This window comes from Triticum aestivum, chromosome 4B, assembly GCF_018294505.1.
Source record: "Triticum aestivum cultivar Chinese Spring chromosome 4B, IWGSC CS RefSeq v2.1, whole genome shotgun sequence".
NCBI classification, from domain to species: Eukaryota; Viridiplantae; Streptophyta; class Magnoliopsida; order Poales; family Poaceae; genus Triticum; species Triticum aestivum.
This window is the reverse complement of record NC_057804.1, coordinates 44,773,344-44,845,432: the sequence shown is the minus strand read 5'-3', so window position 1 is coordinate 44,845,432 and position 72,089 is coordinate 44,773,344. Positions and strand designations below refer to the sequence as shown.

The 72,089-nt window shown below is 44.7% G+C and overlaps 2 pseudogenes; both read left to right on the top strand.

Moving 5' to 3' along the window:
• Positions 1-20,668: 20,668 nt before the first annotated feature.
• On the top strand, positions 20,669-46,532 carry LOC123089937 (L-type lectin-domain containing receptor kinase IX.1-like; annotated as a pseudogene).
• A 5,537-nt stretch (positions 46,533-52,069) lies between these two features.
• On the top strand, positions 52,070-54,192 carry LOC123094380 (L-type lectin-domain containing receptor kinase IX.1-like; annotated as a pseudogene).
• Positions 54,193-72,089: the final 17,897 nt, after the last annotated feature.

The window sequence follows — 72,089 nt, the reverse complement described above, 5'->3', positions numbered from 1 at the left end:
CATGGCCGGGGGCCGGTCGTGAGTACCTTGGAAGTTGGCGATGAAGCGGGTGCGCATCTCGTCCCAGGAGGAGATGGTGCCTGGGGCCAGGTTCAGGAGCCAGGTGTAGGCACCGTCCTTGAGTGCCATGGGAAACCAATTCGCCATGACCTTCTCGTCCCTGTTGGCAGGCTCGATGCCCAGCTCGTAGAGCTGGAGGAACTCCGCGGGGTCCGCAGTGCCATCGTAGCGCGGAGGCAGGTCTGGCTTGAACTTGCCGGGCCACGCGACACTGCGCAGCTCAGAGGTGAAAGCACGACAGCCTGCAGTGGGGCTTGCTCCAGGGGATTCCCGCGCACCACTTCCTGGAGAAACACTGGGTCTTGATGTGGCGGTGCAGGGATGCGGTCATGGTGCACCGGTGCTGGGAGCACGCGAGCACCTTCTTGGGGGTGAGGGATCTCTTGGCAGCTCCTTTCTTGCCACATAGGCCCCGGACGTGGCGGGTCTGGACCTGGGGCCGCGCGCCTTGGAGCCAGGGCGCCATCTTGGGGAGGAGGTGGTGGAGGCACCTCCTGCTCCTCGCCTTCGGCGTAGGATGGAGGGCGAGGCAGTGAGAGGGACAACATGGGAGAGCCCCCTGCGGCGCTGACGAGCTCGGTGATGAGGGCGAGCCAGTCCTCATAGAGGTCGTGGACGGGCGGTAATGTAGGAGCTCACGCGCCAGGAGCAGCGCGGCATGCGCATCCATGGGGGCGCGACGGGCGTGGGACGACGAACCGGCCGGAGTCAGCGACGGGGTGGCGGTGCGGCCATTGTGCCGCACCGAAGGATGCAGGGACGAGGCCTGTTGCTCGTTCCCCGCCGGGCCGGTGGCGGCGTTGGCGGCAGGCGACGGAGAACGATGGGGGCGTCCGCCTACGGGCGCCATCTGGGCGACGCGGGTGGCAAGAGGAACCCGACGCTCGGTGCGGGCTCGGTGAGCGTCAGCCATGGTCACAGTAGAAGATCAGACTCGACCAGCGGAAGAAAGATTCCGGCACACCCCTACCTGGCGCACCAAATGTCGTATTTCGGGTTCCGGTAGACCCTTGAGGTTCGAACACTGGGGTGCGCACGGAAATCTCTCCCCTACCAGCTCACGTCTAGAAGTCTCGCAAAGATCTAAGCAAGAAAGATGAACACACAAGGGACACGAGATTTATACTGGTTCAGGCCACCATTGTAGTGTAATACCCTACTCCAGTGTGTGGTGTGGTGGATTGCCTCAGGGGCTGATGATGAACAGTACAAAGGGAGAACAGCCTCGTGAGGGGCTGTTCTTGAGCTGGGGCGATGAACTGCTAGGGTGAGTTCACTCGCTTCTCTCTCTCTCTCTCTCTCTCTCTCTCTCTCTCTCTAGATGCCCTCCAGATGCCTCTACCTTGTGGTGGCTAGTCCTATTTATAGAGCGAGGCCCTGGGCCTCTCCCCAAATAATGAGCGGGAAGGGCGCCAACAATTGGCCATTTTGAAGGGGAACATCTGGTACACTTATCCTGACTAAAGTTGGTGTTCGGCTGCCAAAGGCTCTGACGGTGACGCCGCCCTGGGCTCCATGATGACCTCCATCCTACCGTTCTACTGGTCTTGGTCTTGTTGCACCGAAACAGTAACCTTTGCCTGATGCCTTGGCCTGTGCTTGCCCCCTTTCCACCCAAAGGGAAACAAGGACATTGCGCAGGCCGACGCCCGCCTGGCCTCCGATCGTCATGGCTTGCGTCACGGGCCCCTCGGGAGGTGCCCTGCCTTGATCTCTCTGCCTCCTCGCGAGCCTGCCTGAGGAGGCTCATCCTGAGGAAGCTCCATGTCGTCTGCCCCACAAGGCTTGGCCCCTCGCGAGGGTCTTGAGCTTGAGCAGATGGAGCTGGGCTGCATTGGGCCCCCACCTAAGCCACGCCGCAGGCCGCAGGCAGGCAAGTCTGGGGACCCCCGTTCCCAGAACGCCGACAGGTATATCCTGCTCTCAAATCTTCAGCTGATGGTATCCTGACCGCAGATCGATCTTGGAAAACACTTTAGCTCCTTGCAACTGATCAAACAAATCATTGATCATCGGCAGTGGGTACTTGTTCTTGATTGTCACTTCATTCAATCCACGATAATCAACAACCATCCTCAACGATCCATACTTCTTCTCCACTAGAAGCACTGGTGATCCCCAAGGTGACGAACTTGGGCGAATATAGCCTTTATCCAGTAACTCCTTAATCTGCTTCTTAATTTCCTCCAAATCATTTGCTGGCATCCTGTACGGTCTCTTAGATATTGGCCCTGTGCTTGGCAAAAGCTCAATCAGAAACTCAATGTCTCTATCCGGTGGCATGCCTGGCAACTCCTCTGGCAATACATCAGGGAAATCCTTCAACACTGGTACTTCCTCCTGTACAATTCCTGATAAGGAATTCACTTGAGTCCTCTTCGGCACATGCCAGAATACATACTTGATCCCTCTACCTTCTGGGGTGGTGAGCAAAATCGACTTACTCGCACAGTCAATGTTCCCTCCATACTTCGATAACCAATCCATGCCGAATATCACATCCAGTCCTTGTGACTCCAATACTATTAGGTCTGAGGGGAACACGTAGTTACCAATACTTAATGGTAATCGATCACACCATAGGCTAGCCATATACTCTGCTCCTGGAGAGGTTACTAACATGGGTGACCTAAGGGCTTGGGTTGGCAGGTTAAACTTATCCACAAATCCCCTTGATATGTATGAATGCGATGCACCAGTATAAAAAAGAACGATTTCAGTAAATGACTTAACCAAAAACTTACCTATTACTGCATTGGGTCGCGCTTCAACCTCCTCCACGCTCACGTGGTTCACTTGTCCCCTGTTGAAAGGTTTGGGCTTCTTCCCAGAGCTTCCATTGGCATTTCCATTCTTTGCTTCAGAACACTCCGTGGCGTAATGTCCATTCTTCCCGCACTTGAAACAAGTGATGTGACTTAGATCCTTCTTGGCGGGTGTTGCTGGGTTGGAACGGTTCTGACCGTTGCTTCCTCCATTACCATTCCCATTCTTGGGGCTACTATGGTTATGTGAGCTCCCTCCATTGGAATTATGGCCTCCATGGTTATGGTGAAGGTGTCCTCCCGAGTTCGGGGTAAAACGGGGTCTCTGCTGAGCTCCTGAATTGTACTTCCCTTGTCCATACTTCCTCTTGCGGTTGTCAATCTGCTGCTGCTTCCTTTCAATCATAAGAGCTCTATCTACCAACTCCTGGTAGTTGTTGAAGGTTGCCACCATCAACTGCATGCTCAGCTCATCATTCAGTCCTTCCAGAAACTTCTCTTGCTTAGCTGCATCCGTAGCAACGTCATCCGGGGCATAACATGCTAACTTAATGAAATCATTCACATACTGGCCCACTATGGATCCTCCTTGGCGCAAGCTACGAAACTCGCGCTTCTTCATGGCCATAGCTCCTGCTGAAACATGGGAAGTGCAAAAAGCTTGCTGAAACTGGTCCCATGTGACAGTGTCGATGGGGTAAGTGGCTGTGAAGTTCTCCCACCATGATGTTGCGGGTCCATCAAGCTGATGTGTGATGTCTGCTACACAACCTTCTTCTTGTTGGGCCTCCAAGTGCAGAGGTTGTAGGACAGTACCAAATTTCCCTCAAGTGGATGACCTAAGGTTTATCAATCCGTGGGAGGTGTAGGATGAAGATGGTCTCTCTCAAACAACCCTGCAACCAAATAACAAAGAGTCTCTTGTGTCCCCAACACACCCAATACAATGGCAAATTGTATAGGTGCACTAGTTCTACGAAGAGATGGCGATACAAGTGCAATATGGATGGTAGATATAGGTTTTTGTAATATGAAAATATAAAAACAACAAGGTAACTAATGATAAAAGTGAGCACAAATGATATTGCAATGCTAGGAAACAAGGCCTAGGGTTCATACTTTCACTAGTGCAAGTTCTCTGAACAATAATAACATAACTGGATCATATAACTACCCCTCAACATATAACAAAGAGTCACTCCAAAGTCACTAATAGCGGAGAACAAACGAAGAGATTATGGTAGGGTACGAAACCACCTCAAAGTTATTCTTTCCGTTCAATCTATCATAAAGTTCGTACTAGAATAACACCTTAAGACACAAATCAACCAAAACCCTAATGTCACCTAGATACTCCAATGTCACCTCAAGTATCCGTGGGTATGATTATACGATATGCATCACACAATCTCAGATTCATCTATTCAACCAACACAAAGAACTTCAAAGAGTGCCCCAAAGTTTCTACCGGAGAGTCAAGAGGAAAACGTGTGCCAACCCCTATGCATAAGTTCATTTTACCCGCAAGTTGATCACAAAAACATACATCAAGTAGATCACGTGAATATCCCATTGTCACCACAGATAAGCACGGCAAGACATACATCAAGTGTTCTCAAATCCTTAAAGACTCAATCCGATAAGATATCTTCAAAGGGAAAACTCAATCCATTACAAGATAGTAGAGGGGGAGAAACATCATAAGATCCAACTATAATAGCAAAGCTCGCGATACATCAAGATCGTATCGCCTCAAGAACACGAGAGAGAGAGAGAGAGAGAGATCAAACACATAGTTACTGGTACATACCCTCAGCCCTGAGGGTGAACTACTCCCTCCTTGTCATGGAGAGCACCGGGAGGATGAATATGGCCACCGGTGAGGGATCCCCCTCCGGCAGGGTGCCGAACAGGCTCCGAGAGGTTTTTGGTGGCTACAGAGGCTTGCGGCGGCGGAACTCCCGATCTATTGTGTTCCCGATGTTTTAGGGTATATGGAGATATATAGGCGAAAGAAGTCGGTCAGGGGAGCCACGAGGGGCCCACGAGGGTGGGGCGCGCCCAGGGGAGGTGGGCGCGCCTCCCTGCCTCGTGGCCAACTCGAAGCTTCCCTTACGTGCACTCCAAGTCCCCTGGATTGCTTCCGTTCCAAAAATAACTCTACCAAAGGTTTCATTCCGTTTGGACTCCGTTTGATATTCCTTTTCTTCGAAACACCGAAATAGGCAAGAAAACAACAATATGGGTTGGGCCTCCGGTTAATAGGTTAGTCCCAAAAATAATATAAAAGTGCTTAGTAAAGCCCATAAACATCCAAAACAGATAATATAATAGCATGAATGCTTCATAAATTATAGATACGTTGGAGACGTATCAGCATCCCCAAGCTTAATCCCTACTCGTCCTCGAGTAGGTAAATGATAAAAGAAAGAATTTATGAAGTGTGAATGCTAGCAGGTGCACAAGTTTGATCAATGATAATTTCAATCACCTTTTCTAGCATGATTATATGTCATAACAGTAGTTCATCTCATAAAACTTCTCAAGATCAAATAACAAGCTATTCACATGTTAAAGCATAGACCATAAACTTTCTTGAAACTAGCAAACTTCATTCTCAGTCATCAAACAATTACAATTCATCTTATTTTCAGGAAGGGTCTATGTTAGAGCTTTGATTTAGCAAATCCCACATACTCAACTATCATATAGTCTTCCATGATTGCTACCACTCAAAGCATATTCTTAGAACAAGTAGCATCCATCGAACATAGAGAAAGATAGGGTCTTAGTGTTTCGCCTCCCAACTTACTTATCATATAGATAATTGTCAACAATAATAATTCATGATCAAATATATTTGCATGGCCATATATGCTTAGATCTTTCCCCAACACACGATGCTTGCCAACTAAAGAGTAGGTAGGAATGAGAAGGAATACTACTGACTCTTGCATAAAAGTAAAAGATAGGCCCTTCGTAGAGGGAAGCAGGGATTTGCAGAGGTGCTAGAGCTTGATTTTGAAATAGAGATGAAAATAATTTTGAGAGGTATGCTTTTATTGTCAACATAACAACCAAGAGTTTCCAATATCTTCCATATTACATACATTATAGCTGGTTCCCAAACAGAATGGTAAAGTTTTTACTCCCCCTGCACTAAGAATCATCAATTCATGGCTTGCCCGAAACAATGGGTGCCTCCAACTAACATCAATCCTGGGGGAGTTTTGTTTGCAATTATTTTTGATTGGATTTTAATCTTTTGATCATGGGACTGGGCATCCCAATTACCAGCCATTTTTCTCGTGATGATGAGCGGAGTCCACTCATCTTGAGAATAACCCACCTAGCATGGAAGATACTGACAGCCCCTAGTCGATACATGAGCAATTCGGGCATACAAAACAGATTATTATTTGAAGGTTTAGAGTTTGGCACATGCAAATTTACTTGGAACGGCAGGTAAATACCGCATATAGGTAGGTATGGTGGACACTCATGGAAGAAACTTGGTTCAAGGAATTTGGATGCACAAGCAGTATTCTCGCTTAGTACAGATATTTTGGCTAGCAAAGGATTCTAAAAAGCAAGCACCACATGTTGGAGGATCTATAACAATATAATTTCTATACAAATATACCCAAGCATAACTCATTACGTTGTCTTCCTTGTCCAATTTCAACTAATTTGCTCAGGTTTGAAAATAATTAATGGGGCTCACAATCATAGAAGATGTCTAAGATAGTATATTTATATGTGAAATCTCTCTTCCTTCAATATTCTTTCATGAATTGTTCAAATGACCAATACAATGTTCGCTAACCTTAAATAAATTTACCACCTCAACTTCTTAGATGTGAAGTCATTACTCCCAATGGGGTAAGCATATGGAACATATATAATTTCAGATTTATGATATTCAAATCATTCAACCATTTACTCATAGTATATAAATGAAGCACACGAGTAAATGACAAACTAGTCCAAAAAGATATAAGTGAAGATCAATGAGTAGTTAAATAATTATGTAACTATGTGAATACTCTCTAACATTTAAGAATTTCAGATCTTGGTATTTTATTCAAACAGCAAGCAAAACAAAATAAAATAACATGACGCTCCAAGCAAAACACATATCATGTGGTGAATAACAATATAGCTCCAAGTAAAGTTACCGATGAATGAAGACGAAAGAGGGGATGCCATCCGGGGCATCCCCAAGCTTAGGCTCTTGCCACTCCTTATTCCATAGTCCATCGAATCTTTACCCAAAACTTGAAAACTTCACAACACAAAACTCAACAGAAAACTCGTAAGCTCCGTTAGTATAAGAAAATAAAACAACCACTTAGTTACTGTAATGAACTCATTATAAATTCATATTGGTGTAATATCTACTGTATTCCAACTTCTCTATGGTTCATACCCTCCGATACTACTCATAGATTCATCAAAATAAGCAAACAACACATAGAAAACAGAATCTGTCAAAAACAGAACAGTCTGTAGTAATCTGTATCAAACGTATACTTCTGGAACTCCAAAAATCCTAAAAAATTAGGAAGTCCTAAGAAATTTGTGTACCAATCCAGATAAAAAAGATCATATCAAAATCATGTTTCTGTGAATTATCAAAACTAATTTACTGGGTGCAAAAGTTTCTGATATTCAGCAGGATCAACACAACTATCACCGTAAGCTATCATAAAGGTCTTACTTGGCACTTTATTGAAACAAAAGCTATAAAACATGATTAGTACAGTAGCATAATCATGTGAACTCACAAAAACAGTAAAGGTAAAAATTGGGTTGTCTCCCAACAAGCGCTTTTCTTTAATGCCTTTATAGCTAGGCATGATGCTGACAATGATGCTCACATAAAAGATAAGAATTGAAACATAATGAAAGCATCATGAAGCATATGAGTAGCACATTTAAGTCTAACCCACTTCCTATGCATAGGGATTTTGTGAGCAAACAACTTATGGGAACAATAATCAACTAGCATAGGAAGGCAAAACATGCATGGCTTCAAGATTTTCAACACATAGGGAGGTAACTTGATATTATTGCAATTCCCACAAGCATATGTTCCTCCCTCATAATAATTTTCAATAGCATCATGAATGAATTCAACAATATAACCAGCACCTAAATCATTCTTTTCATGATCTACTTGCATAGAAAATTTACTACTCTCCACATAAGAATTTTTTTTCTTATTCGGAATAGTGGGAGTATAATAAGAGACTCGAATACTATAAATTGTCTCCACATTAAAAGAGTAATGTTCAGAAAAAGGGTAATCATAATCATGACAAGTTTTATAAACTAGCAAATATGCCCGTGCGTTGCAACGGGAGAAAAACAGTATATATAAGCGAGTTAACGTGCCACCGTCTACTTTGGTGTCTGCCTACTCCAACACCATTGCGCGCCCATCCTCTCCGAGTCTAGTAATGTTTGGCCTATTTCCTATGATTTGTAGTCAAAATAGTTCTTTCAAAATTTTAGTTGAGCATCCATGCTAATGGTCATGAAGAAATCCCATGTAGTTGCAGAAATTGTCATGCAAAATTCAAGGGGCAGCTTCTCACCCAGACGTGTGCATGCAAAAGATAGATCAGAATATATGTGAGTTGTGGAATTTGTCTTTTTGGGTGACCAGCCTTTTTCCTCTCCTTCTCTTCTCCATCTCATGTCTCGGGCTGAACCAGGATTTGGGCATAAGGGAATGGTCATAGAAGAGAACTGATTTCAAACACTGATGACCATAATCTGTTAACCAATTTTACAGATACTTTCTTCCCAATATATGTAGGTCACTGAAATGCTGAAGAAATTTTGTATCAAAAATGTGTATTAACAATTTTCATAGTTAAAGAAAACCAAGTACCAAATTGGTAATTAAATTGACACTAATTTACATACCACTCTAACTTGCATAGTTTAACTGCATTTACAATATTTTTGTACGATATACAAATCTTGTAGACCTAAGAAGTTCATCCCCAATACATTATTTATCTTCACATGTACACATGTCACATCATCAGCAGCACTACTTTTATTTCTTTTAACATGCATGCATGAAAATACTACAGATACTAATTCCCTCAATACGCACACATCCCACTTTATAAACTACACCACTTTTATGTCTCTCAACATGCATGAGGAATATCACTACTTCATATTTATTTTATAACTATATTTAACTAATACAAAAAAACATATGTATTTTCTAAACTTTAGTCGCATATTCAAATTCAAGACAGTCAAATCTCATCAAAATAATATATTGCAACCAATTCCTGCGTGTTCCCACCGCAAAGGGCGGGGGATCATCTGGTACCCATAGTTTAAAAGACCGTACTGGACCGGCGGTTGGACCAGAAAAAACTGGAACCGGAGACTCGGCCGATTTTTAAGCACTCCAATGTATTTGCCCTACGTGAGCCTGAAAAATATAATGTGTTTGACGTGGCATAGTAAGCCTGTACAGGAAACGATCGAATTGAATCGTATTGTCGCTGTGCCCGTTTAGCACCTTTTGCATCAGAACTCCTCCAACCACCCCTGCGCGTCTCGCTCTCGAGATACAGAGAGCCGCCCGCCACCCCCGCGTTTTACAGGTCGTCGCCGCCCCCCTGCTTGCGGAATCGCCAGATCCGACCCCAGTCTCCGCTCCATTCCCGGCACAAGTAGTGGCGCCACCGGCCCTCACGCGGGCCTCCTCGTCCCTCTCCTGCATCGGACCCGGGCCGCCATGGTCTGCCGCATTTGTCATCGACGCGGGGCCAAACTTGCGCGACGCATCCGGCACCGATGACGACCGCCTCGTCCGCGCCTCTCCCTCCTACTGCTTCCGTCTCGTCCGGGCAGCGCATGCCCCACCGGTGCCCGCGCCTCCCTCCCCCTCCCTGCTTCTTCCTCTCGCCCGGACAGCTTGCCCCCCTGGCCACGTGAGCGTCCGTTACCCCGGCCTCCTCACACGCGAGCGCGCGCGCGTCCTCCGGCGAGCCTCCCGTCTCGCTCTCGCCCTCCCTGCTTCTTCCTCACAGGCGAGCGCGCGCGCGTCCCCCGGCGAGCCTCCCCGTCTCGCTCTCGCCCTCCCTGCTTCTTCCTCTCGCCCGGACAGGTTGCCCCCCCCCCACTGGCCACGTGAGCGTCCGTGCCCCGGCCGCCTCACACGCGAGCGCGCGCGCGTCCTCCGGCGAGCCTCCCGTCTCGCTCTCGCCTGCAGCCGCCTCGCCGGACGACCATGGCCTCGCGCCACTGCCCGAGCGCCGCCTGGAGAGCTGGCGCTACTCTTCCTCGGACAACTCACAGACATATAAAAACTGATAAAATTAACTAAGTATAAAAGAGCGAGGTGGGAATATCTCTGCCTTAGAACGCAAATGGTAAGATAGTTTTCATCGACACAAAAGGGGAGGCCTCGAGTTTTTTTTTTTGAGGGAAAGGGAGGCCTCGAGTTTGCTCGCTGTCGTTGAAAAAAAAATAGAGGATGTTCAGCCCATGTGTGGACCGTATGTGAGGCCCATGTATGAAATTCCGAGACTGGCTTTTTTTGATTGCGTGTGCACCACGCCTAAATATTAGTACCACCTCGTATATAGTAAACAAAAAGTAATATTGGTGAACGGATTAAAAAATCAGCGAAATGCACCTTGCTTTATTAGTAGGTATAGATATAATCATCACTACTTTTTATAGCATAAGTTTCATCACAATAATCATCATTAGTAGCAATTTTGTTCTCATCATAATTAATTGAAACCTCTTCCAAGATAGTGGAATCATCACTAAACAAAGTCATGACCTCTCCAAATTCACTTTCATCAATATAATCATCACAGGTAAGAGGCATGCTATCATCATAACAACTTTGCATATCAAAACTTTGGAGGCTAAAAATATCCTCTTCATTAAACGTAGCATCCCAAGCTTGGGACAAACATTAATTACAGCAAATATATTCTCAAATATGTCATCCTCATCCAACATAGCTTCCCCAAGCTTGGGCCTTTTCATATCATAAGCATAATCACTCTCATCATTAATAGTTTGGATATCACCAATAGTATAGCAATTATCATCATCACAATGAATAGTAGGAGCAACATCATTTGGGAGGGATACCTTTTTACCTTTGCTTCTCTGTTTTTTCTTTTTCTTCTACACATTATGTTGGGTTCAACCTTCTTCTCTGAGCTCCTTATTGATGAGATTGGTTGAATAGAAAGCTCCTCCTCATTACCTGATTCATCATAAGAAATAATAGGAGGATATTGGGAAGTCTCTTCCCTTTCATTAGTATTCTCTTCATCTTCTATTTGCTTTTTTTATATAATTGGCAATATAAGGATTTCAATGCAATTTACCGCACAATACATATAAATTTCCTCTAGATCAAAATCAAGAAGTTTATAACGGGCAAATTCTGGAAGATACTTAGTTATACGTTTTATTTCTCTGTAACCCATAAGCAAACTAAGTTCATTATGATGTGCAAGGGAAATCAAGTCATCACAACTTTTGGACACGATTAGATCATGAAACAATTTGCATTAGATAGTTAAATGACCACGTTCATTGCAAAGTTCACAAGTACGACAAAGGAAATTTAAATTTTCAGCACTCACATTTAGCCTTTCTTGCAACAATTTAGTTCTTAAATGCTTATGCCTCTTGCAATATCTATCTTCTCTATTTGGTGTGTACTTGCAAACCCAATGCACTCCACAATAATCGACATGCTTATAAGAGATATTTTCATCATGACTAGTGCAATTATCATTAGTACTATGGATATTCAAGGAGGTCATACTAACAACATTGCAATCACGCTCATCATTCAAAGATTTAGTACCAAACATTTTATAGACTTCTTCTTCTAGCACCTGAGCACAATTTTCCTTTTCATCATACTCACGAAAGATATTAAAAGGATGAAGTGTATGAGAAAAACTCAATTCCATTTTTTATAGTTTTCTTTTATATACTAAACTAGAGATAAAACAAGAAACAAAAAGATTCGATTGCAAGATCTAAAGATATACCTTCAAGCACTCACCTCCCCGGAAACGGCGCCAGAAAAGAGCTTGATGTCTACTGCACAACCTTCTTCTTGTAGACGTTGTTGGGCCTCCAAGTGCAGAGGTTTGTAGGACAGTAGCAAATTTCCCTCAAGTGGATGACCTAAGGTTTATCAATCCGTGGGAGGCATAGGATGAAGATGGTCTCTCTCTCAAACAACCTTGCAACCAAATAACAAATTAAAGAGTCTCTTGTGTCCCCAACAAACCCAATACAATGGAAATTGTATAGGTGCACTAGTTCGACGAAGAGATAGTGATACAAGTGCAATATGGATGGTAGATATAGGTTTTTTTAATCTGAAAATATAAAAACAGCAAGGTAACTAATGATAAAAGTGAGCACAAACGGTATTGCAATGCTAGGAAACAAGGCCTAGGGTTCATACTTTCACTAGCGCAAGTTCTCTCAAAAATAATAACATAACTCGATCATATAACTATGCCTCAACATGCAACAAAGAGTCACTCCAAAGTCACTAATAGCGGAGAACAAACAAAGAGATTATGGTAGGGTATGAAACCACCTCAAAGTTATTCTTTCCCTTCAATCTATCATAGAGTTCGTACTAGAATGACACCTTAAGACACAAATCAACCAAAACCCTAATGTCACCTAGATACTCCAATGTCACCTCAAGTATCTGTGGGTATGATTATACGATATGCATCACACAATCTCAGATTCATCTATTCAACCAACACAAAGAATTTCAAAGAGTGCCCCAAAGTTTCTATCGGAGAGTCAAGACGAAAACGTGTGCCAACCCCTATGCATAAGTTCATTGGACCCGCAAGTTGATCACCGAAACATACATCAAGTAGATCACATGAATATCCCATTGTCACCACAGATAAGCATGGCAAGACATACATCAAGTGTTCTCAAATCTTTAAAGACTCAATCCGATAAGATATCTTCAAAGGGAAAAATCAATCCATTACAAGAGAGTAGAGGGGGAGAAACATCATAAGATCCAACTATAATAGAAAAGCTCGCGATACATCAAGATCGTATCACCTCAAGAACACAAGAGAGAGAGATCAAACACATAGCTACTGGTACATACCTTTGCCACAAGGGTGAACTACTCCCTCCTCGTCATGGAGAGCGCCGGGATGATGAAGATGGCCACCGGTGAGGGATCCCCCTCCGGCAGGGTGCCGGAACAGGCTCCTGAGAGGTTTTTGGCGGCTACAGAGGCTTGCGGCGGTGGAACTCCCAATCTATTGTGCTCCTCAATGTTTTTAGGGTATATGGAGATATATAGGCGAAAGAAGTCGGTCAGGGGAGCCATGAGGGGCCCATGAGGGTGGGAGGCGTGCCCAGGGGAGGTGGGCGCGCCTCCCTGCCTCGTGGCCACCTCGAAGCTTCCCTTACGTTCCAAAATAACTTTCCCGAAGGTTTCATTCCATTTGGACTCCGTTTGATACTCCTTTTCTTCGAAACACTAAAATAGGCAAGAAAACAGCAATATGGGCTGGGCCTCCGGTTAATAGGTTAGTCCCAAAATAATATAGAAGTGCTTAGTAAAGCCCATAAACAACCAAAACTGATAATATAATAGCATGAATGCTTCATAAATTATAGATACGTTGGAGACGTATCAATGTGGGGCAAATTGCACTCTCTCCGCATCTGTGCATCCTGCAGTGGTCAACTCCCTTCCAATCTTGTGGAGCCAATCATCTCCAACAATCGGCTCGGTGCTACTGGAGAACACCGGCGGATTCAGCCTTAGAAAACGGGCTAAGTGATCAACATGTGGTTGTGGTGGCGGGTTGTTTTTGTTGTTCCCCTGATTCTGGTTCTGGACTAGTATCTGCATCAATGCATTCTGCTGCTGGATCAACCGAGTGAGCTCCGACGGGAAAGCAAATCCATTGTCGCGTCTCGGAGGCATCTGATGGGTTTAGAAAAGATGAGAAAATAGAATAGAATAAGATCTAGGGGAAAACACTACCCATATGCACATGAGACAAACACAACATAACACTTCAATCAATTCAAACAAGGGCATACATCGATCTAACTATCGTTACAAAAGTGCTCGGACTATACTATATACATTGGGGAATACTACTACTGGTATGGTGGTCGACTAGAAAACTTGATCGGTGGAAGACTCCATGATATCTGCTCCAGCTTCATCAACATAGTCATCATCGCTATCATCGGGGTCTAAGTCGATGTCGTCGATGATGATGTAGTTCTCCGGGCAAGTGGAATCATCGTCTTCTCCTCCTGGCGCGGGGTCTCCCATGAATACTCCTAGCTTCCTTGTCAGATCATCATTCTTCTCCACGACTATCGTCATTTCCTCCTCATATCCATCGCGTGTAGACTTGAGTTCTTCCTCCAGCTTTGTGATCCTGGTCATTGCCTTCTTCCGATCTATCATGTCTGCGCACATCTGGTTCTCCTGGCGACGAATGTGCTGGTTTAACTCCTAGATGAAAGCTGCAATGGACCTATCCCTCCTGGTGCTGATCATCTCCCATTGCTCATCTCGGTGCCCACAAATCTAGTAGATAGTATCCTTCAGATCCTTGTGATAAACTTCTCCAATGTGTCCCATAGTGATGTGGGCTGCCATGCTCTTTCCTAGACTCCAGGTTGGTGCATCAAAGGAAAACTCTATGGGCTCAGTGACTGGCATGAACGTCCTTCCTGGAACTTGAACTCGAATCATCCAACGCTCCTCTTCTGGTAAAGTGGCGAGGTAGGTCCCGGTGAAGCTTGGTATTCCGATATTCAGGTATCTAGTAACTTCCTTCAAGTGTCGTTCAAAAGGAGTGTCTTCATCCGGTTGCGTGAACTTGTTCCTTGCATCTACCATCCTAAAGAGTAGAAAAGGGAGAGGAGTCGGAAATGAGAAGAGAGTAGTGATCTAGGGTTTTGGCTTAGTGGTTGTGTCCTACAGTCAGCGTGTGCTCTGATACCATCTTCTAGCGGCCAGACCTCAAACAGTCTGATCTCTGTGCATCAGTGTCATCTCTGGATCGGTAATGCTGACACACACAGTACTTGAGGATTTATAACAGAGTAGCAATCACACACTTATTACATTGAAAGTCTCAAAAGAGAACTTATTACAATAATATGGCTTAAGGCCATCTAAAATTGATAACAGCAGAAGGCTTGGAAGATAAAGTGAGTCCATCAACTCCAACGGCATCACTGAGTGAAAGAAAACGATCTATGGCACCTTACTCGTCGTCTGAAAAGTATGCAACATGAACGTTGCAGCCCGAAATGGGTCAGCACATGGAATATGCTGGCAATGTAACACATAGAGTAATGAACAAAATAAATGCTATCACTACGTGCATATATGGCTGGTCGAAAGCTCTATGGTTACAGTTTTGCATAAAGCAAATTTTTTCCTACAACAAAGGAATAAACTTTATTTAACTATCATGGTGGTTGTTAAACATTAAGAAGGTTCCTCCAACTCAATCCCATTTAAACATCATCAATTAAACCCAATCAAATTATATTAAGAGTGATGAGATCAACATGATAATCCAAGAACTAGATACTCAAGTTGTCCATAACCGGGGACACGGCTAACCATGATTAGTTTGTACACTCTGCAGAGTTTTGCGCACTTTTCCCCACAAGACTCGAATACATCCATGGTCGGAGATTCGAGACACAGTCTTTCTGAAGCATTAACTCTCTACTCTGGATAGACAGTACCACCTACAACCCACTACATCTGCTAGTCTACCTCTTCAAGAGCTTCACGCAACTTACTCAACTATGCCAGAGCCCATATTGGCTTGTGGCTGCACACGGAAGTTTCTAGCATGAATAATCTTATGATCACTTTGAGCCTGGGTGGCGGACCGTAGGATAATCACATGGGTACTCCGGGATATCCTAGGACAACACTGGATTCTCTAGGTGCCCTGACAACCACTGGGTACTCCAGGGTGCCTCAAGCAATCCACCCAAATGTGTATTTAAATAGCCACCTTAAGTAAACCATTAGTTAACAAATACTCATATCTGTCATGGATACACTCACCAAAACCACGTCTACGAGCATACCATAGCAATATAAGCATAACGTAGAAGTAACTCCCAAAGGTTTGATAATAAACAGGGCAATAGGTTCTACCTCATCATCTAGTTACCAGAACCCACATGTTATTCAGATCCTAACCATGCAATTGTTTGAGGATTGAACTAATGCAATAAAACTGGGTAGTAAAGAGGTATGATCAAAGTGTTACTTGCCTTGCTAATGATCCGTGTAACCTAGAGATTCGTAGTAGCACACTTCGCACTCCGGGTACTCTATCGCAAACAAACAAAGTATACAATAAGCACTCAACTAGAAGCACGGGTAAAACTCAAATAATATAATCTAACCAGAAAGTTCAACTTAAGAAATCCAGTTTGTAAAAAGAATCAAATCAAACGAAGCAACGAAGCTCAAACCGCGAAAGAAACAAGATCCGTTTACTAATCTGGACTTAAGTCAAATTTTACAGTACCAAAATCTTGTTCAAGTTGTTTAAACATAAAGAGGGTTTCGAGACGAAGATCTAGGTGCTTGAATCACCTGATTCTGATAAACGAGCAGAAAGATAAACTAAAACGAAAATCAGGGCAGAAATCGTGATCGAAAATAATCGCGGAAAAACCCTGTAAAAAGAAAAACTGACGAACAGGCTAACGAACGAACGTTCGCTGTCTGCGGCTAACGGGTGAAAACCGTTCGTTAAGACGAACATATGAACGGGCGTTCGCTAAATAACTAAACCGGAAAAAAATAAAAACCGATCTAAAATAAAATAACCTAGGGTTTTCTAAAAAAACGAACAGTTTTCCGGTGAAAACCGGCGGCGGCGTCGGCTACCTCGGCGGGCGGACGGCGACGGCGACGGCGATCGTCGGCGGCGGCGACAGGCGGCGCGGTTGGCGTGGTGGCGGTGGGGTCGGCTGGCGGCAGCGGCGTCGCGGCGGGAAGCGGCGGCTGGTGACGGCGCGGCAAGCGGCGGCGGCGGCAGCGGCTGGTGGCGTATTGGGCAGGGCAGAGATAGGGTTTGGGGGCAGCTCGGGCCTCCGCTTATAAGGCGGCCAGGCCTGGAGTCCTAGCCGGACACGGCCCGACAGGTCGGTGGGATTTTTTTTAAATAATTCCGCGCAAAAAAACGAAGAAAAGAAATACTAAACGGACTCCAAAAATACTGAAATAAATTTTCCCCATCCTCTAAAAATATAGCGGACAAAGTGAACATTTATTTGGGCCTCTAATGCAATTTTGAAAAACGCATTTTTCCTAATTCAAATAAAATAGCGATAAAACTACGAATAAAATTCTTATTTGATTTTAATATTTAACCTCCAATATTTCTTTATTTTGGGGAAGTCATTTTATTCCCTCTCTTTTATTTTTATATAAGAAATATTCAAAGAGAAAAAAATAATAAAATCAAACGATCCTCTTTTCAAAATTTGAGAAAACTCAAATATGAAAATAACGAAATCCCCAACTCTCTCCGTGGGTCCTTGAGTTGCGTAGAATTTTTAGGATCAAGCCAAAATGCAATAAAAATATGATATGAAATGATGATGTAATGTATAACATTCCAAATTGAAAACTTGGGATGTTACAATGTTACTTCTTAATATCCTCATCTTCCTGCCACACTAATCTAGCTCTATAAAAATCTATTTTTTAAATCACCCCTTTAGGGATAGGATAAAATGACATCATAAAGAGAGGGATATTATATTAGTCAGACATGCCTATACTAGAGTAATTCTCCCAGCTATAGACCCTAACAATTTCCCTTGCCAACATCCACATATTTTCTCTACCTTCCTGTGTGACCAGTCTAGACTACAAAGTGCACACGTTGAATCGTTCAGCCATATCTAAGGGTCTGATTGGATTTGTGGTGACTTGGTGTAAGCACCCCTCTCAATGTATGTAACTAGGCAATCATCCAAAAGACTATCACCCATCTTATTTCTCAACTTGCTCTTGACTATACTCATGGCAGAAAATGCTCTCTCAACATTTGCCGTTGCCACTGGTAGAATCAATACCAATTTTAAAAGCAAGTACATCAAATGATGAACTATGTGTCTCCCTATTTGAACAAGCTTAATCGAGAGATCAACAAGATCCAAGGCCTTGGAAGTTCTCATCATTTCTCATGTCATCAATGTAGTTATCAAGTTGTAGTTCAAGGTGTATCAAGTCGGCACTTGAAAATAAAGTGTGCATTGAAAATAAGGTCAAATGACTCAAACACTCCAACAATAGTATGAATTTTGGGCCAATCACTTCTTTGTGAAGCATCTTGTCCAAGAGTTATGAGCACATCACGGATAGTGGGATACATAGCAATAATGTGGAGAACAGTTTTGTAATGAGAGCCCCATCGAGTATGACTAGGCCTAGGTAACCCTATCTCTTGATTCAAACCACTCCCAGTTTGTAACTCACCACATTCAAGTAGTTTCATGATATTGTGAAGTCTAGCATCTCGAAGCATGTCATGACGCTTACAAGACACTCCAATAACATTCAGTAATAAAGACACTCGATCAAAAAACCACACACAATCATCATTTCCCTTGGCAACAGCAACAAGAACTAGCTGGAGTTGATGTGCAAAAGAATGAATAGAATAGGCAGAAGGTGACTCTTTCATGATCAATGTTTTCAGTCCTTTAATTTCCCCTCTCATATTACTAGCCTCATCATATCCTTGCCCACGAATTTGAGTTATAGTCAAACCATGATCAGTAAGTAAAGTTGCAATTGCTTCCTTAAGTGACAATGAAGTAGTGTCACTTACATGAACAACTCCAAGAAAGTGCTCACACGGCCTTCCTACTTTATCAACAAAACGCAAGCACAAAGCTAGTTGTTCTTTATGTGATACATCACTAGACTCATCAGCTAGAATGGCATAGTGCTCATCACCAAGTTGATCAATAATTTGCTTCCTAGTAAGTACTGCACAACCTTGAATAAGCTGATGTTGTATCTAATGAGAAGTCAATTTGCAGTTACCTGGTGCATTCTTCAAAACATACTTATTCGCCTCCTCACTTTTTGCTGCAAGCCACTTCAATAGCTCAAGGAAGTTTCCTCTATTGCTAGACTGTTCACTTTCATCATGCCCATGAAATGCCAATCCTTGATGAAGAAGAAACTGCAAGCATTTAAGTGAATACTTCAACCTCATCTTGTAAAGACGTAGATGCTCACTATTTACCTTCACATAAAGATCATCAATTGTTGCACGAGGATTCACAAATAAGTTATATCTCTCTTGAGCTGAATTGTGCACACTTTTTACGCAACCAACATGCTTAAGAAGAGCATCATGTCTATTCCAATTACTCCAACCACAATCAGTAAATGTATTAGTACCCTTACCACTAGTTTTTTCTCTTTGAACAAGTAACATAAAAGCAAAATGGAGATTCCTTGTTGATACTATATTCAAGCCAACTATGATTATGAAGCCACAAAGGATTGAATGAACGCTCTCTACTCCCAGTTATTTTTTTTAAAGTTATGTGCATAAGGTTTGAATGGCTTTTTAAGGATATATGCTCTTCAAACTGCATCTTGACCATCGACGGGATAACTTGCAATGGGTAGCTTTCCCCATGATCATGTTTAAGATGACTAAAATCATAAACCGGTGGCGATGACGGTGACACATCTTCAGTTTGCTCTATTGTCACATTCGACATTGACAATATTGGTTCTTCACTTTGCTCTTCATTCGCAATCGGCATACACACAACTTCGCTGGTTTGCTCTTCAGCCACATCCGACATATTCTCCGCCTTCTTCTTCTTCCCTATTTTCATAGCTTCTCTCTAGGAAAGAGAAATAATGTCTCCAACCCTCTTCATTTTTCAATAAATCAGCAAGAAAACTACTTTCTATCAATAAAGCTAATTGGGTATTTTGTTTGTGTTAAGGTAGTGGATAGCATTGGGCAAAAAAACAAACCCTAAATCATAAATTTGAGAATTTTGGTACCTTAAATCGGAGTATTCTAGTTTCTGCAGATTGGTTAATGAGCGAGCAAAGTAGCAAAATGCCCGGATTTGCAGCCGGAGTGACGCCACGAGGGCAGGGGCGCCGGACAGCCGGCCGGCGGCAGCAGCGCAGCCGTGCGCAGGCAGGGAAGGGGCGAGGGCCGAGGAGCGCAGCCGAGCGCTGGGGCAGGGGCGCGCAGCCGTGCAGGGCGAGGGTCGGGCGGGCGGGCAGGAGGACCGGTAGGGGTGCGAGCGCGACTGGCGGCAAGCAAGTGAGGAACGGCGAGGCGGCTGCGTGGGGGTCGCGGGGCGTGGGCGTGCGTTGGGGACTAGGGTGTCGGGACGAGGAACCGGGCGCGACTGGTGTTGGGCCGTCATTTTTTTCTGGCCCACTAGTATGTGTAGGTATATAGGATGTCTCAAAATCCCAGGGTGGGCCGTGGCCCACCCTGGCCACCCTGTACGTCCGCCACTGGTGTTATCTATATGTGGCAAGGAAATGCTCCTGCAGGCTCCACATGGAGCATCTTCATGTCCTCACACTTATGTAGGCTTCGTATCCCTGTCTCTGGTCGCATCGTTTGAATCGGTGTTCAACTGAAATTGTTTATCTTTGCCATTATTTGTTTTAGGATGACGATGTAGTTACATTACATACATATACCTACGTGTCGCGCCTTCATTGTACAGCTAGCGCTTAGTGTCGATCAATGGCAACAGCTCCGCGGCGCCTTCTCCTGCCTCTCCTCGCCGTTGTATTGTCCGCATCTTGCGTCGGCGTCGCTGTAGCAGAGGGACAGACATACTGGCCGCTTCATCCTTACTACCCGACCACGAGCAACTAGACAGGGGATAGCCGGTACCGGCTAAATCTTCTGACTCTCGTGGGCAACCTCCCGGTGTGTGCCCTCGGCAACCGTTTTTATTACAACAGCACGGCCGGCGAATCGCCGGACCAGGTGTTTGGCCTCATCTCGTGCTTTGCGGACCGCAACTGGACCCAGTGCCGCGTCTGCCTCTACGCCGCGGCCAACGGGATACATCACTCATGCCCCTTCAGCCGGTAGATGAGGGGCGCCTACGACTCGTGCCTTCTCCGCTACTCCAACAACTCCTTCGTCTCCGTCGCCGACCTCAGCGTCGCCTTCTACTCGTGGGACTACACCAAGGTGGACTATCCGGCCAGCATGAACAGCACGAGGTGGGATCTATTGACTCAGCTAACGGTGGAGGCCGCGCGTTCGCCGCTGCGGCTCGCCAACGGGAGCGTGTCGTACGCGGCCAGCTCGCCGTCGCCGACGACCATACATGGTCTGGTGCAGTGCACGAGGAACCTTAACGCGAGCGAGTGTAGCAGGTGCTGGAATTTTGTCTATTTTAGGGCCTAGCCCAATAGTAGTTTTTAGAATTTCCTAATAAATCCTAGAGGCCCATACAGCCCATTCGTGCAAGGCAAGAAGTGGAACTAAAGTTTAGTCCCACATTGCTAGTTTAGAGGGAGTTGGACCTCTTTATAAGGGAGGCTCTTTCTCCACATGTATAAGCATGAGAACAAGAGGGACATCCACGCGCGCTCCTCCTCTTGCGCGTCACGGCGACTACTTCCCAGACGTCGACAACCTGCTCGACGACATGGCTGGCGAGGACACCGACCCCAAAACAGGTGCATCTGCTCCCATTCCGCATACTCTTCCTATTCGAGGTTCTGTCACAACTTCTTGCTATAGTGTCTGTTCTAGATGTGTTCGGTTCTAGTTCATATATGCAGATGTTGTTTACCTTCTCTTTGTCAAATCGCATGATTTATTTTATCACTGTTATACTAGGCGTGCTTTATCTAGTATTTCTGTTAATAAAATCATTCGGTAAATTGCTCATATTTCCAACAATCCAAAAACCTTATGATAGGCAATTTACCCCAAGTGGTTTTGCTGCTTCCATGAGACCTCCTATGTTTGAGGGTATCCACTATAAGTGGTGGCGCGTGAGAGCAGTCTTATGGTTTCAAACCATGAGTTGCTATGACGCCACTCTTGGCAAACCTGAAGGAGAGCAAGATGCCCAACAGGCACAAGCTTTTCAGAAAATGGATACCTTGTTTAAGGCTGCTCTCTTGAGTGTTCTTGGTGAGAACATTGTTGATGCCTATGCGTCAATTGATAATGGAAAAGATATGTGGGACGCACTCAAGGCCAAGCATGGGGTCTCGGATGCTGACACTGAGCTGTACATCATGGAGCAATTCTATGACTACAGGATGACTGAAGAGCGCTCCGTGGTTGAGCAAGCTCATGAGATACAGTCATTTGCTAGAGAAGTTGAGCACTTCAATTGTATCCTACTGGACAAGTTTATTGCCGGAGGTATCATCACTAAGCTTCCTCCCACGTGGAGGAACTTTGCTACCTCATTGAAGCATAAGAGGCAGGAGTTTTCTGTTCCGGATCTAGTTGGTACTCTTGATGTGGAAGAAAAGGCAAGACCAAAGGACAACCATACTCGAGGTATTGAGGGAGGTTCTAGTGCCAATCTGGTACAGAAGAAGAACTTCCAGCCCCACAAGTTCAAGAACAAGGGCAAGTTTGACGGTAAAGCAAAGTTTGATGGGAAGAACAAGGCTATGCAGCACATGAACTTCAAGAAGAAGAATGAAAAGAAGAAAGGTGTTTGTCATGTGTGTGGGGATCATGATCATTGGGCTCCTAGTTGCCCTAATCGCTATGACAAGCGTCATCCTGCGAAAGGCGGCAAGACCGCTAATGTTGTCATTGGAGACACTGACATGAAGGATGCTGGGTATGGTATATTTCCCACTATTCTTTCAATATGTCATTCTCCTGATTGGTTGATTGACACGGGTGCTACTGTGCATGTATGCGGTGATATTTCCATGTTTTCGTCTTATCAGACCGCAGGGACTTCAACCGTACTGATGGGCAACGGTTCAAGTGCTTCTGTTCATGGTGTTGGCACGGTCGATCTGAAGTTTACTTCGGAGAAGATTGTGCAGCTGAAGAACGTGCATTATGTCCCCTCCGTTAATAAAAATCTTGTTAGTGGATCTCTTTTGTGTAGAGATGGCTAGAAGCTTGTCTTTGAGTCAAATAAATTTGTAATTTCCAAGTATGGAACCTTTGTTGGTAAAGGCTATGAGTCAGGAGGCCTGTTTTGTTTATCCTTATCAGACGTTTGCAATAAAGTTGTTAATCATGTTTGCAACAATAGTGAATCAAATGTGTCGCATTCACGTCTCTGTCATGTTAACGTTGGTTGCATGTCGCGACTAGCGAAGTTAAACTTAATCCCTAGTTTCACCACTGTCAAGGGATCTAAGTGTCAAGTGTGTGTGCAAGCTAAGCAACCTCGTAAGTCTCATGTGACTGCGGAAACGAGAAATCTTGCACCACTAGAGATCATACATTCAGATCTATGTGAAATGAATGGTGTTTTGAAAAAAGGTGGAAAGAAGTATTTTATGACGCTGATTGATGACTCCACCAGATACTGCCATGTGTATCTTCTGAAATCTAAGGATGAGGCTTTGAACTACTTCAAGATCTATAAAGTCTAAGTGGAAAACCAACTTGATCGAAAGATCAAGAGGCTTAGGTCCGATCGTGATGGGGAGTATTTCTCAAATGAATTTGATTCCTTTTGTGTGGAACATGGTATAATTCATGAGAGGACGCCTCCCTATTCACCTCAGTCAAATGAGGTGGCCGAAAGAAAGAACCGTACTCTAACTGATTTGGTTAACACCATGTTAGACACATCGGGTCTCTCTAAGGAATGGTGGGGGGAGGCGATATTGACTGCATGTCATGTCCTAAACCGAGTTCCCACAAAGAACAAAGAGATAACTCCATTCGAGGATGGGAGAAGAAAAGGTTAAAGCTCTCTTATCTACGAACCTGGGGTTGTTTGACGAAAGTCAATGTGCCAATTCCAAAGAAGTGGAAGCTGGGACCAAAAACTGTGGATTGTGTTTTCCTGGGATATGCTTTTCATATCATTGGTTATAGATTCTTGGTTGTAAAATCTGAGGTACCTGACATGCATGTCGGTTCCGTCATGGAGTCGAATGATGTGACTTTCTTTGAAGATATCTTTCCCATGAAGGATATGGCTACCTCATCTAATCAGGAGATGCATAGTTCATTGAATCAGGAACCGCTTACAATTACTGAACCTGCCATTTCGATGGAACACTTTGAAAGTCCTGTGGAGGAGAACAATGAAGTTCCTACTAGGAGCAAGAGACAGAGGACTGCAAAGTCTTTTGGTGATGATTTTCTTATGTATCTCATAGATGACACTCCCAGTTCTATTTCAGAGGCCTATGCATCTGAAGATGCCGACTACTGGAAGGAAGCAGTTCATAGTGAGATGGATTCCATCTTGCCGAATGAAACTTGGGAGATAACTGATCGTCCTTATGGGTGCAAACCTATAGGATGCAAATGGGTATTCAAGAAGAAGCTTAGGCCTGATGGTACTATTGAAAAGTACAAGGCCCGGCTCGTGGCTAAGGGTTATACCCAAAAGGAAGGTGAAGACTTCTTTGATACTTACTCACTTGTGACATGACTAACCACTATTCGAGTTCTACTTTCGCTAGCTGCCTCACATGGTCTTCTCGTTCATCAAATGGACATTAAGACTGCTTTCCTAAATGGAGAGTTGGACGAGGAAATTTATATGGAACAACCAGATGGGTTTGTAATAGATGGTCAGGAAGGGAAAGTGTGCAAGTTGATGAAGTCTTTGTATGTACTCAAGCAAGCACCCAAACAGTGGCATGAGAAGTTCAAAAGAACTTTAACAGCTGCAGGCTTTGTTGTGAATGAAGCTGACAAATGTGTGTACTATCGCCATGGTGGGGGCGAGGGAGTTATGCTTTGCTTGTATGTTGATGACATACTGATTTTCGGAAGAAATCTGAATGTTATTAAGGAGGTCAAGGATTTCCTATCTTGATGTTTTGAGATGAAGGATTTAGGAGTGGCTGATGTCATTCTAAACATCAAGTTATTGAGATACGATGATGGTGGGATTACATTGCTTCAATCTCACTATGTGGAAAAGATCTTGAGTCGCTTTGGCTACAGTGACTGCAAACCCTCTCCAACAACATATGATGCTAGTGTGTTGATTCTAAAGAACCGAAGAATTGCTAGAGACCAATTGAAATATTCATAGATTATTGGCTCGCTTATGTACTTAGCCAGTGCTACAAGACCTGACATCTCTTTTGCTGTTAGCAAACTGAGCCGGTTTGTCTCAAAACCAGGAGATCTGCATTGGAAAGCTCTAGAGAGAGTTTTGCATTATTTGAAAGGCACTGCGAATTATGGAATTCACTACACTAGGCACCCAAAGGTGCTTGATGGGTATAGTGACTCCAACTGGATCTCAGATGCTGATGAGATAAAGGCCACGAGTGGATATGTATTCACTCATGGAGATGGCACTGTTTCTTGGAAGTCTTGCAAGCAGACCAGCTTAACGAGGTCAACAATGGAAGCAGAACTCAGAACACTAGATACAGCTACGGTCGAAGCAGATTGGCTTCGCCGACTCTTGAATGACTTGCCGGTTGTTGAGAAACCTGTACCGGGTATCCTTATGAACTGCGACAGTCAGACTATGATCACGAAAGTGAACAGCTCAAAGGATAACATGAAGTCATCAAGACACGTTCAGAGTGTTGGGGAACGTTGCAGAAAATTAAATTTTTTCCTACGGTTTCACCAAGATCCATCTATGAGTTCATCTAGCAACGAGTCATGGGAGAGTGAGTGCATCTACATACCACTTGTAGATCGCGTGCGGAAGCGTTCAATGGAACGGGGTTGATGGAGTCGTACTCGCCGTGATTCAGATCACCGATGACCTAGTGCCGAACGGACAGCACCTCCGCGTTCAACACACGTACGGAGCGGATGACGTCTCCTCCTTCTTGATCCAGCAAGGGGGAAAGAGAGGTTGATGAAGATCCAGCAGCACGACGGCGTGGTGGTGGATGCAGCAGAACTTCGGCAGGGCTTCGCTAAGCAACTACGGAAGGAGGAGGAGGTGTTGCAGGGAGGAGGGAGGCGCCAGGGCTTATGGTTGCGGCCACCCCTCCCTCCCCTCCCTTTATATAGGCACAAGAGAGGGGGGAGGGCGCAGCCTTGCCCCTTCCTCCAATGAAGGGGTGCGACCAAGAGGGGGGAGGAGTCCATCCTCCCCAAGGCACCTCGGAGGTGCCTTCCCCTCTTTGGACTCTCCCCTCTCCAAGTCTTCTTGGTGCATGGGCCTCTTGGGGCTGGTGCTCTTGGCCCATATAGGCCAAGGCGCACCCCCTACAGCCCATGTGGCCCCCCGGGGCAGGTGGACCCCCCGGTGGACCCCCGGACCCCTTTCGGCACTCCCGGTACAATACCGAGAAAGTGCGAAACTTTTCCGGCGACCAAAATAAGACTTCCTATATATAAATCTTTACCTCCGGACCATTCCGGAACTCCTCGTGACGTCCGGGATCTCATCCGGGACTCCGAACAACATTCGGTTTGCTGCATACTCACATTCATACAACCCTAGCGTCACCGAACCTTAAGTGTGTAGACCCTACGGGTTCGGGAGACATGTAGACATGACCGAGACGGTTCTCAGGCAATAACCAACAGTGGGATCTGGATACCCATGTTGGCTCCCGCATGCTCCTCGATGATGTCATCGGATGAACCACGATGTCTAGGATTCGATCAAACCCCGTATACAATTCCCTTTGTCAATCGGTACGTTACATGCCCAAGACTCGATCGTCGGTATGCCAATACCTCGTTCAGTCTTGTTACCGGCAAGTCACTTTACTCGTACCGTAATGCATGATCCCGTGACCAAACACTTGGTCACTTTGAGCTCATTATGATGATGCATTACCGAGTGGGCCCAGAGACACCTCTCCGTCATACGGAGTGACAAATCCCAGTCTCGATCCGTGTCAACCCAACAGACACTTTCGGAGATACCTGTAGTGCACCTTTATAGTCACCCAGTTACGTTGTGACGTTTGGTACACCCAAAGCACTCTTACGGTATCCGGGAGTTACACGATCTCATGGTCTAAGGAAGAGATACTTGACATTGAAAAAGCTCTAGCAAAACGAACTACACGATCTTGTGCTATGCTTAAGATTGGGTCTTGTCCATCACATCATTCTCCTAATGATGTGATCCCGTTGTCAATTACATCTAATGTCCATAGTCAGGAAACCATGACTATCTGTTGACCAACGAGCTAGTCAACTAGAGGCTCACTAGGGACATGTTATGGTCTATGTATTCACACGTGTATTACGATTTCCGGATAATACAATTATAGCATGAATAAAAGACAATTATCATGAACAAGGAAATATAATAATAATGCTTTTATTATTGCCTCTAGGGCATATTTCCAACAGTCTCCCACTTGCACTAGAGTCAATAATCTAGTTACATTGTGATGAATCGAACACCCATAGAGTTCTGGTGTTGATCATGTTTTGCTCGCGAGAGAGGTTTAGTCAATGGATCTGCGACATTCAGATCCGTATGTACTTTGCAAATATCTATGTCTCCATCTTGAACATTTTCACGGATGGAGTTGAAACGATGCTTGATGTGCCTGGTCTTCTTGTGAAACCTGGGCTCCTTGGCAAGGGCAATAGCTCCAGTGTTGCCACAGAAGAGTTTGATCGGCCCCGACGCATTGGGTATGACTCCTAGGTCGGTGATGAACTCCTTCACCCAAATTGCTTTCTGCGCTGCCTCCGAGGCTGCCATGTACTCCGCTTCACATGTAGATCCCGCCACGACGCTCTGCTTGCAGCTGCACCAGCTTACTGCTCCACCATTCAACATATACACGTATCCGGTTTGTGACTTAGAGTCATCCAGATCTGTGTCGAAGCTAGCGTCGACGTAACCCTTTACGACGAGCTCTTCGTAACCTCCATAAACGAGAAACATGTCCTTCGTCCTTTTCAGGTACTTTAGGATATTCTTGACCGCTGTCCAGTGTTCCTTGTCGGGATTACTTTGGTACCTTCCTACCAAACTTACGGCAAGGTTTACATCAGGTCTGGTACACAGCATGGCATACATAATAGATCCTATGGCTGAGGCATAGGGGATGACGCTCATCTCTTCTTTATCTTTTGCCTGGTCGGGCATTGAGCCGAGCTCAATCTCACACCTTGCAATACAGGCAAGAACCCCTTCTTGGACTGATCCATTTTGAACTTCATCAAAATCATATCAAGGTATGTGCTTTGTGAAAGACCTATGAGGCGTCTCGATCTATCTCTATAGATCTTGATGCCTAATATATAAGCAGCTTCTCCAAGGTCCTTCATTGAAAAACACTTATTCAAGTAGGCCTTAATGTTGTCCAAGAATTCTATATCATTTCCCATCAAAAGTATGTCATCTACATATAATATGAGAAATGCTACAGAGCTCCCACTCACTTTCTTGTAAACGCAGGCTTCTCCATAAGTCTGCATAAACCCAAACGCTTTGATCATTTCATCAAAGCGAATGTTCCAACTCCGAGATGCTTGCACCAGCCCATAAATGGATCGCTGGAGCTTGCATACTTTGTTAGCATTCTTAGGATCGACAAAACCCTCCGGCTGCATCATATACAGTTCTTCCTTAAGATGCCCGTTAAGGAATGCCGTTTTGACGTCCATCTGCCATATCTCATAATCATAGTATGCGGCAATTGCTAACATGATTCGGACGGACTTAAGCTTCGCTACGGGAGAGAAAGTCTCATCGTAGTCAATCCCTTGAACTTGCCGATAACCCTTAGCGACAAGTCGAGCTTTATAGATGGTGACATTACCATCTGCGTCCGTCTTCTTCTTAAAGATCCATTTGTTTTCTATCGCTCGCCGATCATCGGGCAAGTCAGTCAAAGTCCATACTTTGTTTTCATACATGGATTCTATCTCGGATTTCATGGCTTCTAGCCATTTGTTGGAATCTGGGCCCGCCATCGCTTCTTCATAGTTCGAAGGTTCACCGTTGTCTACAACATGATTTCCAGGACAGGGTTGCCATACCACTCTGGTGCGGAACGTGTCCTTGTGGACCTACGAAGTTCAGTAGCAACTTGATCCGAAGTACCTTGATCATCATCATTATTTTCCTCTTCAGTTGGTGTAGGCATCACAGGAACATTTTCCTGAGCTGCACTACTTTCCCGTTCAAGAGGTAGTACTTCATCGAGTTCTACTTTCCTCCCACTTACTTCTTTCGAGAGAAACTCTTTTTCCAGAAAGGATCCGTTCTTGGCAACAAAGATCTTGCCGTCGGATCTTAAGTAGAAGGTATACCCAATGGTTTCTTTGGGGTATCCTATGAAGACGCATTTTTCCGACTTGGGTTCGAGCTTTTCAGGTTGAAGTTTCTTGACATAAGCATCGCATCCCCAAACTTTTAGAAACGACAGCTTAGGTTTCTTCCCAAACCATAATTCATACGGTGTCGTCTCAACGGATTTAGACGGTGCCCTATTTAAAGTGAATGTAGCTGTCTCTAGAGCGTATCCCCAAAATGATAGCGGTAAATCGGTAAGAGACATCATAGATCGCACCATATCCAATAGAGTGCGATTACGACGTTCGGACACACCGTTACGCTGAGGTGTTCCAGGCGGCGTGAGTTGTGAAACGATTCCACATTTTCTTAAGTGTGTACCAAATTCGTGACTTAAATATTCTCCTCCACGATCCGATCGTAAGAATTTTATCTTTCGGTCACGTTGATTCTCTACCTCATTCTGAAATTCCTTGAACTTTTCAAAGGTCTCAGACTTGTGTTTCATCAAGTAGACATACCCATATCTACTCAAGTCATCTGGGAGAGTGAGAACATAACGATATCCTCCGCGAGCCTCAACGCTCATTGGACCACACACATCGGTATGTATGATTTCCAACAAGTTGGTTGCTCGCTCCATTGTTCCGGAGAACGGAGTCTTGGTCATTTTGCCCATGAGGCATGGTTCGCATGTGTCAAATGATTCATAATCGAGAGACTCTAAAAGTCCATCAGCATGGAGCTTCTTCATGCGCTTGACACCAATGTGACCAAGGCGGCAGTGCCACAAATATGTGGGACTATCGTTATCAACTTTACATCTTTTGGTATTCACGCTATGAATATGTGTAACACTATGTTCGAGATTCATTAAGAATAAACCATTGACCATCGGGGCATGACCATAAAACATATCTCTCATATAAATAGAACAACCATTATTCTCGGATTTAAATGAGTAGCCATCTCGTATTAAACGAGATCCAGAAACAATGTTCATACTCAAACTTGGCACTAAATAACAATTATTGAGGTTTAAAACTAATCCCGTGGGTAAATGTAGAGGTAGCGTGCCGACGGCGATCACATCGACCTTTGAACCATTCCCGACGCGCATCGTCACCTCGTCCTTCGCCAGTCTCCGCTTATTCCGCAACTCCTGCTGTGAGTTACAAATATGAGCAACAGCACCGGTATCAAATACCCAGGAGTTACTACGAGTACTGGTAAGGTACACATCAATTACATGTATATCAAATATACCTTTGGTGTTGCCGGCCTTCTTATCCGCTAAGTATTTGGGGCAGTTCCGCTTCCAGTGACCCTTCCCCTTGCAACAAAAGCACTTAGTCTCAGGCTTGGGTCCATTCTTTGACTTCTTCCCGGTAACTGGCTTACCAGGCGCGGCAACCTCCTTGCCGTCCTTCTTGAAGTTCTTCTTACCCTTGCCCTTCTTGAACTTAGTGGTCTTATTGACCATCAACACTTGATGTTCTTTCTTGATTTCAACCTCTGCTGACTTCAGCATAGAGAATACTTCAGGAATGGTCTTTACCATCCCCTGCATATTGTAGTTCATCACAAAGCTCTTGTAGCTTGGTGGGAGCGACTGAAGGATTCTGTCAATGACCGCCTCATTAGGTAGGTTAATATTCAGCTGGGTCATACGGTTGTGCAACCCAGACATCTTGAGTATGTGCTCACTGACAGAACTATTTTCCTCCATCTTACAACTATAGAACTTGTCGGAGATGTCATATCTCTCGACCCGGGCGTGAGCTTGGAAAACTAGTTTCAGCTCCTCAAACATCTCATATGCTCCGTGATGCTCAAAACGCTTTTGGAGCCCCGGTTCTAAGTTGTAAAGCATGCCGCACTGAAAGGGAGTAATCATCAGCACGTGTCTGCCAAACGTTCAAATCGTCTTGCAGTGCTGGGAGAGCAGGTGGGTCACCTAACGGTGCTTCAAGGACATATGCTTTCTTGGCAGCTATGAGGATGATCCTAAGGTTCCGGACCCAGTCTGTATAGTTGCTGCCATCATCTTTCAGCTTGGTTTTCTCTAGGAACGCGTTGAAGTTCATGTTGACATGAGCGTTGGCCATTTGATCTACAAGACATATTTTGCAAAGATTTTAGACTAAGTTCATGATAATTAAGTTCATCTAATCAAATTATTTAATGAACTCCCACTCAGATTTGACATCCCCTTAGTCATCTAAGTGTTACACGATCCGAGTCGACTAGGCTGTGTCCGATCATCACGTGAGACGGACTAGTCATCGTCGGTGAACATTCTCATGTTGATCGTATCTTCCATACGACTCGTGTTCGACCTTTCGGTCTCCGTGTTCCGAGGCCATGTCTGTACATGCTAGGCTCGTCAAGTTGACCCTAAGTGTTTTGCATGTGTAAAACTGTCTTACACCCGTTGTATGTGAACGTAAGGATCTATCACACCCGATCATCACGTGGTGCTTCAAAACGACGAACTTTAGCAACGGTGCACAGTTAGGGGAGAACACTTCTTGAAATTGTTGTAAGGGATCATCTTATTTACTACCGTCGTTCTAAGTAAACAAGATGCATAAAACATAATAAACATCACATGCAATTATATAAGTAGTGACATGATATGGCCAATATCATATAGCTCCTTTGATCTTCATCTTCGGGGCTCCATGATCATCTTGTCACCGGCATGACACCATGATCTCCATCATCATGATCTCCATCATCGTGTCTTCATGAAGTTGTCATGCCAACGACTACTTCTACTTCTATCACTAACGCGTTTAGCAATAAAGTAAAGTAGTTTACATGGCGTTCTTCAATGACACGCAGGTCATACAAAAATAAAGACAACTCCTATGGCTCCTGCCGGTTGTCATACTCATCGACATGCAAGTCGTGATTCCTATTACACGAACATGATCTCATACATCACAATATATCATTCATCATTCATCACAACTTCTGGCCATATCACATCACATGACAATTCCTGCAAAAACAAGTTAGACGTCCTCTAATTGTTGTTGCATCTTTTACGTGGCTGCAATTGGGTTCTAGCAAAAACGTTTTCTTACCTACGAATAACCACAACGTGATTTTGTCAACTTCTATTTACCCTTCATAAGGACCCTTTTCATCGAATCCGCTCCAACTAAAGTGGGAGAGACAGACACCTGCCAGCCACCTTATGCAACTAGTGCATGTCAGTCGGTGGAACCGGTCTCACGTAAGCGTACGTGTAAGGTTGGTCCGGGCCGCTTCATCCCACAATACCGCTGAAGCAAGATAAGACTAGTAGCGGCAAGCAAGTTGACAAGATCTACGCCCACAACAAAATTGTGTTCTACTCGTGCAATAGAGAACTACGCATAGACCTAGCTCATGATGCCACTGTTGGGGAACGTTGCAGAAAATTAAAATTTTTCCTATGGTTTCACCAAGATCCATCTATGAGTTCATCTAGCAACGAGTCATGGGAGAGTGGTTGCATCTACATACCACTTGTAGATCGTGTGCGGAAGCGTTCAATGGAATGGGGTTGATGGAGTCGTACTCGCCGTGATTCAGATCACCGATGACCTAGTGCCGAACGGACAGCACCTCCGAGTTCAACACACGTACGGAGCGGATGACGTCTCCTCCTTCTTGATCCAGCAAGGGGGAAGGAGAGGTTGATGAAGATCCAGCAGCACGACGGCGTGGTGGTGGATGCAGCAGAACTTCGGCAGGGCTTCGCTAAGCAACTACGGAAGGAGGAGGAGGTGTTGCAGGGAGGAGGGAGGCGCCAGGGCTTATGGTTGCGGCCACCCCTCCCTCCCCTCCCTTTATATAGGCGCAAGAGAGGGGGGAGGGCGCAGCCTTGCCCCTTCCTCCAAGGAAGGGGTGCGGCCAAGAGGGGGGGGAGGAGTCCATCCTCCCCAAGGCACCTCGGAGGTGCCTTCCCCTCTTTGGACTCTCCCCTCTCCAAGTCTTCTTGGCGGATGGGCCTCTTGGGGCTGGTGCTCTTGGCCCATATAGGCCAAGGCGCACCCCCTACAGCCCATGTGGCCCCCCGGGGCAGGTGGACCCCCCCGGTGGACCCCCGGACCCCTTTCGGCACTCCCGGTACAATACCGATATAGTGCGAAACTTTTCCGGCGACCAAAATAAGACTTCCTATATATAAATCTTTACCTCTGGACCATTCCGGAACTCCTCGTGACGTCCGGGATCTCATTTGGGACTCCGAACAACATTCGGTTTGCTGCATACTCATATTCATACAACCCTAGCGTCACCGAACCTTAAGTGTGTAGACCCTACGGGTTCGGGAGACACGAAGACATGACCGAGACGGTTCTCGGGCAATAACCAATTGCGGGATGTGGATACCCATGTTGGCTCCCACATGCTCCTTGATGATGTCATCGGATGAACCACGATGTCTAGGATTCGATCAAACCCCGTATACAATTCCCTTTGTCAATCGGTACGTTACATGCCCAAGACTCGATCGTCGGTATCCCAATACCTCGTTCAGTCTTGTTACCGGCATGTCACTTTACTCGTACCGTAATGCATGATCCCGTGACCAAACACTTGGTCACTTTGAGCTCATTATGATGATGCATTACCGAGTGGGCCCAGAGATACCTCTCCGTCATACAGAGTGACAAATCCCAGTTTCGATCCGTGTCAACCCAACAGACACTTTCGGAGATACCTGTAGTGCACCTTTATAGTCACCCAGTTACGTTGTGACGTTTGGTACACCCAAAGTGTTGGGGAACGTAGTAGAAAACAAAAATTTTCCTACTCGTTTCACCAAGATCATCTAGGAGTTCATCTAGCAACGACTGATTAGATGCATCTACATACCTTTGTAGATCGCGCACGGAAGCGTTCAAAAGAACGGTGATGATGTAGTCGTACTCGACGTGATCCAAATAACCGATGACCAGCGCCGAACGGACGGCACCTCCGCGTTCAACACACGTACGGGACGGGAGACGTCTCCTCCTTCTTGATCCAGCAAGGGGGAAGGAGAGGTTGATGAAGATCCAGCAGCACGACGGCGTGGTGGTGGATGCAGGGCGTCACAGCAGCAGGGCTTCGCCGAGACTACGAGGGAGAGACGTAACGGGGGGGAGGTGGAGGCGCCAGGGGCTGGTGTAAAATCCCTCCTCTCCCCCCCACTATATATAGGGGTGCCAGGGGGGGCGCCGGCCCTAGTAGATGGCATCTACTAGGGGGGGCGGCGGCCAAGGGGAGGTTTCCCTCCCCCCCAAGGCACCTAGGGGTGCCTTCCACCACATGGACTCTTCCATGGTGGAAACCCTAGGCGCATGGGCCTATAGGGGCTGGTGCCCTTGGCCCATCTAGGCCAAGGCGCACCCCCTACAGCCCATGTGGCCCCCCGGGACAGGTGGCCCCACCCGGTGGACCCCCGGGACCCTTCCGGTGGTCCCGGTACAATACCGATAACCCCGAAACTTGTCCCGATGCCCGAAATAGCACTTCCTATATATAATTCTTTACCTCCGGACCATTCCGGAACTCCTCGTGACGTCCGGGATCTCATCCGGGACTCCGAACAACATTCGGGTTTCTGCATATACATATCTTCATAACCCTAGCGTCACCGAACCTTAAGTGTGTAGACCCTACGGGTTCGGGAGACAAGCAGACATGACCGAGACGACTCTCCGGTCAATAACCAACAGCGGGATCTGGATACCCATGTTGGCTCCCACATGCTCCACGATGATCTCATCGGATGAACCACGATGTCGAGGATTTAATCAATCCCGTACGCTATTCCCTTTGTCTATCGATATGTTACTTGCCCGAGATTCGATCGTCGGTATCCCAATACCTCGTTCAATCTCGTTACCGGCAAGTCACTTTACTCGTACCGTAATGCATGATCCCGTGACCAGACACTTGGTCACTCTGAGCTCATTATGATGATGCATTACCGAGTGGGCCCAGTGATACCTCTCCGTCATACGGAGTGACAAATCCCAGTCTTGATCCATGTCACCCAACAGACACTTTCGGAGATACCCGTAGTCTACCTTTATAGTCACCCAGTTACGTTGTGACGTTTGGCATACCCAAAGCACTCCTACGGTATCCGGGAGTTACACGATCTCATGGTCTAAGGAAAAGATACTTGACATTGGAAAACTCTAGCAAACGAACTATACGATCTTGTGCTATGTTTAGGATTGGGTCTTGTCCATCACATCATTCTCCCAATGATGTGATCTCGTTATCAATGACATCCAGTGTCCATAGTCAGGAAACCATGACTATCTGTTGATCAACGAGCTAGTCAACTAGAGGCTCACTAGGGACATGTCGGTGTCTGTTATTCACACATGTATTACGATTTCCGGATAACACAATTATAGCATGAATAAAGACAATTATCATGAACAAGGAAATATAATAATAATGCTTTTATTATTGCCTCTAGGGCATATTTCCAACAGTCTCCCACTTGCACTAGAGTCAATAATCTAGTTACATTGTGATGAATCGAACACCCATAGAATTCTGGTGTTGATCATGTTTTGCTCTAGGGAGAGGTTTAGTCAACGGATCTGCTATATTCAGGTCCGTATGTACTTTACAAATCTCTATGTCTCCATCTTGAACATTTTCACGAATGGAGTTGAAGCGACGCTTGATGTGCCTTGTCTTCTTGTGAAACCTGGGCTCCTTGGCAAGTGCAATAGCTCCAGTGTTGTCACAGAAGAGCTTGATCGGCCCCGACGCATTGGGTATGACTCCTAGGTCGGTGATGAACTCCTTCACCCATATTGCTTCATGTGCTGCCTCCGAGGCTGCCATGTACTCCGCTTCACATGTAGATCCCGCCACGACGCTTTGCTTGCAACTGCACCAGCTTACTGCCCCACCATTCAAAATATACACGTATCCGGTTTGTGACTTAGAGTCATCCAGATCTGTGTCGAAGCTAGCGTCGACGTAACCCTTTACGACGAGCTCTTCGTCACCTCCATAAACGAGAAACATTTCCTTAGTCCTTTTCAGGTACTTCAGGATATTCTTGACCGCTGTCCAGTGTTCCTTGCCGGGATTACTTTGGTACCTTCCTACCAAACTGACGGCAAGGTTAACATCAGGTCTGGTACACAGCATGGCATACATAATAGAACCTATGGCTGAGGCATAGGGGATGACGCTCATCTCTTCTATATCTTCTGCCGTGGTCGGACATTGAGCTGAGCTCAATTTCACACCTTGTAACACAGGCAAGAACCCCTTCTTGGATTGATCCATATTGAACTTCTTCAATATCTTATCAAGGTATGTGCTTTGTGAAAGACCTATGAGGCGTCTTGATCTATCTCTATAGATTTTGATGCCTAATATATAAGCAGCTTCTCCAAGGTCCTTCATTGAAAAACTTTTATTCAAGTAGGCCTTGATGCTGTCCAAGAGTTCTATATCATTTCCCATCAAAAGTATGTCATCTACATATAATATGAGAAATGCTACAGAGCTCCCACTCACTTTCTTGTAAACGCAGGCTTCTCCATAAGTCTGTGTAAACCCAAACGCTTTGATCATCTCATCAAAGCGAATGTTCCAACTCCGAGATGCTTGCACCAGCCCATAAATCGAGCGTTGGAGCTTGCACACTTTGTCAGCATTCTTAGGATCGACAAAACCTTCCGGCTGTATCATATACAATTCTTCCTTAAGGAAACCATTAAGGAATGCCGTTTTGACGTCCATTTGCCATATTTCGTAATCATAGAATGCGGCAATTGCTAACATGATTCGGACGGACTTCAGCTTCGCTACCGGCGAGAAAGTCTCATCGTAGTCAACCCCTTGAACTTGTCGATAACCCTTAGCGACAAGCCGAGCTTTATAGATGGTCACATTACCATCCGCGTCTGTCTTCTTCTTAAAGATCCATTTATTTTCTATGGCTCGCCGCTCAACGGGCAAGTCAGTCAAAGTCCATACTTTGTTTTCATACATGGATCCTATCTCGGATTTCATGGCTTCCAGCCATTTGTCGGAATCCGGGCCCGCCATCGCTTCTTCATAGTTCGAAGGTTCACCGTTGTCTAACAGCATGATTTCCAAGACAGGGTTGCCGTACCACTCTGGTGCGGAACGTGTCCTTGTGGACCTTCGAATTTCAGTAGGGGCTTGATCAGAAGTATCTTGATCATTGTCATTAACTTCCTCTCTAGTCGGTGCAGGCACCTCAGGAACATTTTCTTGAGTTGCGCCATTTTCCGGTTCAAGAGGTAATACTTCATCAAGCTCTACTTTCCTCCCACTTACTTCTTTCGAGAGAAACTCTTTCTCCAGAAAGGACCCATTCTTGGCAACAAAGATCTTGCCTTCGGATCTGAGGTAGAAGGTGTACCCAATAGTTTCTTTTGGGTATCCTATGAAGACGCATTTTTCCGACTTGGGTTCGAGCTTTTCAGGTTGAAGTTTCTTGACATAAGCATCGCATCCCCAAACTTTTAGAAACGACAGCTTAGGTTTCTTCCCAAACCAAATTCATACGGTGTCGTCTCAACGGATTTCGACGGAGCCCTATTTAAAGTGAATGCGGCAGTCTCTAAAGCATAGCCCCAAAAAGAAAGCGGTAAATCGGTAAGAGACATCATAGATCGCACCATATCTAACAGAGTGCGATTACGACGTTCGGACACACCATTACGCTGAGGTGTTCCAGGCGGCGTGAGTTGTGAAACTATTCCACATTTTCTTAAGTGTGCCCCAAACTCGTGACTCAAGTATTCTCCTCCACGATCTGATCGTAGAAACTTGATTTTCCTGTCACGTTGATTTTCAACCTCACTCTGAAATTCCTTGAACTTTTCAAAGGTTTCAGACTTGTGTTTCATTAAGTAGATATACCCATACCTACTTAAATCATCAGTGAGGGTGAGAACATAACGATAGCCACCGCGAGCCTCAACACTCATTGGACCGCACACATCAGTATGTATGATTTCCAATAAGTCGGTTGCTCGCTCCATTGTTCCTGAGAACGGAGTCTTGGTCATTTTACCCATAAGGCATGGTTCGCATGTGTCAAATGATTCATAATCAAGAGACTCTAAAAGTCCATCAGCATGGAGCTTCTTCATGCGTTTGACACCTATGTGACCAAGGCGGCAGTGCCACAGGTATGTGGGACTATCATTATCAACCTTACTTCTTTTGGCACTCACATTATGAACATGTGTAGCATCACGTTCGAGATTCATAAAGAATAAACCATTCACCATAGGAGCATGACCATAAAACATATCTCTCATAAAAATGGAACAACCATTATTCTCAGATTTAAAAGAGTAGCCATCTCGAATTAAACGAGATCCTGATACAATGTTCATGCTCAAAGCTGGCACTAAATAACAATTATTAAGGTTTAAAACTAATCCCGAAGGGAGATGCAGAGGTAGCGTGCCGACGGCGATCACATTGACCTTGGAACCATTCCCGACGCGCATCGTCACCTCGTCCTTTGCCAGTTTCCGCTTATTCCGCAGCCCCTGCTTTGAGTTACAAATGTGAGCAACTGCACCGGTATCAAATACCCAGGAGCTACTACGGGCACTAGTAAGGTACACATCAATTACATGTATATCACATATACCTTTTGTTTTGCCGGCCTTCTTATCCGCTAAGTACTTAGGGCAGTTCCGCTTCCAGTGACCGCTTCCCTTGCAATAAAAGCACTCAGTCTCGGGCTTGGGTCCATTCTTTGGCTTCTTCCCGGCAGCTTGCTTGCCGGGCGCGGCAACCTCCTTGCCGTCCTTCTTGAAGTTCTTTTTACCCTTGCCTTTCTTGAACTTAGTGGTTTTATTGACCATCAACACTTGATGTTCCTTCCTGACTTCTACCTCTGCTGATTTCAGCATAGCAAATACTTCAGGAATGGTCTTTTCCATCCCCTGCATATTGAAGTTCATCACAAAGCTCTTGTAGCTTGGTGGAAGCGACTGGAGGATTCTGTCAATGACCGCATCATCCGGGAGATTAACTCCCAGCTGAGTCAAGCGGTTATGCAACCCAGACATAGTGAGTATGTGCTCACTGACAGAACTGTTTTCCTCCATCTTACAGCTGAAGAATTTGTCGGAGACTTCATATCTCTCGACCCGGGCATGAGCTTGGAAAACCATTTTCAGCTCTTCGAACATCTCATATGCTCCATGTCTCTCAAAACGCTTTTGGAGCCCCGGCTCTAGGCTGTAAAGCATGCCGCACTGAACGAGGGAGTAGTCATCGAAACGTGCCTGCCAAGCGTTCATAACATCTTGTTCTGCAGGGAGAACGGGTGCGTCACCAAGCGGTGCTTGTAGGACATAATCTTTCTTGGCAGCTATGAGGATGATCCTCAGGTTCCGGACCCAGTCCGTATAGTTGCTGCCATCGTCTTTCAGCTTGGTTTTCTCTAGGAACGCGTTGAAGTTGAGGACTACGTTGGCCATTTAATCTACAAGACATATTGTAAAATATTTAGACTAAGTTCATGATAATTAAGTTCAACTAATCAAATTATTAATGAACTCCCACTTAGATTAGACATCCCTCTAGTCATCTAAGTATTACATGATCCGAGTTAAACTAGACCGTGTCCGATCATCACGTGAGACGGACTAGTCAACATCGGTGAACATCTTCATGTTGATCGTATCTTCTATACGACTCATGCTCGACCTTTCGGTCTTCCGTGTTCCGAGGCCATGTCTGTACATGCTAGGCTCGTCAAGTCAACCTAAGTGTTTGCATGTGTAAATCTGTCTTACACCCGTTGTATGTGAACGTCTGAATAAAACACCCGATCATCACGTGGTGTTTTGAAACAGCGAACTGTCGCAACGGTGCACAGTTAGGGGGAACACTTCTTGAAATTAGTATGAGGGATCACCTTATTTACTACCGTCGTTCTAAGTAAACAAGATGCAAAACATGATAAACATCACATGCAATCAAATAATAAACGTGACATGATATGGCCAATATCACATAGCTCCTTTGATCTCCATCTTGGGGCTCCATGATCATCTTGTCACCGGCTTGACACCATGATCTCCATCATCATGATCTCCATCATCGTGTCTCCATGAAGTTGCTCGCCAACTATTACTTCTACTACTATGGCTAACGCGTTTAGCAATAAAGTAAAGTAATTTACATGGCGTTTCTTGATGACACGCAGGTCATATAAAAGAATAAAGACAACTCCTATGGCTCCTGCCGGTTGTCATACTCATCGACATGCAAGTCGTGATTCCTATTACAATAGCATGAACATCTCATACATCACATATAGATCATTCATCATTCATCACAACTTTGGCCATATCATATCACAAACCACTTGCTGCAAAAACAAGTTAGACGTCCTCTAATTGTTGTTGCAAGTTTTACGTGGCTGAATTAGGGTTCTAGCAAGAACGTTTTCTTACCTACGTTAAAGCCACAACGTGATTTGTCAACTTCTATTTACCCTTCATAAGGACCCTGTTCATCGATTCCGCTCCAACTAAAGTAGGAGAGACAGACACCCGCCAGCCACCTTATGCAACTAGTGCATGTTAGTCGGTGGAACCGGTCTCACGTAAGCGTACGTGTAAGGTTGGTCCGGGCCGCTTCATCCCACAATACCGCTGAAGCAAGAAAGGACTAGTAACGGCAAGAAAGTTGACAAATCTACGCCCACAACAAATTGTGTTCTACTCGCGCAAGAAGAACTACGCATAGACCTAGCTCATGATGCCACTGTTGGGGAACGTTGCAGAAAACAAAAATTTTCCTACTCGTTTCACCAAGATCATCTAGGAGTTCATCTAGCAACGAGTGATTAGATGCATCTACATACCTTTGTAGATCGCGCACGGAAGCGTTCAAAAGAACGGTGATGATGTAGTCGTACTCGACGTGATCCAAATAACCGATGACCAGCGCCGAACGGACGGCACCTCCGCGTTCAACACACGTACGGGACGGGAGACGTCTCCTCCTTCTTGATCCAGCAAGGGGGAAGGAGAGGTTGATGAAGATCCAGCAGCACGACGGCGTGGTGGTGGATGCAGGGCGTCACAGCAGCAGGGCTTCGCCGAGACTACGAGGGAGAGACGTAACGGGGGGGGGAGGTGGAGGCGCCAGGGGCTGGTGTAAAATCCCTCCTCTCCCCCCCACTATATATAGGGGTGCCAGGGGGGCGCCGGCCCTAGTAGATGGCATCTACTAGGGGGGCGGCGGCCAAGGGGAGGTTTCCCTCCCCCCCAAGGCACCTAGGGGTGCCTTCCACCACATGGACTCTTCCATGGTGGAAACCCTAGGCGCATGGGCCTATAGGGGCTGGTGCCCTTGGCCCATCTAGGCCAAGGCGCACCCCCTACAGCCCATGTGGCCCCCCGGGACAGGTGGCCCCACCCGGTGGACCCCCGGGACCCTTCCGGTGGTCCCGGTACAATACCGATAACCCCGAAACTTGTCCCGATGCCCGAAATAGCACTTCCTATATATAATTCTTTACCTCCGGACCATTCCGGAACTCCTCGTGACGTCCGGGATCTCATCCGGGACTCCGAACAACATTCGGGTTTCTGCATATACATATCTTCATAACCCTAGCGTCACCGAACCTTAAGTGTGTAGACCCTACGGGTTCGGGAGACAAGCAGACATGACCGAGACGACTCTCCGGTCAATAACCAACAGCGGGATCTGGATACCCATGTTGGCTCCCACATGCTCCACGATGATCTCATCGGATGAACCACGATGTCGAGGATTTAATCAATCCCGTACGCTATTCCCTTTGTCTATCGATATGTTACTTGCCCGAGATTCGATCGTCGGTATCCCAATACCTCGTTCAATCTCGTTACCGGCAAGTCACTTTACTCGTACCGTAATGCATGATCCCGTGACCAGACACTTGGTCACTCTGAGCTCATTATGATGATGCATTACCGAGTGGGCCCAGTGATACCTCTCCGTCATACGGAGTGACAAATCCCAGTCTTGATCCATGTCACCCAACAGACACTTTCGGAGATACCCGTAGTCTACCTTTATAGTCACCCAGTTACGTTGTGACGTTTGGCATACCCAAAGCACTCCTACGGTATCCGGGAGTTACACGATCTCATGGTCTAAGGAAAAGATACTTGACATTGGAAAACTCTAGCAAACGAACTATACGATCTTGTGCTATGTTTAGGATTGGGTCTTGTCCATCACATCATTCTCCCAATGATGTGATCTCGTTATCAATGACATCCAGTGTCCATAGTCAGGAAACCATGACTATCTGTTGATCAACGAGCTAGTCAACTAGAGGCTCACTAGGGACATGTCGGTGTCTGTTATTCACACATGTATTACGATTTCCGGATAACACAATTATAGCATGAATAAAGACAATTATCATGAACAAGGAAATATAATAATAATGCTTTTATTATTGCCTCTAGGGCATATTTCCAACACAAAGCACTCTTACGGTATCCGGGAGTTACACGATCTCATGGTCTAAGGAAGAGATACTTGACATTGAAAAAGCTCTAGCAAAACGAACTACACGATCTTGTGCTATGCTTAAGATTGGGTCTTGTCCATCACATCATTCTCCTAATGATGTGATCCCGTTGTCAATGACATCTAATGTCCATAGTCAGGAAACCATGACTATCTGTTGACCAACGAGCTAGTCAACTAGAGACTCACTAGGGACATGTTATGGTCTATGTATTCACACGTGTATTACGATTTCCGGATAATACAATTATAGCATGAATAAAAGACAATTATCATGAATAAGGAAATATAATAATAATGCTTTTATTATTGCCTCTAGGGCATATTTCCAACACAGAGAAGGTTAAAATCTGTCAGAAAAATGAGAAACTCCGGAGTTATTGGATTGGATTATATCCAAACATCTAAAAATCTGGCAGATCCTTTCACTAAGGGTCTATCACGTAATGTGATAGATAATGCATCGAGGGAGATGGGTATGAGACCCACAATATGAGTTGTTCACAGTGGTAACCTATTCTTTGTGATCGGAGATCCCCTGAATTAGATGTGGAAGACAAGCTGTTGGTCAACTAGGAGGAGAGTACTCCATGGAGATGCAATACTCTCCTAATCTGCATGGCAGGTTGATGTATATCTTAATGTGTTCTAAGTGGCTCTGTGAAGCAGAGATGTTGTCCTACAGAACATCTTTGGAAGAATGCACCTATATGAGTCTGATGGTTAAACGTCGCAATCTATGAGAGTAGGATTCTCTCTAATAAACTCATGAAAGGTCTCGGAGTATGACGCATAAGCTCCACCCGCGGGGAAGACCCACGGTAGCCACTTATCGGTCAAGGCTTTGTGTGAAGCTAGATTCGCAAAAAAACTTGTAGTTCAAGGCCTAGTCCACTGTTCAAGTTGCTTACTAGTGTAGCATAGAGTTCTAGGTGGAAGTTCAACTTAACAGTCTTCACTGCAGTACCGGTATATAAAACAGTGTTTTGGAACCAAAGGCAAATTTTGTGTGCCTCTGGGATCTGGTGGGGGATTGCTGAAATTTTATCTATTTCAGGACCTAGACCAATAGTAGTTTCAGAAATTCCTAATAAATCCTAGAGGCCCACGCAGCCCATTCATGCAAGGCAAGAGGTGGAACTAAAGTTTAGTCCCACATTGCTAGTTTAGAAGGAGTTGGACCTCTTTATAAGGGAGGCTCTTTCCCCACATGCATGAGCATGAGAACAAGAGGGACATCCACGCGCGCTCCACCTCCGTCGCCCGCCTCGCCAGGCCACACCTCGTCACGAGGCGCCGCGCCGCGCCGCGGGTAGCGGGAATGAGCCGAGCCGATGTCTAAATTTTTGCCACGCACGACGGGTATATGAAAGGTCACACGGAAGCTGAAACGTTTTTCTATAGTGGAGATTGAATACGAATAGCGCACCTCTTCGCCTGCTGCATGTTCGTTTCGTCTCCCTCATTCTCTTCAGCTCCCGACGCAGCCTCTCGCCTCCTTCTCTTGCGCCTATAAAAGGGAGGTCGCTCCTCTCAGAGAGACGCACCAGAACCTCTTCTTCCTCTCGCCACAAGTTCCTGAGCACTGCGCTGATGCTACATTCTTCCCCATCCCGGCTTGTGGCGTGCACCGCAGGTCGGGACAGTAGGCCTCCGGAACCGCACCTTTTGAGTCATGTACGGGAGAAGGGTGATAAGGTTTTTGGGGAGCGCTCAGTGCGACTACTGACTTCTTCGTCACGGACGCCCCGGACTCTGACGACTACTTCCCCGACGACGACTTCTTCCCCGACGTCGACAACCTGCTTGACGATATGGCTGGCGAGGACACCGACCCCAAGACCGGTGCATCTGCTCCCATTCCGTACATTCTCATACTCTTCATGTTCGAGGTTCTGTCACAACTTCTTGCTATAGTGTCTGTTCTAGATGTGCTCGGTTCTAGTTCACATATGCAGATGCTGTTTACCTTCTCTTTGTCAAATCGCATGATTTATTTTATCACGGTTATACTAGTCGTGCTTTATCTAGTATTTCTGTTAATAAAATCATTTGGTAAATTGCTCATATTTCCAACAGCAGGTGCCTTGTCGAATTCATGTCAAACCACTCCAGTGTGTTCCCTAGCAACACCGGTGGTTTGATAAAGTGCTACAGCTGCTATGCCATATACAACATCGGCGACTTCCTTTGTGTCACTCTTCCGCTGCCACTTGCACAGCCACCGTCGTCCAATCTCCCACCAGGATCAGGAGGTTAGTAACTTCGGTGCTATTATTTTTTTTCCGATTTTTTACTGGTTATCTTCTCTCTCGACCCAATTGCCGAAGATAACTCATTGATGGTAATGTGGTGTTTTTCTCGTTCAAAAGCTCCGCCACTTGCTACCGGCCGGACTAGGAGCTGGAAGCAACTGGTGACCGGCGTGTTTGCTGGTGTCGTCGTTGTGTTCATCATCTCATCGAGTCTCTTGATTTGTTTCCTTTTGCGCTGTCGGAGGCGAAATCACATGGCAAGACAAGTAGATACTTTTGACGATGATGATCCATTGGAAGATGACTTTGAGAAAGGGACTGGGCCCAAGCGGTTTCGCTATAGCGATCTTGCCGCCGCCACCAGCAACTTCTCTGACGGCAAGAAGCTGGGTGAAGGTGGTTTCGGTTCGATTTACAAAGGATTCTTGAAGGAGCTTAAAGTTGAGGTGGCTATAAAAAGAGTGTCCAAGACCTCCAAGCAATGGAGGAAGGAGTACATCTCAGAAGTGAAGATCATTAGCCGGTTGAGAGACCGAAACCTAGTACAACTCATTGGTTGGTGCCATGGCGACGGCGAACTCTTGCTTGTCTACGATCTTATGCCCCATGGAAGCCTAGATACTCACCTTTACAGTTCAAACACCATATTATCGTGGCCACTCAGGTGCGTATACACACGATAGCTGGTCTGTAATATACTAGTATGTGTAAGTATTAACCATCAAGCTTATCTATCTGAACTAATATGTTTTAATTTATTTTGGTTTTGTGCTATTTTTAGGTATGAGATCATGCTGGGTTTAGGGTCCGCGCTTTTGTACCTGCATCAAGATTGGGAGCAATGTGTTCTGCACCGTGACATCAAGCAAGCAACATCATGTTGGACGCGTCATTTTGTGCCAAACTTTGTGATTTTGGGCTCGCACGACTTGTCGACCACGGTCGAGGACCATACACGACAGGTCTGGCAGGAACAGTGGGCTACATGGACCCTGAGTGCATGGTCACTGGAAGGACCAGCACAGAGTCCGATGTCTACAGCTTCGGCGGCGTCATGCTTGAGATCGCCAGTGGCAAGCGGTCCACAGTTGCTCGGGGACGAGAGGATGTCATTCATCTAGTGCAATGGGTCTGGAATTCATGGGGAAGTGGAAGGACCCTTGAGCTGGCCGATGCACAGCTCAACCTGGAGTTCAATGACCAGGAGATGGAGTGCGTGATGGTGGTCGGGCTCTGGTGCGCGCACCCTGACCGGAGCTTGAGGCCGTCCATCAAGCAAGCGGTCAGCGTGCTATGCTTTGAGGCACCTCTGCCAAGCCTTCCGGCAAAGATGCCCGTCACGACATTCACGACAGCAATTGATTCTTCATTACTTTGTGCATCTCAGCTTACAGGCGGCACATGACAGATTATGCTTGATTGTATGGAAAGACTAAGACGCGCACGCACACACACTAGCTATCATTGTCTGACTTTTTTTACTTCTGATGTAATTATTTGGCACTATAAAAAACGCAAGTAATACAAAATACACACGTCTGTAGACCACCTAACAACGACTACAAGCACTTGAGCGAGCCGAATCCGTGTCGTCGTCATCACACCCCCCCTCACTAGATCCGGGAAAAACTTATTGCAGTAGACAGTCAGAAAGTCATCATGCCAAGGTCCCACGGGACTAGCACACTAGATTAACAACCGTAGTTAATGAAGAGAAGCGTCGATTAGAATAATCCAACCTGTAGACCCGTGAACAGGAACTGGATCAAGGGGATCCACCGAAGACCAACACCGACCAGGTCAGGTAAGGTGCGTCAGAGACACACCTCCACACGCCCTCTGAAGACATTAGTCGTGCCGCCAGTAGGAGGGTTAGGTAGGGAGATGGTTATTCCATCTTCAGGGAGTCGCTGCCACGCATTTTAAGCAGTACACAAACCCTAATCAAACTCAAGGAAACACCTAGAAATGAAGCAGGACGTCCCTCCCTCACGTTGGCAATGGGTAGGGTCCACCACGCATCCTTGGGCGTAAGGCCACCGAAGCCGAGGCCAACCGCCAGCGGCGCTGATAGAGGGTGTTATGTTATGATCCAAATTCATATATAAATATAATGGGCTAACTTCTTGCGAGTAGAATGGAGCTCCGGCCTGTCGCCGGGAGGCTTGGGATGCTAACCCTCATAAAGAACATTAGAAGGTTGTTCAGTGAATTTTCACATACCTTCGTGGCACTTTCCATGCTTGTTTGAAATTCGGCGGAACTTGTGAGAGACTAGCTGGCTATGTGGATTCCGATTTTTCTTCCAGCGATTTGGACAAGAGGAGGTCCCTTACAGGTTAAGTGTTCACCGTTGGTGGTTGTGCGTGGAGTTGGAGGGCAATGTTGGAGCTAGTAGTTGCCCAGTCTACCACTGAAGCGTAATGCATGCTATGTAGAAGCATGTAAGGAATTAGTTTGGCTGAAAGGTTTGTATACTGAGCTTTGTGGAGATAATTCTTGCATTAATCTATTTTGTGATAGTCAAAGTGACATATACCTTACTAAGAATCAGATGTTCCATGAGAGAACAAAGCACATTGATGTCAAATACCATTATGTTCGAGACATTGTTGAGCAACGTAAACTGAAGGTATGCAAGACTAGTATTCATGATAATTCTGATGATATGCTGACAAAGCAAGTTCGCGTTGCTAAGTGTGAGCTTTGCTCAGACTTAGATGTTATAAATCATTAGCCCTAGCGGTTGTTTGATGCCGAAAGTGTTTTCTTTGTTGTTAAGGGAGAAGATTCTCATTCATACTACAAGATGGAAGTTATCTAAAGGTGGAGTTTTTTATGTTATGATCTAAATTCATATATAAAGATAAAGACTAACTTCTAACGACCAGAGCTCTGGCTTGTTGCTGGGAGGCTTGGGCCAGAGCGGAGCAGATCAGTATTGACTTAGGTCACCTCTATTACATATATCCACTGTAAGCCGCCAAACGGGATAAGTTGGATAGTTGTAAATCTCCGGTGCTTGTAAACACTCTTGATATAGTGAAGTTTGATGGCTGATGTTCGTGTGTTTTTTTCTTTGCGCTGGAGGGATTTTTCACGTTAAAATCTCGTGACTCCCTATGTTGATTTTGTTCTTTGTCGTTTGATTTGCCTGTAGTTTCTAGGGTGCACTAGTAGAAAACAGGGCTATCGCTCAGGCCTGGCCAGCCCATTAGTCCCGGTTCTTCATGAACCGGGACCCATGGGGGGTATTAGACCCGGTTCATGAGCCGAGGGGGCCGGCCGGGGCTTCATGGGCATTGGTCCCGGTTCGTCTGGACCCATTTGTCCCGGTTCTAGGCACGAACCGGGACCAATGGACCTTGCTCCTGGCCCACAGCCATTGGTACCGGTTCATGCCTTGAACCGGTGTAGAAGGGGGGGGGCTTTAGTCTCGGCTCATGCCACGGACCGGGACAAATAATTTGCCTATATATACCCACCGCCGCGGCAGAGCACTCCACAGTGCTCTGTTTTTTCAATCCGGCGAGGAGAGGGCATTTGGGTGCTCTAGTTCACCTCCTATGCACATGAGGTGTTCGATGAAATGCCCGAGCCATACTAGTTAAGCTTTCTCCTCTCGAAGCTCAACCTCGGAGCTCCATTTTTCCCGAGATTTGTCTAGATTTAGCGGTCCGTCACGCCCCGTCCCCGTTTTCACCGCCGTTGATCGCCCGCGCCGATCTCGTCGCCGGCACCACCGTGGTGAGCCTCTTGTTCTTATCTTCTTTCTGATACTTGTCTGATTTTCTTACTTTAGATAGATATTTGTCTGATTTTCTTACTTTTGACACACATAGTTATATATAATGCACGCAGATGAACCGGCAATGGATGTATGGTGACATACACACCTCCGAGTACATTAAGGGCGTGCATAATTTTCTTGAAGTGGCTGAGGCAAACAAGCAGAATGGTTTTATGTGTTGTCCATGCACTAAATGTGGGAATACGAAGTCTTACTCTGACCAGAAAATCCTTCACACCCACCTGCTTTACAAGGGTTTCATGCCACACTATAATGTTTGGATGAGGCACGGAGAAATAGGGGTTATGATGGAAGACGACGAAGAAGAAGAGGACGATGACAACTATGTGCCCCCTGAATACGGTGATGCTGCAATGGGGGGAGCTGTTGAAGATCAAGAGGAACCAGATGATGTGTCCGATGATGATGCAACGGGGGAAGCTGCTGAAGATCAAGAGGAACCAGACGATGTGCCCGATGATGATCTCCGCCGGGTTTTGAAGACCATGAAAGTATGGAAACCAAAAAAATTCACCCAAGGACCCATCATGGTGTGGATTTTGAAGTAAAGCTGTACAATTCTGAGAGTGTAACCCATTTTGGTTGCAAAATTTGGGAAGCACTTTGCAAGATGTATGGTTTTGATGAGGGTATGCTTATCACCATGGATCTTGGTGATCCTAAAATCGAGCAAGACAATATGGACATTTGGGTCCTTGTTGATACACTTCCAATTCTTCTCCCATGTAAGCTTCTTAAACATAGTTATTAAGTAATTTATATTGTTTATTTCAAAATAGTTGACAGCTTATTTCTATTGACAGCTTATTTTCATTCTTCAAAGAATGTGCGGAAGATGGTAGACAAAACCCACTACACCGATGGCTCCGAATTAACTTATAAGGAGAAAAATCATCTGATCGCATTTTGTACTGATCTTGAGAATTACAATATCTACGATCGAACTCCTCAACATTATGGTCAATATGTGCCACTAGTGCACGTGTTGATATTTTACTATTACGACATCCGTGCATCTTTTGCATACTTCTAAAACTAGTACATCATTGCTAAGTTATTACTATGTTTTTCAACAAATAATCCCGAATGATTGTGTGCCTCATCTGATGTATACGCATGGTCGCCTTGATTTTTTGAACATACAGGCAGGTCATCCTACGAATCTCAACTGTCCATACCGGATTTCTAAAAGAAGTGGAGATATGATCATCAAAGAATGGAAAAAATGTATGGACAATTGTAAGGAGGTTCTTGGAAGCAAAAGGAAGCGAAGTGCAAGAATTGGAGACAGGATGATCTCCATTCTTCATAATGGAGAGTCAGGGTCTATATTGTTTTATGCTATTTTACCTTAAGGGTGTTTAGGTCCTACCTAATACTGATGATCATGTGCTAAAAACAATTAAGTAGGGTTGGGTTTGATGACTATGAGGATGATGATCGTATGACTTGTTATTAATAACGAGTAGAAGTGATGATGCATGATTAGTAGGACTTCTTATTATATATGATAATGTATGATGCGAGCATGAAGAGTTATTATATATCAGCGGGTGAAATGAACATAGCAGTAGCGTTGGTAAACTAAGCACGAAGATATAAGAGAGGACACTTCTCTCTATTAGCTAGCTAATAACAACCTAAATTAACCCCCAAAACCCTTAAACCGGCCCTTTCAAAAAAAACCTCAGCTCCAGCCAGCTGCTGACGCGTGGATGCTTTTTGGTCCCGGTTTATGTCACCAACCGGGACCAAAGCCCCCCCTGCATGGGCTGCCCGCAGTGGCCACGTGGAGGCCCATCTGTCCCGGTTCGTGTAAGAACCGGGACTAAAGGCCAAAGGCATTAGTACCGACCTTTTAGTCCCGGTTCTTAAACCGGGACAAAAGGCCCTTACAAACCGAAACAAATGGTCCTTTTTCTACTAGTGGTGCAGGAAACCCTAGCCACATGTTCGCCTTTTCTTTTCTTTCTATGGGAAGAAAGAAAAGACACATCCATTTGCCGTGAATCAGGGTGTGATGCTAATCACATGCATGAGAGTAGTACAATCAATTGCATGCAATAAGCAAGCGATTGGGTGCAAATGTAACAAAAAATGCTAAGCCATGCAATAGAAGACAAAAACATTATTTCTTTCGATAGTGTGACGTTGACAAAATCACAGACGGCTTAGGGCATGAACTATGATGACATATGGATACAGATGTCCCATAAAAAAATAGTTTTAAGCAACTACATTAACCTTTTCTTATAATTCCCAACGCAAACTATTACTAGTGAGTAGGAATAGAAATAGAGACTTTAGGGCATGAAATATGGTGGCATATGCATATAGATGCCCTATGAGAAAGCTTCAGGTATCTGTATTTATTTAGTTTCCCCAATACATCTGCCATTAGTGGGCCTCATCAAGAAATAGAAAATAAAGACTTTATTACACATGCATCTCTACTCTTCCCTCCAACCTCTTCAGCTTTTTTCACTAGACCACATTTTCCTCTCTTCAAGCACCCGCCTCCTGCAGAGGAGTCTGCTTCCCCATCCAAATCTACTTTTTCTGACATCCGATCCAACATGACACGCGAGGCATCACCCTTGGGCTATGGTATGCGTTGGCCATGCCCTGAGTATACATACTTCTGTATTCTCCACTTTAACTTTTTCAGTTTTTTCTATCAAATCATACTTTTTCTCCCCAAGCATCCACCTCCTGCGGAGAATCCCGCTTCCCTGTCTAAAAATATCTCTTCGGGCATCCGATAATATTGCCGGGCATCACCTGAAGCTATGCATTGGACATGAACACGTCACGTCAGGACGTGCCACAATGAAAAAACAATCATTTCTCTGATAGAATGGGCCGGCAGTTTCCGGCAGTTCTCTGTGACCAGTCTAGACTACAGTGCACACGTTGAATTGTTCGGCCAGAAATGCTCCTGCAGGCTCCAAATGGACGAACTTCATGTCCTCACACGTATGTAGGCTTCGAATCCCTGTCTCTGGTCGCATCGTTTGAATCAGTGTTCAACTGAAATTGTTTATCTTCGCCATTACTTGTTGCAAGGAGGACGATGTAGTTACATATACCGAGTTGCCTACGCGTTGCGCGCCTCAATTGACTGTGGATCGATGGCAGCTGCCCCACGGCGCCTTCTCGTGCTTCTCCTCGCCGTTGTCTTGTCCTCCTCTTACGTCGACGTCGCTGTAGCACAGGGAGTGTCACATTGGTTCTGCTCGACCACGGGCGACTACGGAGTGTACAGCCGGTACCGGCTAAATCTTTTGGCCCTCATGGCCGACCTCCCGGCGCGTGCCCTCGACAACCGTTTCTACTACAACGGCACGGCCGGCGAATCACCGGACAAGGTGTTCGGCCTCGTCTTGTGCTATGCCGACCGCAACTGGACCAAGTGCCACGACTGCCTCTACACCGCGGCCTCCGTGATACAGCAGTCGTGCCCGTTCAGCCGGCAGATGAAGGGCGCCTACGACTCATGCCTTCTCCGCTACTCCAACGAGTCCTTCGTCTCCGTCGCCGACCTCGACTTCGCCATCTACGTGGAGGACCCGTCCAGCATGAACAGGACCTACGTGGACGACCCGTCCAGCATGAACAGCACGAGGTGGGATCTGCTCACCCGGCTAGCGGCGGAGGCGGCGCGTTCGCCGCTGCGGCTCGCGAACGGGAGCGTGCCGTACGCGGCCAGTTCGCACTCGCCGACGACCATGCACGGCCTGGCGCAGTGCACGAAGGACCTGAACGCGAGCGAGTGCGGCAGGTGCCTTACCAAGTTCGTGGCAAAGCTCTCCGGTATGTTCCCTAACAACACCTATGCTGGCATCAAGGGCTACAGCTGCTACGCCGTATACAGCATCGGCGACGCCGAGTTTCTCCGTATCACCATTCCTTTTCCTATTTCATTTTAATGGAAGGAGAACATCGCGTGACATTTGTCTCATTGATGGATATGTGTTTTTTTTTTTCATTTAGAAGTTCCGCCACTTGCCGCCGACAGGATTAGCAGCAGGACGCCGCTGGTGGCCGGCGTGTCTGCCGGTGTCGTCGTTGTATTCATCTCATCGAGTCTCTTGGTTTGTTTCCTTTTACGCTGTCGGAAGAGAAATCGCATGGCGAGACAAGTAGATACTTTCGAAGATGATCCCATGGAGGATGACTTCGAGAAAGGGACCGGACCCAAGCGGTTTTGTTATAGCGATCTTGCCGTTGCCACCAGCAACTTCTCTGACGAGAAGAAGCTAGGTGAAGGTGGTTTCGGTTCCGTGTACAAAGGATTCTTGAAGGAGCTTAAGGTTGATGTGGCTATAAAACGAGTGTCCAAGACCTCCAAGCAGGGCAGGAAGGAGTACATCTCAGAGGTGAAGATCATAAGCCGGCTGAGACATCGAAACCTCGTGCAACTCATTGGCCGGTGCCATGGCGGCGGCGAACTCTTGCTTGTCTACGATCTTATGCCCCACGGCAGCCTAGACAGTCATCTTTACAGTTCAAACACCATATTATCGTGGCCACTCAGGTGCGGATATATTATGACTTTTATATCTCCAACGTCTAGCTTAACTCTCTCACCTAATATGTTTTCGCTTATTTTGTTTGGTGTTGTTTTTAGGTATGATATTGTGCTGGGGTTAGGGTCTGCACTTCTGTACCTACACCAGGACTGGGAGCAATGTGTTCTGCACCGTGACATCAAGCCAAGCAACATCATGTTAGACGCGTCGTTCTGCGCCAAACTTGGTGATTTTGGGCTAGCGCAGCTTGTCGACCACGACCGAGGACCATACACGACTGGTATTGCAAGAACAATGGGCTACATGGACCCTGAGTGCATGGTCACGGGAAGGACAAGCGCTGAGTCTGATGTCTACAGCTTCGGCGTAGTCATGCTCGAGATCGCCTGTGGCAAGCGGCCCGCTGTTGCTCGGGGACGAGAAGACATCATTCATCTGGTGCAATGGGTCTGGGATTCATGGGAAAGCGAAGGACCCTTGCCGCGGCCGATGCGCAGCTCAACCTGGAGTTAGACGACCGGGAGATGGAGTGCAAGATGGCGGTCGGGCTCTGGTGCGCGCACCCTGATAGGACCCTGAGACCATCCATCAAGCAAGCAGTCAGCGTGATACGATTTGAGGCGCCTCCGCCAAGCCTTCCAGCAAAGATGCCCGTCGCGACATTTACGGCGACGATTGATTCTTCATTACTTTCTGCATCTCAACTTACAGGCATCAGATGACCGATTATGCTTAATTGTTTGGAAAGAGTAAGACATGCACGTACGCACACTAGTTCGCGACGCAACCGTCCGATTTTTTTTTTTGAAAACTTCCAATATAATCAATTGTCATGACACTATGGAAAACAATGGTAACAAAAAATGCATCCATGTCTGTAGACCACCTAACAATGACTACAAGCACTGGAGCGAGCCGAATCCTTGGTGTTGTCATCGCCCCTTCCTCACCGGAGCTGGGCAAAACTTGTTGTACTGGACAGTCAGGCAGTCATCATACTAAGGTCCCACGGGACTAGCACACTAGACAGCAACTATCGCCGATGAAGAGAAGTATAGATCAGAAGGATCCAACATGTAGGCCCGTGAACAAAGACTGGATCAAGGGGATCCTCCGAAGGCCAACACCGACCGAATCATGTGAGGTACGCCGGAGACACACATCCACACGCTCTCTAACAACGCTAGATGCGCCGCCGGGATGAGGGTTAGGCATGGAGAATTTTATTCCATCTTCAGGGAGCCACTGTCACACCTTCCTAAGTAGGACACAAACCCTAATCGAACCCCCACCTCCCCTCCCCCGTTGGCAAGGGTCATGGTCTGCCACGCATCCATGGGTCTAAGGCCACCGGAGATGAAGCAGACCGACGGCGCCACCGACTGGGGGTGGGGGGGGGTGTTGGGAGGGGGTAAGATGAAACCCTTGCCACATGTCCACCTTTCTTTTCTTGCACAAGAAGAAAGAAAAGAGGCATCTATTTGTTGTGAATCAGGGGTGTGATGTTAATCAAATGCATGCAAAGAGTAGTGCGATCACTTGCATGCAATAAGCAAGCAATTAGGTGCACATGAAAACAATTAAAAAAATGGTAAGCCACACAAAAAAGAGACAAAATCAATGACAACAACATTGTTTCATAGTCTAAACCATCTGCATTCGCAGTGTGTTTTCATAGTAAATAAAAGAGTGAATTCCGTTTTTTACCTTGTAGTTGTACATTTGTGACACATATTACCCTATTTAGCGGAACTTTTATCGAAATGTCAGATTTTGAAGACTTTTAACACGGTTTTACCCCAGTTTTACGTTTTGTTTGTTTATGGTCGATAGGATCGGCATGTTGCGTCATTGATTTGTAAAAAAAACTGTAAGGATCGGAGGGCATCATTGGCGATCTTGTCCAAGCTTCTCTTGTCTATCTGTTCCACTCCTTGTGGCCATCCACATGTTTTTGGATACAGGGCGTCACCTCACACCTTACCTGATGGACACGCATCAAAAAACAAGGGTCCAAAGATTTCAAAAGGGGTATTCTAGACGAATTTTCACTCGAAGGGGTAATTAGTGTCACAAATGTATAAATATGGGGTAAAAAGTAGAATTCACTCTAAATAAAACAATAAAAATGCTAAGCAATTATGTTTTGACTAACTTTTCTGGACTCTCTTGTTACAGTATAGTAACTGAAAATCCAACTCTGATCACGAGTTCATATGCTTCCCCATGAGTAGTAAATTCATATTGGAAGCCTGGCCTGGCAGCTAGCCTCCGAAAGCCCGAATGAGGTTGTTTACATGTTTTAGCCTCAACTTTTCTGTTGGAGGCCAAGAAACTGCATGAACGACAAGATGAAAATCAGTATATTTTTTTCAAATGAGGTTTCCATACAAATAATAGCAAAAAACGAGGTATAACAATAGATTTAAATACTTTGAAAATAATCAATTAAATGGAAACAATCGTTATTTACGTCTTCCGGCTGGGTGGGGTGTGGTTTGAGATTTTTAGAATAGGCTTTGTTAAGCCTGCTAAAAAAACGGGAGCAACCATCTGGGCTCCCGCGGAGGTCACTTTTTGGGCCCTAGGAGCATGCAAGTGGTGCGCTCAGCACCTTTAGGATTCTTTTTGCATGTTTTTTTTTGGCTTTTTAGTTTTTTCCTGGTTTTTCCTAGGTTTTAATGAGCAAATAATAATTCAGAAAGCCGTGTTTTTTGGTGAGAAGCACAATTGTGCTTCCGAAAAGGGAAACCCACAGTTGTGCTTTCTTGAAAAAAGAAAAAGCACAGACTGCTTCTCTAAAAAGAAAACGAGAAATCTAACCACCAGTCGACTAGTGGTTAGCGATAGGCACGTACGATCGCTCTCGTCTCTTTTTTTCCTTCAATCGGTATTTACGATCGCTCCCGCTCCCGCCCGCTCCCGATCCAGAATTCTCGCACCTCTTATTTTTAATTTCGGTAAAAAAAATAGGAGGGCAAGGGGAGTCGAACCTGGGATCTAATAGATCCAGCATTATTAGAAATCTACCAACAACCACCTAAACAAACTCTATGTTGTGATTTGATTCATGTTAGATATTTTTCATACATTCATGTTGAGGCAGACTCTTCTACTACAGATCTGTTCGAGTGTTATTCTGCTGTCGTTTCTTTTTTCTTACAAACATTTTACCAAAAAATATACAAAACATACATTTTTATTAAAAATATATTAGAGATGTGAATTGGGCTCATGATTTAATATAGAAGACTAGACTCTTGTACTTTTTTGTACATAGATGTGAGCTGAGTTCATGGTCTTAACATGATAATTTATTCACCACAACTTTGATAACTTATGTACAAATATTGTGGAAACCTCGATCAGGTGAAAAACAATTTTTGAAACACACCCTAACAACTCGTGTGAAAATAGCATGATAATATAAGTACCGTATACATGATAAGTTTGTTTCAGTGGGGGAGTGTTGTTTGACGATAATTTATGTGTAATTAGCATGGTAACTCACGCATAACAAACTTGATCACTTATATACAAACACCGTGATAACTTTTGTATAAACATTGTTATAGTGTGCTAGTGGTCCGACCCACGAAAACGACTTGTTTTTGGCGAGATATAGATCTCATAACTTGATGAACAAATATTATGTTAACTTTGACCCAGAAAAAAGTTGCTTAAATATACTCCGGCATCTTCAGTGGTACGTAATACTCACGGTATTTTTGACCCGACAGAAAATATTGGTTAAATACACAACTTGATGACTTCAATATAAATAGCATGGAAATATGCGCACCATAGACCTGATAACTTAGGTCCAAACACCACGGTAATTTTTATCCGGGGAAAAAAATGTTGAAGACACATCTGTTCTAAATTCTGTATAAATAGCATGGTAATATACGCAAACAAACCTGATAACTTAGGTACAAACACCCTGATAACTTTAATTTGTGGAAAAAAGGTTGTTTAAAATGCAACTCCGGTAACTTTTGTGTGCCCACAACGCTGATAACTTATGTACAAACACCACAGTAACTTTTTACTTGGGCGAAAATATTTGTTGTGCGTGTGTTATCACGGTGTTTGTGCGTGAGTTATCAGGTTCGCGCGTATAAAATATCATGTTCTTTACAGCGGTGCGTGAGTTATCAGATCTGTGGTGCATGATCCTTGGGCGAAAAGTTCTAGAAATATGCCCTGATAACCTAGTGCAAATAGCATGGTAATTTACGCACCAGACAACTGATAACTTACATACAAGACATTTGGTAACTCTTTACCCATGTGAAAAACGTTACTGAAACATGTCCCGGTAACTTTTTGTTGTCGAAACATACCCCAGTGTAAAGTTACCACAACCCCATGCTAAAGTTATCGTGCTTCTCATCGTATAGTCATTAACCTTCTCATATTATAGTTATCAGGCTTATTATAGTATACTTATCATGTTGCTCAAGTCATAGTTATCACACTGGTCATGCCAAAGTTACCAAGCAAAAACAATTATTATCGCTGATATGGCAGAAAAAAGAAAGGTTAAAATAACCTTGTTTATATTCGATAGACAACAACTAAGGGTGGCTAAGTTGGCTATTGGGCTCAAACTCTAATGAATAGACCTGGGTTCAAGTCCCCTTTCCAGCACTTTTATTTTCTTTTCATATTATGTATGTAGCCAAAAAACCAGAAAAACTGCTGACGATTTACTATTGGCATATACGGTTTTCGAGAGAAGAAGAAAAATCGGTGGAATCGAGCGTGCGGGTCGCGAGAGGAAGCTGGGTTACGGTCGTGCGGATCTGTCGCTAACGACCAGTCGACTGGTCGTTAGCACAGTCCAAAAGAAAAATCACATGTATGCTTCCCTGGAAAGAAAAAAATCACAGTTTGTGCTTCTTCAAAAAAATTCCCGAAAAGGGAGAAGCACAACAGTGCTTCTAGAAAAAGGAAAGTCCCAAAAAATTGTGAAAAAAATCACAACCATGCTTCCGAGTTTTTTGGGTTCCATTTTTTTTTGTTTTTCAATCCTTTTCTCGGTTTCCTTTTGTTGTTTATGTTTTCTTTTTATTTTTGTTTTTATTTCCATTTATTTACTTTTTGGTGAAAAAATGTGTTGCAACCTATTGACATGAAATCTAGGTTCAAAAATCTCGACACGAGAAATCCAACAATAAAAACGTTGTGATTTGGACACACGGTTCAAGAGATAAAACGATTTAAAAAATAAAACTACAGGTTCCTTTTACTTTTGGATTTGTTTTTTTTATTTGGCATTATTCTTATCTATGAGAGAGAGAACTGTTTGGCCCACGATGAGAGAGAACTGGTAGAGAAGTGCTAAAAGTAAGGGGCAAAAAAATTGCCCGATTATGACAAGCTTGACGCTACTTGTCAACACAAGAGAAGGTGGGAGTGACCTTTTGCAAGGGAAACCCATTAACAAGTGATTTCGGTCAAAAATTGACCCAACCCAACTGAGGGTATGATCAGGTCTACTTCTCGACATGGGCCCCAGACTATCACTCTGTTTGCTAGGCCTCCGGGATAGCCTGCATTTTCTTTATTTGTTTTAGTAAATGGCTTAACTTTATTTATTGATAAATAAGACAAAATACATTAGATCAACAAAGAAAAACAAAGGGCCGTGATTAAATTTTAAGGATACATTAAAATCCTCCGTGCTAGTTGACCCTAGATCCATCTCTTATATCTCCTTTTTTTTGTAAAATTTCCAATCTATTTATCTCCGTGCGGATTTGGCCAGAAATTTCGGCAGCATAACGCGTCACATGGATTAAGAAATGCATCCGCAACCGCACTACATTAGTGAAAATCAATCCTGGCTGCTAGAAAGGATGGATTATCACGCGAGTGAAAATTAATTTCTAGCTGGTCAGCTACAAGTGTGCAGCAAATAATCGGCGGCTTTTCATTTTGCCCTCAAAAGGCATCCCAATATTTAACTCAAAAAGGTTCAGATGAAGCTGATCAGCTCTTTATGCTATCACGTTCCACTAGGAAACAATTCCTCTTATGTTGTCGGAATCAAGCTGACCCTTGGCCTCACAAGTCGCACCGGCGTCATCATCATCATATCTATAACGGTGTGGACACAATTTGGCAAAACTGATGCTGACTAAATGTTTACATTAGCTAAGCAGGGTGGTGTGATTTGATAGTGTGCATACATTGCTTAACTGGATTACAGCGTGCATACATTACAGTGTGCATACATTGCTTAACTGGATTTACTTATTTCAAGTAATCTAGCAGTTAGATAGTTGCAACGTTACCATGTTTGCTCGCTTTACATGAATTATTTCTAGTAACCAACATAGATTAATGATTGGATGCTAGTGTGCTAAAGGTTTCTTATACACATGCATCCATTTCTCCTAGGGCCGTGCTACTGAAATAAACATAAACATAAATGGTAGCAGGAACTAGAGAAAAATACTAGTAGAACATATTTGAGCTGGAAATTACAGATAAAATCATAGCATTTACATGGATTAACCGATTAAGCATAATTTCGGCTAGAAATTTCGTTAGCATAACGCGTCGCATGGATTAAGAAATGCATCCACAACCGCACTAGACGAGTGAAAATCAATCTTGGCTACTAGAAAGGATGGCACGTGTGCAACAAATAATCGATGACTTCCCATTTTGCCCTCAAAACTAGCAGAGGTACAGATTAAGCCCATCACCTCTTTATGCTATCATGTTCCACAAAAGTAGCAGAGGGAACAATTCTTCTTACGTTGTCGGAATCAAGCCGACCCTTGGCCTCACAAGCCGCACCGGCGTTATCATCATCATATCTCCAACGGTGGATCTGACAAAATTGGGCAAAACTGATGCTGACCAAATGTTATCATCATCACCTCACAAGTCGCGTGAATTTCGGCTAGAAATTTCGGCAGCATAACGCGTCGCATGGATTAAGAAATGCATCCGCAACCGCACTAGACAAGCGAAAATCAATCTTCGCTGCTAGAAAGGGTGGATTAACACATGAGTGAAAATCAATTTCTAGCTAGCCAGCTACAAGTGTGCAGCAAATAATCGGTGGCTTCTCATTTTGCCCACAAAAGGCATCCAAAACTTTAACTCAAAAAGGTTCAAATGAAGCTGATCATCTCTTTATGCTATCGTGTTCGACAAAACTAGCAGAGGAAACAATTCTTCTTACGTTATCAGAATCAAGCCGACCCTCGGCCTCACAAGCCGCACCGGCATCATATCATCATCTTATCTCCAACAAAGGACAAATTTGGGCAAAACTGATGCTGACCAAATGTCTACATTTACTACAAACAACATTACAGTGTGCATACATTGCTTAATTGGATATAACTATTTCAAGTAATCTAGCAGTTAGATAGTTGCAACGTGACCATGTTTGCTCACTTTACATGAAATATTTCTAGCAACCAACATAGATTAATGATTAGATGCTAGTCTGCTAAAGGTTTCTTATACACATGCATCTATTTCTCCTTGGGCTGTGCTACTGAAATAAACATAAATGGTAGCAGGAACTAGAGAAAAATACTAGTTGAACATATTTGTGCTGGAAATCACAGATAAAATCGTAGCATTTTCCCAATTGATTAAACAGGAGAACTTTAGATTAACCACATGCACTCTTGGACGCACTGTAGCTACACTAGCACTAGGTAGCCAGGCAGCGACAACGAGGAAGTGGTGATGTGCAACATACCTGTGATGGAGAAGTGGCACATGGTGAGCTTGGTGAGGCACTTGAGGCCGGCGATCTCAACGAGTATGGAGCAGGCGGAGGGCCTGGGGCGGATTCTCGCTGCTGTCCCGCGACTGGGGGTCGCCATCTCATCTCTGCCATCAAAAACCCATTAGATGGATCGAGTGGCGCCACGACATGATTTTCTTAAGGAAGGGTTGGATGGAGAGTGCTAGGCAGAAGGCACGACAAGTATGGTCGGGACGTCGAAGACACGGCGTGGCCGCTCAACGAGACACGATCTTGGTGCCGCTCACCGGCAAAGCATTCCTAGACACCGTGTGGGGAGAAAGGAGGAGGGGAGGTGTCGGCGCTTAGTCAAACAGAAAAAAGGAGTAAAACTTGTGGGACACGAGCGACAGATGAAAGAGGCAATACATATCAAAGGGTCGTACCTTTATAGAGAGGGTTGGCCAAGATGGATGGGATGGCGATCCACGTGAGGTGCGCGGTAGCCAATGTGGATGGAGCGGGAGGGAGGGAGGGAGGAGGAGGCAGAGCGATGGCAACATTGAAGGAGGATGCTTTGGTTTTTGCGGAGTGCCCGAGTAATTAGCCGGGAGTTGTTACGTTTTCCTAACTAATAGGCAAGTAGTACGTCCCTCCCTCAAATAACGCTTGATGGGAGGTATACATACTATTCTCAATGACGTCTCTTAATCAATCCCTAATCACCTCCCTTGTCTCTCTTGACAAACCTTCCTTTTTTTCCTAAAAAAACCTTCCTTTTTTTAGCAAAGTACCGTCTACCCCACGTAACATTGCCATATCATCCAGATTTAGCACAGACTAAAGTCATTTATGTGTTACTGCATGTGCTGGATTAATCAACTGATTAACATATGCCAAAGATAAGATTCGACTTATTGATCGTTTGGGATGTATAAAGATCTCCCGATGATTCGTCTTCACCGTGTAGCTAGGCGGCTTGAGAAATGGCGTCCATTGCCGATAACCTATTTTCTACTCTTACACTATGCTAAGGACGGAGTTGTGTTGGCGAGGCAACAGGGCATTGGAAAAGTCAACGCTTAATTATATGGATGGATGGCTGATCCAAGAACTAAAGGCTCAGTGCTCTCCATTTTATGAATTCTGTGAGGATTCCAACCTAGGATGATACACAGCTAGCGATGATGGCGTTAGCATACTACTCCCTCCGTTCCATAATATAGACCTTTTAGCTTTTTCTTGATTCGTATGTATGTAGACATATTTTAGCGTGTATGTTAATCATTTTAGTATGTATGTAGTCAGTATTTCAAAATAGCTACAAGATCGTCTTAGGGAACGGAGGGAGTAGGTAGGTAGCAAATTAGTCTTGATTGAGACAAACATGCATACCTTGAGGCTTCAGGAATCCAGCAGCTCCATCCATGTTCAATTAATTGTCGAGGAGGCTAAATGGTCGATGGTTTTTTTTTTTTGCGAAAAGGCTAAATGGTTGATGGTTGCCGACCAAATAATCCATCCTTGCGTACATACAAACAAACACCAGGTGAGGTAACTAAAGAACAGTCAGTTTCTGGTGCTAAATTTGAATGCTTTTTTAAAACTCATCACACACATATCATTCATTAGCAAGCATCCATCCATGTTTAGCAATTTTCAAAAAGGAGGACAAGCAACAACAAGACCAGCCAAATAATCAATCCTCTGCTTTGCTCGCTCACGTCCAATGCATACAAACACCACACCACTCCATTTCATTTTTCTCGTTCTCTTTCAAAGTGGTAAATAAATTTGAAAGCAAGCAAGCACTTGCTTTACATAAATCATCACACATATATACTATTTCATGCACCAGTTATTATAACATTAAATGAGTTGGCATTCTTTCTTTCTTTCTTTCATGGAGAATTAACTAACTGAGTCAGCCAACCAAGAAAAGCACATTCATTCAACCAATCCAAAAAGAGCACAAATGCATTTTTTTCTTGGACTCACTCCAGATCAATCAATGTTGGGAATTCATAAATCCACTGGATAAAGATTCCAAATCAGGGAGGGGTGATTACCAAGTCGAAAAACAACCACTTGCAGCACAATTTCGAAAACAATAATATATCTAACCAAGATTGTGAACCCCACCTAACAGCTACGTCGTCTATTCTCTTCTCTTCTTCGGCAAACAACATATTCTTGCCCATCTCCATCTCTTCTCTTCTTTGGCAAAACACTTGCCTATCGCCATCTCTTCTCTTCTTCGGCAAACGACATCTGTATAGCTCACACACTTGTGCTGTATACAAAAAATCCAGCAGTGCTACAAGCTCCATCCATCCGCCTTGTCACCCTTCACAAGATCAAACTTCCCCGTTCTCATCATCAAGTCAGGCCCTGCCATGGAGAGAGAGCAAGTAATTAATTAGTGGCCAACGAGCTCGTCCAGATTTCAAAAAGATGTTTTACTCTAAAGAATCAACATCAATATAGAACAAAATCAACAGTACTATACGGTCAAGCAAACAACAGTAGTTCATCAGAGCAACAACCAGATCTTACAGGAGCAATGCCAGAGAGTAAGGATCAAAGGTCCTGATTAAGCCAGCCAATCCATTCAATAGCAAGATGATCAACATCACATCAACCAGGGCCATTGAATCATCAACCGCCAACAGACCAACCACTACTTCTAGTCTTAGCTGGTTATGAAATAGTGACTCTAATTTTTCCACTTTAGTCTCAGATGAGAACCAACCAGCTCCTAGTTTACTATACCAGTCTTATTATGTGATTTGGTTCAAAGAAAGTGGCCATTGCAGGCAAAAGACAAAAATAACTAGCCAAGCAAAGCACAACATATTTGATCAGGGTAAGGTATTGGAGGTTGCAACAGCTGGCTACAGACGGAACAAAAAAAAACTTGTTCTGAAGAGCATGTGTGCAATAACTGAACGCGTTACGACTCAACTAAAATAAAACCCTGGAAGTGGATGGAATAAATATTGGCCAAAAGAATTGTGTGTAAAATATTTTCAGTTATAATCAATAGTACAGCAAAAAGATAGCAAGTTAAGGAATCAATATATTACCTTGCGAGAACATGGCATGAATAGGGCATCACAATCAAACCAAACTACCACAAACACCAATTTGGCTCCATGGCCAGCACACAAAGTGACCATATCTCGAAAGCAAGGCACGGCAGAGGGGCAATAAGAAGGACTTACTCGTCAGAGTTTGTAGCCGATGCCGATCATCACCGCCGCGGCACAGTGAATTTGCCTCATCACGTGGGTGCAACCCACATAAGGATGGCAACGCCTAGTCATCCCAAGAGTACACAGATCTGCTCTGAATGATTGCTACTAGGGTTTTTCTTCTTTACAGATGTTGTCCTGATATATTCAAAGAACCGAATCAGGTCTCTCTAATGGAAAAAAGATGTTGTCTAAACAAGCGAAATTAAGTCAAAAGTCTCTTCAGGTTGTAGATCAGCCTAACAAGAACCCGTTGGTTGGAAATAACTAGACTTCACAAAATGTAGATAGACCAAGCTTCTATTAAAACGATGCCAATTTGTTAACAAGTAAACGAGACCTATAAACCATTGCCAGCTTGCAAATAAATGCAACATCCCGGAAGAAACAGTAACATATCACTCAAAGAATAATCACACTTCATACAAGCAGGCCAAGATTAACATCGAATTCATCAAATTGAGTATATATGTAGGCTGACCGTCATCAACATGCAGAGAAATTATACCTCCAGCGCACCCCTTTTTAGTTTTTTTATTTAGAAAAGGAGGATGACCCCCGGCCTCTGCATCTGGGAGATGCATGCGGCCACAAACACCCCTTTTTAGTTGAAGAATGTATGAAATGTAATGAAATCCGGCATGTTTATATGAAATCCGACCGTGTATGAATGAATTTATTTCGATCAGTTCGAATTCCTGTATCACTGGCATTGGATGAACATGCAAAACAATACGTACTAGCATTATTCCCAAGGTGATCACCACGTTTGCGGCAGTTTCACATGTACTCCCTCCGGTCCTTTCTAGTCTGCATACAAGTTTTGTCTGCAGTCAAAGTATCTCTACTTTGACCAATCTTATACAAAAAAGTATGAACTTTCACAATATGCGAAGTAAAAAGGAACATAAGGAGTACAAAGAGTTTGAGCAGCTTTTTAGCGTTTCTGTACATTGCAATCAAACACACAGGCCTGGTAATTCATAGAGAACATTCAAAACAATCGATGATTATGCATCTCAGCGACTCACATGTCAAGGCATAATTTACTTCATAACTAAAGAATAAAGAAAAAATTGATCAACGCTGCTGACAGCAAAGGGCGTCCCATTCAAAAATATCAAACGCATATCTTGCTAAAATCAATGAGCAAAATTTGACAAGATTGTCCCATTCCAAAATATCAAATGTCTATGATTGTGGAATGGGCAGGGTTTTCCATCAGTTCGGACATTGACATGGCACCTCGTGCTAAATAAACCAGCTGTTCTTTTTGTGCAGTTCCACCAAAATCAACCAAATTCGCGCGTAGCTTGTATGATTTCGCCCTTATATGTTGCAACACCTTGAACTTATGGGCACCTCCTTTCTTGTGGTGGAAATGAATGATTCGATGTACTCATGAACATTTTGTGCAATTCCCGTTGAAATCAAGCTGAGCACCCCTGTTTACACAAATACAAAAAAGTGATTAGTATAAAGCAAACTGTACTATGAATTGACAATTTCAACAGACACATACATAGTCCATGTAGAGCATACTTTTAGAAAAATGGAACTCACCAGAAACAATCCTAGAACAACATTGTACTCGCGCATCATAGCAAAAAAATGGAGATTTGCCAGTCCTTCTGAGCTGAAGTTAGTTTGGTCTTGTGGGGAGTAATGTAACCATCCTTCAACTGCTCCTTCTGATGAGAAGATAGACAGGGCTTCTTCATCCTGGCATAATCGGCACTAGTCATTTCACGTACTCCATATTCTTCTTCAGAGGAAGATGATCCCTGTTTGCTCGAAAAAAAGGAAAGAAAATATTTAAAACAGCACAGATGAAGCACTTCTCAAGGACAATACCACTTTTTCATGATAGTATCTAAAGAGTAGCACAACACCAATAGAGATGACAAAGCTCAATCATATGGATGACATCAGTGGGCGAGTACCAACTTTTGTCAGGAGGCTGATTGTGTAGAGCATACAGATGAAGCACTTCTCCGGAACCATCTGTTGCTATCTACGGGGGTGGCCATGCTTACTATATACTCCTCGATTAGTTTAATGTTTCCAACATCTTCTTGTGCAGTTCCACTAAAATATATGGTATCTTCAAAGAAGATCCCTGTTTGCATAAGTAGAGATAATTACGCATGGCATCAAATCAGTGGCAAAACAATTGCTCGTTCCAGCCATAGCAATAAATTAAGATGCAAAAGTATATCATTACTTGTGTCATCACAGTTCCAGTGCTTCATTACAGCACCAGGAGTTGATTTTTGTTTTTCTTCCGCTTGTTCTTCCCCTTCATCATTTGGTTCAATAACAGACAAGCTTCGCCTTCGATGTAAGATTTGGCATGTCAATTAGGGAGCACAAGTATAGTACTAAACTTAATTTTCTGATGGAAGAGGCAAAATACAGGCCATCAGTTGTGAAATATCCTTATCTTACCTCAATGGGATATTACGGTGCACATACAGATTGGAAGTCTTGTCTCCATTTGTGAAGTTCACTAAAATCAAGCAACATTATCGTACAAGTAGCACAACATATGAAAGCACACTGCAAAATCATGTGAAAGAAGGCTAGTACTGACCTCTCATGATGCGGAATTCAAACAACTCACAAGAAGAAGATCTGAACCAAATTCGCCTTAACGGATAGGAAGTAAGATCTCCTCTTGTGCAGTTCCACTAAGATCAAGCAATCAAGCAACGTTGTCGGTGTGACATTTTAGTTGAACTGCGCAAAACACTCTTAAAACAAAAGTGTTTTGTGAAGTGCAACAAAAGGTCACAATGGCAACGAGGTGAAGTAGATACTTGTTTACACAGAGGTGCGAAGGAAACAATTAGTGGTCAATAACGATGGATGACACAGAAGCCAACAAAAAGAAGCATCTACCTTATCTAAATGGGAAAGAAAGCAAGATAGTAGCATTTCTCAAACGATGGCATTGATTAATATTAACATAGAGATTATATTAACAATAAAATTCGTTAAACATGTAATTTGCTTTTAACTGTGGCATTGCATCAATTTTCCAGCGGCATTATTAGAGGGTGTTTGTTTATAGGGACATTTTGGTGTAGGGACTAAAAAAACTCCGTGTCAGTCACATCTAAACCAAACAGGAGGGACTTTTAGGGACTAAAAGTGGGCATTTGGGACTAAAGAAAGAAGACCCCGAGGGAGCCTTTTTGGGACTTTTTCCAACAGTTGCCCCTGCCACGCATTGCACCTTGTTTCTATTAGTTCATATGAACTAGGGGTAACATGGTATTTTATCATGTCATTTAATAACCTCTAGTCCATGTTTAGTCCCTGGAACCAAGCAGGTAGGGACTAGGGAGTTTTTAACCAAACAGGGCCTTAGATTAACAACAGCTAATGAGTTGCACGGGACAGTGGACGCACCAGCACCATGTGCATCTACCGATGTACTGTGGTCATGCACAGTCTGTTGCAACAAAGAACAAACAACCAAGGAGCATATTTGTGTTGGTCTCAGTTTTGTTATCTTTAGACACCTTTCCCTATGTGCAGCAAATCTAGTCCTGCTCAAACTCTACAGCCTTGTCCCTTCCTTTCCTTTTTGAACTAGTACTTTCGCCCCTTCCTTTCCTCTTTGAACCACGTCCTAGATTTATGCGATACAACTTTCCCCACTACTTTCTGTTGGGGAACGTAGCAGAAATTCAAAATTTTCCTACGTGTCACCAAGATCTATCTATGGAGAGACTAGCAACGAGGGGAAGGAGAGTGCATCTACATACCCTTGTAGATCGCTAAGCGGAAGCGTTCAAGTGAACGGGGTTGATGGAGTCGTACTCGTCGTGATTCAGATCACCGATGATCCTAGTGCCGAACGGACGGCACCTCCGCGTTCAACACACGTACAGCTCGACGATGTCTCCCACGCCTTGATCCAGCAAGGAGAGAGGGAGAGGTTGAGGAAGACTCCATCCAGCAGCAGCACAACGGCATGGTGGTGATGGAGGAGCGTGGCAATCCTGCAGGGCTTCGCCAAGCACCTACGGGAGAGGAGGAGGTGTCACGGGAGGGAGGGAGGCGCCAAGGGCTCAGGTATGGATGCCCTCCCTCCCCTCCACTATATATAGGGGCAGGGGAGAGGGGGGAGGCGCAGCCTTGCCCCTTCCTCCAAGGAAGGGGTGCGGCTAAGAGGGGGGAGGAGTCCATCCTCCCCAAGGCACCTCGGAGGTGCCTTCCCCCTTTAGGACTCTCCCCTTTTTCCTATATCTTGGCGCATGGGCCTCTAGGGGCTGGTGCCCTTGGCCCATGTAGGCCAAGGCGCACCCCCTACAGCCCATGTGGCCCCCCGGGGCAGGTGGCCCCACCCGGTGGGCCCCCGGGACCCTTCCGGTGGTCCCGGTACAATACCGATGACCCCGAAACTTGTCCCGATGGCCGAAACAGGACTTCCTATATATAAATCTTTACCTCCGGACCATTCCGGAACTCCTCGTGACGTCCGAGATCTCATCCGGGACTCCGAACAACATTCGGTAACCACATACAAGCTTCCTATATAACCCTAGCGTCATCGAACCTTAAGTGTGTAGACCCTACGGGTTCGGGAGACATGTAGTCATGACCGAGATGTTCTCCGGTCAATAACCAACAGCGGGATCTGGATACCCATGTTGGCTCCCACATGTTCCACGATGATCTCATCGGATGAACCACGATGTCAAGGACTCAATCGATCCCGTATACAATTCCCTTTGTCTAGCGGTATTTTACTTGCCCGAGATTCGATCGTCGGTATACCGATACCTTGTTCAATCTCGTTACCGGCAAGTCTCTTTACTCGTTCCGTAACACATCATCCCGTGATCAACCCCTTGGTCACATTGTGCACATTATGATGATGTCCTACCGAGTGGGCCCAGAGATACCTCTCCGTTTACACGGAGTGACAAAATCCCAATCTCGATTCGTGCCAACCCAACAGACACTTTCAGAGATACCCGTAGTGTACCTTTATAGCCACCCAGTTACGTTGTGACGTTTGGCACACCCAAAGCACTCCTACGGTATCCGGGAGTTGCACAATCTCATGGTCTAAGGAAATGATACTTGACATTAGAAAAGCTTTAGCATACGAACTACATGATCTTGTGCTATGCTTAGGATTGGGTCTTGTCCATCACATCACTCTCCTAATGATGTGATCCCATTATCAACGACATCCAGTGTCCATAGCCAGGAAACCATGACTATCTGTTGATCACAACGAGCTAGTCAACTAGAGGCTCACTAGGGACAGATTGTGGTCTATGTATTCACACGTGTATTACGATTTCCGGATAATACAGTTATAGCATGAATAAAAGACTATTATCATGAACAAAGAAATATAATAATAACACTTTTATTATTGCCTCTAGGGCATATTTCCAACAGTCTCCCACTTGCACTAGAGTCAATAATCTAGTTCACATCGATATGTGATTAACACTCAAGGTCACATCCCCATGTGACTAACACCCAAAGAGTTTACTAGAGTCAATAATCTAGTTCACATTTACCATGTGATTAACACTCGATGAGTTCTAGGTTTGATCATGTTATGCTTGTGAGAGAGGTTATAGTCAACGGGTCTGAACCTTTCAGATCCGTGTGTGCTTTACAAATCTCTATGTCATCTCCTAGATGCAGCTACCACGTTCTATTTGGAGCTATTCCAAATAACTGTTCTACTTGGAGCTATTCTAAATTGTTGCTCCATTATACGTATCCGGTATCTCTACTCAGAGCTATCCGGATAGGTGTTAAGCTTGCATCGACGTAACCCTTTACGACGAACTCTTTTACCACCTCCATAATTGAGAAAATTCCTTAGTCCACTAGTTACTAAGGATAACTTTGACCGCTGTCCTGTGATCCATTCTTGGATCACTCTTGTACCCCTTGACTGACTCATGGTAAAGCACACTTCAGGTGCGGTACACAGCATAGCATACTGTAGAGCCTATGTGTTAAGCATAGGGGATGACCTTCGTCCTTCCTCTCTATTCTGCCGTAGTCGGGCTTTAAGTCTTAACTTCGTACCTTACAACTCAGGCAAGAACTTCTTCTTTGACTGATCCATCTTGAACACCTTCAAGATCATGTCAAGGTATGTGCTCATTTGAAAGTATTTATTAAGCATTTTGATCCATCCTCATAGATCTTGATGCTCAATGTTCAAGTAGCTTAATCCAGGTTTTCCATTGAAAAACACTTTCAAAATAACCTTATATGCTTTCCAGAAATTCTACGTCATTTCTGATCAACAATATGTCAACAACATATACTCATCAGAAATTCTATAGTGCTCCCACTCACTTCTTTGGAAATACAAGTTTCTCATAAACTTTGTATAAACCAAAATCTTTGATCATCATCAAAGTATACATTCCAACTCCGAGATGCTCACTCCAGTCCTTAGAAGGATTGCTGGAGCTTTGCATACTTATTAGCATCTTTTGGGATTGACAAAACCTTCCGGTTGTATCACATACAACCTTTCCTCAAGAAAATCGTTGAGGAAACAATGTTTTGACATCCTATCTGCAAGATTTCATAAATAATGCAGTAATCGCTAATATAATTCCAACAGACTCTTAGCATCGCTACGAGTGAGAAAATCTCATCGTAGTCAACTCCTTGAACTTGTCGGAAAACATCTTAACGACAAGTCGAGCTTTCTTAATGGTGACATTTACCATCATTGTCCGTCTTCCTTTTGAAATCCATCTGTACTCATTAGCCTTACGACCATCGAGCCGTTCTGCCAAAGTCTACACTTTGTTTTCATACATGGATCCTCTCTCGGATTTTATGGCCTCAAGCCATTTATCGGAATCCGGGCCCACCATCGCTTCTCCATAGCTCGTAGGTTCATTGTTATCTAGCAACATGACTTCCAAGACAGGATTACGTACCACTCTGAAGTAGTACGCATCCTTGTCATCCTACGAGGTTTGGGAGTGACTTGATCCGAAGTTTCATGATCAATATCATAAGCTTCCACTTCAATTGGTGTAGGTGCCACAGGAACAACTCCCTGTGCCCTGTCACACACTAGTTGAAGAGACGGTTCAATAACCTCATCAAGTCTCCACCATCCTCCCACTCAATTCTTTCGAGAGAAACTTTTCCTCGAGAAAGGACCCGATTCTAGAAACAATCCATATTGCTTTCGGATCTGAATTAGGAGGTATACCCAACTGTTTTGGGTTTCCTATGAAGATGCATTTTATCCGCTTTGGGTTCGAGCTTATCAACCTGAAACTTTTCATATAAGCGTCGCAGCCCCAAACTTTTAAGAAACGGCAACTTAGGTTTCTCCAAACCATAGTTCATACGGTGTCGTCTCAACGAAATTATGTGGTGCCCTATTTAAAGTGAATGTGGTTGTCTCTAATGCCTAACCCATGAACGATAGTGGTAACTCGATAAGAGACATCATGGTATGCACCATATCCAATAGGGTGCAACTATGACGTTTGGACACACCATCACACTATGGTGTTCCAGGCTGTATCAATTGTGAAACAATTTCCACAATGTCTTAATTGTGTGCCAAAACTCGTGATTCAGATATTCATCTCTATGATCATATCATAGATCTTTTATC